Source organism: Quercus lobata, chromosome 9 (assembly GCF_001633185.2).
Source record: "Quercus lobata isolate SW786 chromosome 9, ValleyOak3.0 Primary Assembly, whole genome shotgun sequence".
Taxonomy (NCBI): Eukaryota; Viridiplantae; Streptophyta; class Magnoliopsida; order Fagales; family Fagaceae; genus Quercus; species Quercus lobata.
The window spans coordinates 48,296,401-48,368,489 of NC_044912.1; the positions used below are offsets into that span (position 1 = coordinate 48,296,401).

At 35.9% G+C, this 72,089-nt stretch overlaps 4 protein-coding genes across 4 annotated transcripts in view; 1 reads left to right on the forward strand and 3 right to left on the reverse strand.

Annotated features, from left to right (window-relative positions):
* Window positions 1-15,619: 15,619 nt before the first annotated feature.
* On the reverse strand, window positions 15,620-18,547 carry LOC115960238 (G-type lectin S-receptor-like serine/threonine-protein kinase At5g35370). The gene has a single exon (XM_031079032.1). It carries the CDS (start codon window positions 18,468-18,470, stop codon window positions 15,834-15,836), a length of 2,637 nt encoding a protein of 878 aa, XP_030934892.1. The 5' UTR covers window positions 18,471-18,547; the 3' UTR covers window positions 15,620-15,833.
* On the reverse strand, window positions 15,851-32,923 carry LOC115960239 (G-type lectin S-receptor-like serine/threonine-protein kinase At5g35370). Its single transcript, XM_031079033.1, has 2 exons — window positions 30,146-32,923; window positions 15,851-15,935 (listed from the first exon to the last, which is right to left on the reverse strand). The coding sequence occupies exon 1, from the start codon at window positions 32,770-32,772 to the stop codon at window positions 30,154-30,156; it is 2,619 nt and encodes an 872-aa protein (XP_030934893.1). The 5' UTR covers window positions 32,773-32,923; the 3' UTR covers window positions 15,851-15,935; window positions 30,146-30,153.
* An 8,286-nt stretch (window positions 32,924-41,209) lies between these two features.
* On the reverse strand, window positions 41,210-44,302 carry LOC115962308 (G-type lectin S-receptor-like serine/threonine-protein kinase At5g35370). The gene has a single exon (XM_031081218.1). The coding sequence runs from the start codon at window positions 44,116-44,118 to the stop codon at window positions 41,500-41,502; it is 2,619 nt and encodes an 872-aa protein (XP_030937078.1). The 5' UTR covers window positions 44,119-44,302; the 3' UTR covers window positions 41,210-41,499.
* Window positions 44,303-61,719: 17,417 nt separating this feature from the next.
* Window positions 61,720-72,089, forward strand: part of LOC115960187 (adenylylsulfatase HINT3) — a 10,886-nt gene continuing 516 nt past the window's right edge. The window contains exons 1-5 of the mRNA XM_031078956.1: window positions 61,720-62,062; window positions 63,176-63,231; window positions 67,301-67,358; window positions 68,351-68,417; window positions 71,969-72,024. Of these exons, the coding sequence (XP_030934816.1) occupies window positions 61,853-62,062; window positions 63,176-63,231; window positions 67,301-67,358; window positions 68,351-68,417; window positions 71,969-72,024 (447 nt within the window). The 5' untranslated portion in view covers window positions 61,720-61,852. The remainder of the gene's footprint in view (window positions 62,063-63,175; window positions 63,232-67,300; window positions 67,359-68,350; window positions 68,418-71,968; window positions 72,025-72,089) is intronic.

Consider the following 72,089-nt stretch of genomic DNA (forward strand, 5'->3'; position numbering starts at 1 on the left):
GGTCGAATAAGCACATGATGTATGAAATACATGTTACGGTGGAATTCTCTCAAGAAAGAGCATATGTCTAAACTCAATACACCGTACAGATCTTAGTCTAGTCACTACCAAAGTGCCTAACTCGAGTTCTCTATAAGCCTGCTAACCCATAGCATCTGAGAGGTCTCACATCTGGCTTGTCCAGGCTACGTGGTCATAAGAAAAAATCATGCACGGTCTCATTTTCATAATGGAGACCTCATCTCAATCCAATTCGAGGTGACCAATAAGTTGGTGTTATTCCTCTCCTTGCTCTTAAAAGTGTCAAGGGTTTTTTGCACACTTCCCAAGCACAGAGAACACCATGTCTCATCTCCGCTTACTCATGCATCGGAGGTGGTTGCTGATGTGAGTGAGCCAAACAGAGCCTAAAGACATACCTTTACTCCATTGCTCCCAGCCACATGGTGTACGTGTGACTTGTCCACTAATATTCAAATCATGCCACAATGACATACCAAACATGATATGCATGAGAGAGGACAACTATTTACATCAATCGTCAACCATTTAACACAGAACTCAAACCTGTGTACCAAGACCTTGTGTATGCACAATGATTAACCACTTGTAACAAGCACGCGTAAAGCACAATACTCTCTACGAGTCCATAAATGACGAGAGAATCCAAAAAAGATACCACACCGCTAAGGACTCTAGAAATCACATTCACCATCTAGTGGCACTCTCCCTCTAGGTCAAAGCATCACTCTCATATTTTCAGTGATGCTTAAAAGATTTATGAAAAACATTAGACTATGATGGGGTTATTAGTTTTTAAAGAAGAAACTTTTGACTTCAATATTTTAAATAAATAAATCAATTCCCCCACCTCACCGAATATATGAAGCGACTGTCTTACTTTTCCAATGTAATTCTAGATTCGATCCCAACATGCCGCTATGCTTAGGGTGCCATCCCATACAGTGTTCACATTACGCAAATCATCTCTATCAGGACATGAAGTTAAGGATGTAGGCATTAAAATACATTACCTCCAAATAGAAATGCAAAATGCCATTATCCACTTAATTTCACCACTTGCAATCTTTCCCATTCATAGCGTCCACTAGCGAGATGTAAGGAAGATTCACCACTAATTTGCCACGAAGCACAAAGTGCTTGACTCATTACAAGACATGTCTTCAGTCCCTCATGGGGAATCCCTATGGACTCCCAAAAAAAAAAAAAGAAAAAAAAAAGAGGCTCTGGTAGACATTTTAAGCAATCCACAGCTTCAAACTCTACGAGATTAAGGCCGACCATCACATATATAAGTGGTGAGAGAACTAATGTCCTTAACTCATGCGTTAATGTGGAAACTAGATAACCATATGCCTCTCTATATCTCTAATTGACTTCATTTATCAAGGAGATGATTTTCCCAAGCGAGGTGGTCCTACAGACATACTCAAGCTATCTTACCCATCATCCTATGCCTATGCCTAGTGCTTTCTTGCAAACCAAGGAATTAAATCCTTCCACTCCAATCTGTTGCATTGATTTAGCAAAGTATATAAAGGCAAGGAAAAAAACACAACCAAATGCTATAATTGAAACCAAAACCATGGTAACTATGTCCAAGAAACCTCTTAATGAAAAATCATCATGGCCCAAATAAGATATAATCTATAATGTACATAAAAGCATAGTCTTTGAATTTTGTTGATTTCTTCTATAGATAACACTTAAGTTTTGAAAGCCCAAATTTTTCTTTGTCATTCTTCTAATATATGTTATTTAAATGAGTTTAAATTCTATGAAGATTCCTTATAAACCTCATATATTTACACCCTCCATTAGAATATAACCACATTATATTTTCTATAAATAATAGAATAAATATTTCTATTTGCAAACACAATCATAATAACTGTCATAATTATCAGATATTTTATTTATAAATAAATAAATAAATATCATATTTCTTTAATTTCTTGTGCATTGCATAAGTTACTAACTATTTGTGTATGAGTAGCATAAGAGATTTAATACTTGAAAAGAAAAATAAAATTCAGCTGAATGCCTAAGGCAGTAGATTAACATGGAACAGATTGATGACAAAGTAGTTTATAGGCAAGACAAGACTATTGGTCCTTGAAATTTACCTTCAGAGCACAATTGGCCCTTAAGTTTTAAGTGAGCATTATTGGTCCCTTAAGATTAAAAAAATGAGCATTGTTAATCCTTTTGTTAACTGCTGTTAGTGTTATTATTTATATGGCTAATGGAACAATGATATGTCATCTTTTTACATACTTGGACCAACCCAAATAAGCCACATCAAATAAAAATCTAAGTCAGATCCATGTAAGAAAAACAAACATAACAATCTCTTCACTGCGTCAAGATCATCACTCATCCCTCATCTCTTTCACTCCTCTATCCCATGGATATCCTTAGACCGAGAGTGAATGTCTTGTTTGGGTCAAAGAAGGACTTGAGTTTGATGATTGGGGTAGTCGAAGTCGGAGCAGAGTTGGTCTTCTCTTCAGCCTAATTCTCACTTAGATCTCTTTGTGTCAACCTAAAATTTCTTTTTCTCTTTTGGGTTTCTGTGTAAGTTCTTCCTTTTGTGGGCTATACTGGTGATGTAGGACAACCTAGGCTTCCCACCTAGATTAGTCCTACCGTAAAACCTTAGGCTTCCCACCTAAGGTGTTTGGAATCACCACCAAACAAATCAATGCAAATAATCTCAATAATGATAATAATAGTCTGTAAAATACAAAAGGAACCATCTAAAGCTTTATATACAGCTTTCAGGAATCATAATGATAAAGAAAAACTCTCCTAAACAAATCCTAAACAATCTTAAATACTAATACGATAATCCTAACAATCTCAAATACTAATCCAATACTAAAGATAAACCCAAATAAAGATAACATAAATGATAAAGATAATCTCCACATATGTGTTATCATGTGGTGTCCACACCAACTCCCCTGGGGTGGGAGAAACTTGACCCCGTCAAGTAAAGCTTATAAGGATCAAGTGACATCAGAATAAACTCCATCAAGCCACAAGCTCATTGGATCAGCATGGCGCCTCCATCTACGCTCATATGTGCGGGTGATAGGAGGTAGAGATGAGGTGGTAGCAAGTGTATCCAAGTAAGCCTCCAAAAGAGCGGGATCAAGCTACTGTAACTCCTCTTTGGTAAGGCTGTCCAAGGACCCGCCGGAACCGACCCACCTGCTGCCACCAATCGAACCTGACCCGCCGCCGACCAAACCGACTGCTCCGGTAGTAGACGACGGATTTCATTCTCCAAAACCCGAGATCAACAGGTCAGAGATTGGATCTCCTCCTCTTAAATCCAAGAAACTCGATCTGACCGACGTATCATTTTTCCGACGAGTTTTGAGATTTTTTTGGGTAGATCCGGCGAGTTTTGAGTTTTCTTTAGGAAGATTTAAGCTAGATTCGGCAAGATTTCGCTAGATCTAGCCAAGATCTTGCCAAAATGGCCAAGATCTCGCTAGATTGGCGAGATCTGGCAAGATTTCTACCGTTTTTCAAAATTTCCTCGCTGGATACTGCCCTTTTTCATATTTTCTTGGCCGGATTCTCGCCGTTTTCCAAATAATCAACCTCGACCAAGACCCGACCACTTTCCGGCAAGAACTGTTCAATCCGATCCGATTTTCTGATTGGTCGGCGGCGGGTCTGAAAAATTGGAACTCGACTTGGTCGAGTCGGTCGCGGGTTGGGCACAAACCCGACCCGAACCGACCCGTGGTCACCCCTACTCTCTGGTGATCCATGTACAATCAGAATTAGGCCGTCCTCGCCAGCAAACCAAGAAGCGCTGAACTATTCCATCCCTAGTGAAAAGAGATTGCTCATTCAAAATAACATCAATAATATCTTTATGTGCCTTTTGGAAACAAGGTGGTGTAGGGCTAGGGATAGGTTAGCCAAAGAAGAAGAGAGAGGATCATCAAAAGGGTCATAGGGAATAACTGTTGGACCTTTAAAAGCAAGTAAATCAACAATATTAAAAGTAGAACTAATACCATAATCTGAAGGTATATCAATCACATAAGCATTAGGTCCAAATTTCTTTAATACCTTGAATGGGCCAGCACTGCGAGCCTGCAATTTCTTAACGGTTCCTAAAGGATACCATTCAGGCCTGATACGAATCATAACATAATCTCCTACATCAAAGTCTAAATGACGTCAATGTAAATCAGCTTGAGTCTTATACTTAAGATTACTAGCATGAATTCGTTTGTTGATTTCTTTATGCAGCTCATGCATGTGACTAGCAAACTCTACTGCAGACACAGAAACCCTATCATGTGAGGACATTGGGAGAAGGTCTAAAGGTCTCCTAGGTGTATAACCATGAACAAATTCGAATGGGCTCATACCTATAGACCTATTGACTAAGTTATTGTAAGCAAATTGGCTACAGGGAGTATAGATTCCCAAGTCTTACCATTCTCACCTATGAGACACTTTAAAAGATTTCCTAGGCTCCTATTGACAACCTCAATTTGACCATTAGTTTGAGGATGGTATGCTGTGGAGAATTTCAACTTTGTTCCCATCATGTGCCAAAGGGTCTTCCAAAAATAGCTCATGAATTTAACATCCCTATCTGACACAATTGATTTAGGCAACCCATACAACTTAACAATCTCATCAAAGAAAATCTTGGCTACCTTGGATGCATCAGAAGTCTTAGAGCATGGAAGAAAGTGAGCCATCTTAGAGAACCGGTCTACCACTACAAGGATGGAATCAAACTTCCTAAGGGTACGGGGAAGACCTAGTATAAAGTCCATGCTAATATCCTCCCAAGGACAGTATGGAACTGGTAAAGGAGTGTAAAGACCAGTATTTTGCTTGCAATGCTTAGCCAGTTGACATTGACGACATTGACCAATTATCTTGGCAACATCCCTCTTAAGACTTGGCCAATAGAACTGTCTCTCTACCTCTTCAATTGTCTTATCACGTCCAAAATGTCCTGAAAGTCCTCCCGCATGCACTTCCCAAACCAAGAAGTCTCTAACTGATGTGCGGGGGATGCAAAGCTTATTAGCTTTAAACAAGTAGCCATCTCGGTGGATAAAATCATAAACAACCTAAAGATGCTCAGTCTTAAGTGTAGTGTACACTTCTCCGAAATCTGGGCAAGATTCATACTCCTCTTGTAACTTCTCAAACTCTATGACTTTTGTGCTCATCATCGAAAGTAAGGTGACTCGGCGACTCAAAGCGTCAGCTACCTTATTCTCAACACTAGATTTATGTCTCAAAACAAAAGAGAATCTTTGCAAAAACTCAACCCAAGGGACATGTCGAGCATTTAATTTCTTTTGGGAATTGATGTGGCAGAGAGCATCATGATCCGAATAAATGACAAACTCATGGGGTGTCAAATAATGGCTCCAATATCTTAAAGCTTGTACCACAGCATAGAGTTCTTTGTCATATGTTGAATACTTCTTCTTAGCCTCATTTCATTTCTCACTAAAGTAAGCTATAGGGTGACAATCTTGGCTTAAGAACTCCTCCTATGCCTACACCAGACGCATCACATTCCACTTCAAAGACCTTATCAAAGTCTGGTAGGCGCATCACCGGTGCTTTTGTCATCTTCTTCTTGATTTCTTGAAATGCTTTACTAGCAGCATTTGACCATTGGAATTCGCCTTGCTTCATACAATCAGTGATTGGTGCCATGATTGTACTAAATCCATAGATGAAGTGGCGATAGAAAGTTGCAAGCCCATGAAAATTGCGAACCTCATGAATGTTCTTGGGTCCGGGCCAATCCACTATGGCCTTGACCTTTTGTGGTTCAGCAGAAACTCCTTTAGATGAAACCACAAAACCTAAGAAAATGACACTATCAGTGAAGAAAGAGCATTTCTTTAGGTTGGCATACAAGTTTTCTCTCCTCAAAGTGGAACAAACTTGTTTAAAAAGGTCCAAATGTTGCTCTTTTGAGTTACTATAAATGAGAATGTCATCAAAGTACACTACCACAAATTTGCCCATGAAAGGCCTTAGTACTTGTGTCATCATTCTCATAAAAGTACTAGGAGCATTTGATAAACCAAAGGGCATCATAAGCCACTCATATAGACCATCCTTTGTCTTAAAAGCAGTCTTCCCTTCATCACCTGGGCGGATCCTAATCTGGTGGTATCCACTTTTCAAATCAATCTTCGAAAAGATTGTGGCTCTTGACATCATATTAAACATATCATCTAACTTAGGGATAGGAAAACGATACTTCACAGTAATCTTATTGATTGCGCGACTATCCATGCACATTCTCTAGGATCCATCTTTTTTTAGTGTCAAGAGTGCAGGGACTGCACATGGGCTTAAGCTTTCACGCACAAATCCTTTGTGCAAGAGCTCATCCACTTGTCTAACCATCTTATCATGTTGAGGAGGGCTCATTCTATAGTGGGGCAAATTTGGGAGTGCTACTCCCGGGACAAGATCTATGGCGTGTTGAATATCATGCATAGGAGGCAATTGATTTGGAAGCTCCTTAGGGAAAACATCTTGGAACTCTTGAAGCACTGACCGTACTTCTTTTCTTGGTTCTTCAAAGTTATCTAGTGCAGTTTCCTTAACAACCAAAGCAAAGATGATGGATGATGGAGTCTTGATTGATAGCTCTTTCAAGTTCTTTTGGGCTAATGAGGTTCATATTTTGGTTTTTGGGCTCTTCTCTAGCCTTACTTGCACTAACAAACTTAGTTTTGACTGGGTTAAGCTTATTCCTTTGTCCATTGTGCATGAAGGAAAAAGAGTTCGAGCGACCATAAAGAGTGACATTTAAATCATAGAGCCATGGTTGTCCTAAAATTATGTGTCCTACATCCATTGGAATCACATCACATGAAATTTGAGCCTTGTATGAGAGGATATGAATAGGAACAAGACACCTATCCTTGATGGTGATAGATGAATCATCTACCCAAGAAACCTTATAGGGCTTAGGATGGGCAACTAACTTCAAACCTAGAAGAAGAAACCGCATTAATGCAACTTCTACTGTCAATGATAACCTTGCAATTTGTGGTTCCACACTTGACAAAGGTTTGGAAGATAGTATTCTTTCCAATCATCACTTTCTTCGGACTGTGCTAGAGCACACCTAACAACACTCATTACAGGAGTATCAAGACTACCTTCATTGAGGTTATCAAAAGATGGTAGGGCTCTAATGCAAGCTAATTGGGTGGGATCATCCTCTCATATTTCTACAATGTCTTCAATATTAGACTCATAGACTACTTCTTCTACCTCTTCCTCTCCATCCAATTCTTCAATCAACAAAGTCTTATTAGGACATTGGGCAGCCATATGACCAAAGCCTTGACACTTAAAGCACTGGATTCTAGAATTTGGCCTAAATGTCTCTCTAACCATACTCTTCCCTTTGTCTTCTGGGTAAGGGCCTATTGTTGGGATTGGGTCTAGTTTGAGGACCTTGTTGGTATCTACCCTAAGGATTTTCTTCTATGTGTAAGGGTCTGTTGTTGAGACAAGGCCTATTTTGGGTACCTTGGAGGTATCTACCTTGGGGACCATCAAAATTGTTGTGAGGCAACATGCGATTGTCAGATCTCCTTCCACCTTGGAGCCTAGGGATCAACTCTAAATCTTGCACTAAGGTATAAGCATCATCAAGAGTTGAGATCTGTCGAGCCACCAATTCTCTTTGAAGATCATAATTGAGACCTTTCCTAAATCTACTCAAGGTAATTGGCTCATCTTCAGTTGCATTGCTATGTATCCTGTACTCTTCAAATTGTTCTACATACTCAGTAGCAGACCTCTTGTCTTGTCTCAAATCATGCCATTGATCCAACAAGTTGCCTTGATGAGAGACTGGGAAGTACTTTTCATTGAGCTTGGCCTTCATTTCTTCCCAAAGAGTTATGGGTGGTTGGCGGGTCTTACGGAGGTGGTTGACAACACTATCCCAATGGAGTTTTGCTCTTCCTACAAGTTTCATTTTGGTAAACCTAACCTTTCTATCCTCAGACAGGTCATACCACTCAAAAAAATGCTCCATCTCTCGCACCCAATCATTGTAGACCTGAAGGTTCCTAACACCATCGAAGGTAGGAGCCTCTACTTTGATATGTTTAGCTGAGTTGTCTTCATTGTCTCAATGGTCTTGCCTAGGGTGAGGGCCATGCCTATTATTATTTCTTCCATTATGTGCATTTTCCTCATCATACTTAGCCTCTAAGTGGCCTAGATGGACAGTAAGCTCTACAATGGCTTGTCTTAATTCATCTTGGGGAGAAGGATCCATGTTTAGGTGGGATTGTGGACTAGACTGGGATTCAGAACTAGACTCTGATTTGGAATTAGAATGTTCTTCAAAACTAATTACTAGACGACCACTACGCAAATGCATGCAAAGAGATCAACAAACTAATTCTAACAAGTGAATAGTAAGGATAATACTCAAGTTAAATTATATGCGAAGAGAAGTCATGAATTCCACAGGTTGTTGCATTCAAGCAGTACTAGCTTTAACAAGAATTAAATTAAAAAGGACCTAATTATGACAATGTGATTAGGCTAGTTCAACCACTAATACTGAGAAGTAATTACTTTAAAGGATTTTTTTTTGTGTGTTTTTTTTTTTTTTTTTTTGGCTAAAATAAAATGCTGAAAGAAAAAAAACCAGCAGCTAAAATAACAAAGTCATGTGGAAGTTTAAGCAAAACAAAGGACAAAGGCAGTAGCATGTGACTAAGATAAAATTGAGGCACATAGTAGACATATTGATATTAAATTTGAAAGTACATTTCAATTCATTAAGATAGGAAAGTTCACACCTTGGATGGGCTGACTTAACAGCCTGGGCCTCACTAGACAATGGGTCACACTACCAACAATGGTGAAAGTGGGCTTGTGGTTCCTCACATGTAGTGAACGTGGAGCCTTCTTAAGAATTTTGCCTGCTTCGTGGACCTAACTTGACTTTTTTAAAAAAAATATATATAAAAATACAATAAAGAAATAACTAGAATATAAAGCTAAAGTCCTTATCTACCAAGTTCAAACAAAACTAAACACCGAAACTAGAGAAAATAGAAACAACGGAAAACTAAAAGAGACAGTGGAGCAAACACGAAACATCTTTGGAGTCGACGGCGAAGAGGCAGCTGGGCTCGTTGGCGATGATTGTCAGCGACACTCGAAGGTGGAGATCGGAACTGGTGAGTCAGATCTTAGAACCCATGAAGCGGCATGGTGGGAGAGAAGGTGATGGCGTGTCGATAGCGGCTGTTTGGTGATGATTTCGGTGGCGGGTTGTGTGATGGTGTCATTCCGTTGGTAGGATCGATGGTTTGGTGTTGGCTTTCAACTCTCTTCTGTCTCTATCTCCGATCTGGTGGATTGAAGTTATGAATCTGAATTTTATTTTATTTTATTATTATTATTTTTGGTGGTGGTCCTAAAGTCGGGCACGAATGGGGGTTACGGGTTTGGAGGGAGTAGTGGGTTTTCTCTGTTGGTTTTGGGATGAAGAATTCGTGTGGTCAAAGGGGGTATATGGTTCGGGCTGGTTCTGATTCTGGTTTGCAGATCTCGTGAGGTAAGAAATTAGGTTGCGTTGGTTTGCAAATCTCGTGGGGGAAGTATTTGAGTAATGGCATGTCTAGTGGTTGAGTTTTTTTCTGACGGTGAGTGTGGCTGTGGGTTGTTAGTCGTGATTTTGGTTGCTGAAAGGGAAGATCGGGTTAGGCTCTGATACCAAGTTGATGTAGGACAACCTAGGCTTCCCACCTAGATTAGTCCTATCGTAAAACCTTAGGCTTCCCACCTAAGGTGCTTGGAATCACCACCAAACAAATCAATGCAAATTGTTAGGTTCTAAATGTTTAGAACAACTGGCAAATCGTGAACACAAACTTGTCTAGATATAGATCTTAGGGTCTATAGGTATTATTAGACAATGCTTAAGGTGATTCAAGTCAAGATTCAAGAACATACAAGCTGCAGGTAGAAGATTTCATAATCTGTCTGGTTCGGTCGATCGAAAGACAGGCTCAATTGATTGAAAGTCGTATCTATAGAATTTTAATTAAACCCAAACAGCAGTTCAAGCCCATTAAGGATTAGGGTTTCTAATCTACTTCTCCCAGTATATAAAAAGGAAACCCTAAGCACGTTTTTATGTGTCTTTTCAGAGAGAAAAGAGTGTGCCTCTTTTGAATTTAGGGTTTTGTTCCTAAAAAACTCTCTTATGTCTTCTACCGGTGTTATTCCTTGAAGAATCTTAAGATCTGGTGTTGTAGAAGTTGTTGCCTTCTCTTGTCACCAAAGGTGTTGATGATCTAAACCTTCAAGAGTAGTCTTAGAGTCACAAATAGGAGAGTTAGTGTTGTTAAACCTTTGAGTGGGATCTCAAAATCACAAACGGGGGTGTTTGTGTTTTGCAAAGGCCAAAGAAAGAAGGAGTCCGTGGATTCGGAGTTTGCACGTGGTCGTGTCAGTAAGTTCTACTGGTGGGTAGTAATAAGAAGTCGAGCGTGGGGGCTTGTAAGTCTTATTGTATAAACTTCGATTCTTTCTAGTGGATTTGCTTTTTACCTTGAGGATAGCTAGGTTAAGTCCTCCCCAGGTTTTTTACCGGTTTGATTTTCCTGGGTTATCATATCGTTGTGTTATTTATCTTCCCGCTACTATGCATGATATGATTGCTTGATTGTGATAACCTAGACTTGTAATTTGGACTAAGTAATCACTTGGCTAATTACCTAGGTTAATCTAATTGTGTTTTTAAGGGGTCTAAAAACTAACACAAATAATCTCAATAATGATAATAATAGTCTGTAAAATACAAAAGGAACCATCCGAAGCTTTATATACAGCTTCCAGGAATCATAATGATAAAGATAAACTATCCTAAACAAATCCTAAACAATCTCAAATACTAATACGATAATCCTAACAACCTCAAATACTAATCCAATACTAAAGATAAACCCAAATAAAGATAACATAAATGATAAAGATAATCTCCACAGATGTGCTATCATGTGGTGTCCACACCAACTAGGGTCAGGGGAAGAATAGATCTACAGAATTCTATACCTAAACTCATGGGTTCAACTAGGGTGGAGGATGAAAGAGGTGGATGACCATCATGAGCATTGATGGCGTGAGTTTGGGTGCTGCAGAGGACGACGGAGGAGATGATCAAGACCTTGTGGTTAACGGAGATGAGAGAAAATAAAAAATATAAAGGCTTTTGTTAGTTTTGGCGAGTTGGAGCTTACATAGTTTTTTTTTTTTTTTTTTTGATTGACATGGTTTTTTTTGGTTGGTTTATGTAAAAAGATGTCTCCTCATTATTCCATTTGTCACATAAATAATAACACTAACAACAGTTAACAAACTGACTAACAATGCTCATTTTTTTAGCTTGGGGGACCAATGACACTTGAAACTTCAGGGACCAATTTTGCTAAAAGGGTACACTTAAAGGGACCAATGGTTTTGTTTCGCCTAGTTTATAAGAGCTTGCATCAAGATGATAAACAAACACCATACAACAACTTAATAGAATATTGGAATGGAGACCACATACTTTATACAATCTATGATATTGTTCTGCCTACTTCCTACTTTTTCGAACCAAAACTCTGAAAATTTTGACCCATAACACTGTAGAAGACTTTGCATAGACTTTAAAATAAGGCAAGAGAAACTGAATAATAAACAGAGGAAAAAGTAATAGGTCCAGAATAAACCACTCCATAGACTGAGGTAGAAGTAGTGATAATGTCTAAATGCTTGCTTGGGAGACAAACTTTTCATTTTTTTTTTTTTTTGAATAACTGAACTTTATTAAAAATATGAACATCACCCTGCACACAAGTACATGCAGGTGGTCAAATCAAGGGAAATTACAATCATCAAGAAATTAGAACAAATTAGAACTTGAATGGTATGATAAAGCAGTCATCCATTCATATAAGGAATATAGTAAAAGCATCTTAAAACTTGTCGTAGACCATTCTAACGCTTCAAATGCTCTAATGTTCCACTCTCTCTGTATAGCCTACATAAATCCTAAAGGTAAAGCTCTGCTAATTAACTAAATGCGTGTTGCCATCTTTGTTTACCAGACCGGCTGGTTGGTAGGTGGGTATTTGTCCACAGTAGTCTAGTTGATTGGCTGACAAAGGTGCTTCACCCTTTTGAGGTGCCCATGTTACAAGAAAAAGCCAGATCAAGTTGTTTGCTGATTTATAGGAATGAATTATAAAGTCAAAACCACACCAAAATACTCCTAAGTAGTTGGTGTGATGATTATTGCCTTTTACTAAAAGTGACAAGTTGTAGATTTGAGTCTGGGAATCAATCTCTCCAAAACAAATGAGAGGTAAAGCTGCCTACCATGGCCTCCCTCAAACCCCACAAAAGTGAGAGTTTTGTGCACTAAGCACAACCTTTTTTAGCTAGGTGTTCATATCTCCTTTCAATAATCATCTAACTCTAATCTGTTAACGAATACGACATTGTGGCAAGACTGAAAATCTATCCCAACCTAACTTTTTGTTTCTCCAAAGGTTGCAACAAAAAGTAATTGTCTCAAAATCAAATGTGAATTGTCCCCAACCTTCCCATACTTTATTCAAGTAACTCACTTCCAAAGGTGATTTCTTTCCTCTCCAAATCTCCACAATTGTTTACCCAAAAAAATTGGGTTAAAAAGTATCCAGATTTCTCACCCCTAATCTCTCATTCTACAAACAATTGATAAAATAGCACCAGCATAAAGAATAATTTAGAAATCGTCAAAAGTTGGTGAGATTTTTAAAACTTTGGTCACGTTTACAAAATTGATAAAATTTTAGTCACGTTTAAACAAAGCAAAATATTAATTGATTCATTAGCCAATTAAATTTAACATTCAACTCATCAAAATCAAGACCTTATACTTTCCACTTAAAAAAAAATAATAACAAATCAAACTCTCTTTAGGCTAAGATGCTCATTTCAACATAAACAAACAAACTAAAGAGTATCAAATATATGGAATTATATAACTAATTCAATGAATCCATGAATAGTGTAGAGCCAAAAACCCAACCCTTCCATGGCTTTTATATCATAAGAAAGCACATGATTTTGTTTTGTTTTTTTTTTTTTTTTTTGAGAAATAAGAAAGCACTTGATATGTCTCAATTGAGATGAAACCTTCCAATTCTCAAACTAAAATATAGAACCTAGAATTCAAAATCATACCTTGCTGCTATATTCCTCAGTTTGAGGATGAATAAGAATAGAGAGAGAGAGAGAGAGAGAGAGAGAGAGAGATAGAGACCCAGCAGAGGATGTGCAAGTTAGTTTGAGTGGAGCAGGGTTTGCTAAACTCTTTTATTATATGCAAAAATAAACCTATGATGCACGGGTATGGATATGGGTATTGGTACGATATGGGTACAAGTAAAGGGGATACGGCATTTTTTCAAACGCTTAGAATACGATATGTCACGGATACAACAATTATTTAATTAATTAGTATTTATTTTTAGGCATATTTAAATAATTTTGGACATAAATTTTGTTTAGGTTTTAAAATTAAGTAGCTACAATATCATGTTTGAAAATCTAGTATACAAGATTTTTTAAGAAAAAATTATATATAAAAACATAATAAAAATTATATACAAGGCTGCAACAGTGCAACATAATAAAAAAGTATACTAAGTTTTTATTTTATGCTTTAAAATGTTTATATTCAACTTCCAATATCCATTGAGACTGCCATGATAATGGTGCTGTTTTTTTAAGGGAAAAAAAGAAATAAATAATATCCGTGCTTCCCATAAATAAACCAATTAGGCTCCAGAAATAAAAAATGCAAATATAAAGTTAAAATTTCATAAAACAAACATGAATTCTAATATCAAACTCCAAATAAATAATATAACATGCAGCAAAGAAAACCCAAAATGAAAAAGAAAAAGAAAAGATACTATAACAGCTAAATATACAAATAAAACAGTAATTAAATGACATTATAACCCAGAAATTAATATTGAAAACTGAAGAAGCATACCTTCCTCATAAACTTTTTTAATTTGATAAGATCATACCTTGCTCAGAAACCTTGAAAAATGAACAAAATTTAAATAGATTAGTAAACCAAAGGGCCAAGCTGGATGCAAAAACCCAATTTCATTCCCACTAACAAATATGAGAGCAGGTAAGGGGGAAAATCAAAAAATTAAAGTAAACACATAACTTACAATTTTTAAAACTCCAAGTGACAAAGAATGGCAACCCTCTACTAAGCAACATTTTTGCCAAAGAATGCATATTGTGACACATCAAATAATGTATTATGACTATGAAATTGAAATCTGCTGTCAACACTACAAAACTTTTTTTCTTAAAAAAAAAAAAAACCTTCAAATATAACAAAGACATTTAACAAAGTGCTGACATTAATAATTCCACTAACATCAGTATCACAGGAGAGAAGAAATAGAAACTGACTATAACATAAACGTTTATGATGAAATAAATGAAACTAACATTAGTATTACAGCAAAGATATTGAAGGAGAGAAGAAACAAAAACTGATTATAACATCGATATTTCTGGTGTAATCCAAACTTTAGAAGCTGCATTTGCTTGATAAAAAAGAAGGAATGAAAAAATTTACTAAAGTTTTTTTTAATGACCTTCCATTCAAGTTAAATATTATTATAACCACTTAATCATATGTGCATTTCTCTTAGATGCAAATGCAATATTTTTTAAAGAAAGTACAGTTAAGCATTACCAAAAATTGTGAAAGTCTAAAGATATAAGACATAAGACATAAACAACAGTAAATGGGATATAAATAATAAGACATAATCATAAATTAAAAAGGTTATCAATATTCAATATAAATTTTTTTAGAAACAATAAGGAAAAAAAAAATCAATAGGATATTGTTGAGAAAACCAAAGAGAAACTTGATCTCAACCTTACATCACTCCAACAAATTTTTTTAACTCGTATCTTTATTCAAAAATGAAACCTCTAAACTTTAGGAAAAGAATATTGATATCTAGAGATACAAGAGAGTATGGCCTTTGAAACCCTATCTATTGAAGATAAAAGGAAGCTAATGTTTGAAGCATGCAAATGTTAATCTTAATAGATTGCCTCGAAAAAACAGAAGACTCAAAATATTGACCAAAGATCCAAAAGGCATATGGGTGGTAACAATTCATGACCTTAAGTTTAGGTATTTTCCAATGAGATAAAAGTACTTAGAAATTGTCATAACTGCAGAATAGCAAGACAAAAAGATACATACATTGAGAACGAAGAAGAACATACAAGAATCAGCACAACAGAGTTTGGCAAACCAAGAGACCTAAACACAGAAAGGCATTGACATCCAATATAGCAAGAAGGGCTCGCCGAGTCCACAAAGGCAATCAAATAAGCTACCTACCATTGAAGAAATGCCACAAGACTTATTCCAGCATTTTTTTGAACAATTGACTTACCTCCATTTTATAAATTGAAATATAAAATTTATGGAAACAATTATTAGAATTAAAAGGATCATTACCTCCATCATAACAGCTCCTTTAATGCAAATAAAGATCAAATTCAGTAGCATATACATTTGGGTGAACAGTGTTTTCTTGTAGTATGGATTGTTATATTACTTTGTATTAGACTACTTGCAAAAAAAAAAATTATCACACGTAACGCACGGGTTCGTGACAAGTATTTCCTAATAACAAGTACAGAAACTTTGAGCACTACCTGGGGCCAGAAAGCTGTTGTGAAGAGATGTAAGACATTGGGTTATATGAAACACCTGCAGCACTATTAGAAGTAGCATTTATATCTGGATACAACCCCAAGTCCATCAGCTCATTGGACCCTTCCATTCTTGACATCTCGACGAATCTTTGGCCATAGAACTGCAAGAAATTTAGTGACTCGGACCTCGGCTCACCCAAAGACAACCCACCTTCCAACATGCCAACAACGTGAGCCATAGAAGGCCGCAGCGCTGGATCTTCATGCATACAACACAAGGCAATCCGCACTAGCTTCTCAACCTCTTCACTTGTCACTCGTCCCTCTAACCTTGGGTCTGCCAGTTCCAAGTACCTTCTCTGCTGATGCATTTCTAGCGCAAATAGAGGGAAATATATTAGTCTGTGTTCCGAAACAGGAGGGGGTAAGGATGGGGCATTTCCTTCACTGCTACAAGTTTTTGTGCTATGGCTCCATGTTTGTATTGAGCAATTTTTTCTTCCCCTCACAATCTCTAGTAAAACCAACCCATAACTATATACATCAGCCTTGTCGGAAATTGTGGAACTCATTATCCACTCAGGTGCAAGATAGCCTCGAGTTCCTCTCATTGTTGTAAATAGAAAAGATTGTTCAGGATTTAGCAGCTTCGACAGCCCAAAATCTGAGATTTTCACTTGTAAATTTTCGTTCAAGAGAATGTTTTCTGGCTTCACATCGCAGTGGATGATTCTGTGCTCACATCCACTATGCAAGTAAGCAAGCCCCCTTGCTGTTCCAATGGCTATTTCCAATCTCTCTTGCCATTCCAGAACAGGACCATTACCGAAGAGTGTACTGCCCAACGAACCTCTGTTCATATACTCGAGAACAAGAAAGCGCTGCCTCCCTTGTGTGCAAAAACCTTTCAATCTAACCAAATTGACATGGTGGATGTTCCCAATTATTGAAACCTCAGTACAAAATTCTTTTTTCCCTTGGATTCCCAAACTAGTAATCTTCTTGACCGCCACAACAGTTTTGTCTGACAGAGAACCTCTGTATACAGTACCAAATCCACCACTACCAATCTGAGTCTTGAAGTTCTCAGTAGCAGCTGCTAGCTCTTCATAAGCAAACCTTCTCGGTAAGCCTGGGATAGAGAACATCTCTAGCTCTGCAGACGATGACGAGTTACTCTGGTCTAGTTTTACAGTTGTGGTTTTAGAAAGCCGCTTTTTCCTTAACCAAAGGATTGCAATGATTACAAACACTACTAGCATTAAGAATCCTGTTAAAGGTAATAGTACCAAAGCAGCGACTGGTAAGTTTTGTTTCTGATTTATGTTAGATCCGATCGAGTTTCCATTAGAAGAACCAACCAAAACTTTAATATAACCCAAACGGTCCTTATTGTGGTCTGCCAAAATGAAAGAACCTAAATGGTTTGCAAGAAGATAACAAGAACCAGAAGAAATTTCATGGAAAAAGCCCAAACAGGAACAATTTTGAGAGCATAAATCTTGGCAAACCGACAACGTTACATTATTTTTCACGGGTCCCTTGAAATTATTAGCAAAATAGTCCATACCAGGGCCGAATTTTAGATAGGAAATAGAGGAATTCAATTGACTGCCATTTCTAGCTGCAGTACAAGCTGAAGGCAGAGCAAGCGAACGATTCACCGGCATGCAATCACCATTGTTTTGTTGACTGAATTCTGGTAAACAAGAACAAATTCCACGCAGAGGCTTTCTTCTGCACAATCCAATTTCTTTGCAATTGAGAGGAAGATCACAATCCTCAGATGGTCCATCAAATTCCACCTCCAATTTATCGCTCCGAGTCCGACGTGGTCTGAAGATGATAAATCTGCCATCGGGATCCAACTTACCACTCCTAAAACTTGATGACCCATTCAAAAAAGTTACTTGAACAACCGTGGAATTATCACTTGCTAGCAAATACAAACCTGTACCATTCATCGCCATCAACGATACGGGCTTGTTAGAGTTCCTGTCAGCCTTTGGATCCATGGACAATTCCCAATAATTCATCTTATTCCATTGCAGCACCACATCCCTGTCAGTAACTTCAAGTCGATAATCACCCACCGACATGTCCTCGTCTGTCACAGCGCTTTGCAATGATTTTCCAGTAGGAATTCTCTGTCCCATGACAATAGTGTCCGTCGGATGAGCAAAACTCTCCCACAACGTATTGTTTCCTGCATCAACTAAAACGAGATTTCCTGTCTCTGAAAGCTGCATAGCAGAAATATCAGAATTGAATTGCGGGGTTGACCAGAGTGGTTGACCAGTTTGGTTTGTGACCCTGAGGCCGTTGGCAGTCAGTGACAACTTATCGGAGCTTGACATGGGTGTGTTGCGGTTGGCTGACCAGATTATGAGGTTGGTGTCATTGTGGACGATAGAGAAGTAATATTTTGAGGAGGGTGGTCTGGCGGCATCAATTGTGGCTTTGAAAGTACCATTTTGAGAGCGTAAGAAAGCGCCTCTGGTGTCTTTGAATTGGAAGTGTGAGGCGGTGAAATCGGGGCTGATTGAGTGCGTGGAAATGGAGGCTGAGAAAGTAAGACTTGGAAGGAAAACGCAGCATATAAAGAAGAAGAATGAGAATGAGAAGCAACCCATGCATGCAGAGCAAAAAGGGTAGAAAAAAAAAAAATTTGGAGTTGGTTTCAAGCAGAATGATGATGATGATGATGATGATTGTGGTGGAGGTAGAAGAGGTGGGTGTTTTGGGTCTTCGCCTTCAACGCGTCTGTTTGGATTGAATTTATTGTTGCTGAAACTGAAAACATTGTAGTAAAATAATTTTTAAATGTATAAATAGTGTCGTGGGACCCATTTTTAATATTTTTTTTAATGTATGAACAGTGCTGCTACAGCGATAAACAGTGACAGAACAGTGCGTGAACAGTAAAAATTGTCTCCTAAACAGTAAAATCACTATTCATGCACAGAAAAAAAAAAAAAAGGACTGAAAACGTGTTGCAAAACGTAGACGTAGGATTAAGTTGAATCCAAACGCCCTCATTATCACGCAGAGACTTACTTTTTTGTGTCATAAATGCATTGGCTAAATGGAAGTCACAGGTGCACAACTGTGGTTTTTTCTGACACTAGAATTTTTGTTTTACTGGTCTTACTTTGGGTTAGAGTTTTGTGGTGAGAGTAAATGCTGAGCTAGAAATTTATCTTTTGAGGACGGTCAAAACTAAATAATCATATTGATTTACAAAAAATATATATGTGTCTATTTATATATATATGACCCACTCATCAATGCTCTAATGGATTTTTGTAAAGAGATTGAAGAGAGTTAATGTAAGACTATGAGAACATTTGCACTAAGTGATGAGTTCTTTTGGAAGGAACTGGAAAGTAGAACATTGGAAAATACATATTAAAAAGAGAAGCTAATAGTAAAAGTGAGTAAAATTGTAAAACTTATAAAAGTTGTGAGTTTGTTGATGTGTTGGGGGAGGAGAGATGGAGGAAAGATTAAAAAAAAGTCTAAGTAATTAAGTAAATATGAATGAAACAAGCACTTAAGGATGCATGGGGCCCAGTTAGTTTCATTTGGAGGGGCCAGCTTTTACAACAATTTTGTATAACCTATTTTTTAGCAACTATAATAAATTTTTGAGCATTTTCTCCTCCATTGTAAAACGTAGCTCTGCCTCTGGACTGAGAGTTATTTTCTCTTTTTTCTGTTTTAATATTTTGCCTTGACTAATAAAATTGAAGAATAATAAGGGGCAAGTAAGGTAAGGTAACCAGTTAGGCTTATTACAGGAGAGTTGATAATGAGAGTACGATCTAAGATTTGAGTTCATCAACAAGATATATAGTTTAAATTGTCAATGTTCTTTTTAAGTTTTTTATAATTGATGTTACATTACTTTATGCTAATTAAATAGGTTAATTTTAAATTAGGGTAAATTATAAAGTTAGTCTCTACCCTTTACACTAAATTTCAATTTAGTCCCTAACTTTTTAATTATGTCAATTTGATCTTTAACATTTTTAGTGTTGTGTCAATTTAGTCTTTATTATTATCTCTTGGAAGGAAAAAAACTAATACGTCAAACGGAACAATAAAAAATTATTTTCTATGGCACATCAAATGCAACTATACTGCCCACATTTTTTTTAAAAAAAAAAAAAAAAAAAAAAACTAAATTTAAAATCTGCACACATGAGATAAATCTGCAAATGAATGTTGATGGATGTTTTGCTTGGGAGAAAGTATACCATATTTCGGTAATACCAACTCAGCATCTGTTTTGGTATTTCCTACCCAATAAATGAGTAACACTTGTTTCAAAAAACACATCAGAAAACTCTAATAAATTAATCACAATCTTCTATACTATCGGGAAGATAAATTAATCATTTATTGGAACAGTCTGATGTGCTTTTTTGAAAAAGGTGTCACTCATTTATTGAGTAGGAAATACCAAAACAGATGCTGAGTTGGTATTACCAAAAAATGATATACTTTCTCCTTGCTTGGAATTATCTGACTGAAACACTTGCCTTCCCATCTTTTGAGTAGTAAATCATCGAGCGAAATGTGCTTCTACTCACTTCATTGTGGTCGTCAATGTCAAAAATGGGAGAAAACATTTTGTGGACATTGCCATAATAATCTCAAATGTTATTGTTGCTACGGAATTGAATATGGTGAGTTGGTGACTGATGTTCTAAACCTGCAGCAGCATGGTCTTACTTTTTTTTTTTTTTTGAGAAACTAGATTCCAAGTCTGGGACTTTATTGAAGCAGAATGTTAATGAACATCAAAACTGACTAGCTCGGCAATATCTAAAGGCAAAGTGTCCATCCAAATGTGACAGCCACCCATGGAAGAGACTTTTTTTTCAAGCGCATCTGCAACTACATTGCCCGAGCAGTGAACATGATTAAAACTAACAACAGAAAAACTGGGCAGCAAGTGCCTTACATCATCTATGATATTACCAAACGATGCCAACATTGAAGATCCTTGGGAAACTGCAAAGATTATAGTGGTCGAATCACCTTTAAATATCACGCGTTGAAGACCAAGATCTGCGGCAAATTGAACAGCTCCGAGACAAGCAAGAGCTTCCATTTTCGCAGTTGTTGAAGAAAGCGAAACCAGCATGGACAGAGCACCCAGGTTCATGCCTCACCAATCTCTCACAATAGCACCAATTCCAGCTGAGTTCTTGTGTTTGAAAAGGGCAGCATCAAAGTTCACCTTCACTAAGTCTTGTTCTAGAGGACGCCACTGGTGTTGCACAATAGGCCGAACGGGTGGAGCATCTAGTATTTGACTGTTGATGAAATTATGGAGCAGAGTGCAAGCGGCAGAACTGACTTTTGCAATAGGAAGAGCTTCACGTCCAAAATGGAGGGCATTCCGTCTATTCCATAGGCTCCAAGAGATTATTGTGAACATCTCTGGTCTGAACTCATCATCAACCTGCATAAACTTGTTAAGTAAATCTCTAAAACTCAGGGGAGGGGGGGAAATCATGGATTGGAACCAATGGTGGGTCAGCCACACAGGAGCAACTTGACTACAAAAACAAAGAGCATGGAGAGCATCTTCCGGAGCATCATTGCACAGCTCGCAAACATCAGAATCAGCTATATGCTTTCGCTTCAAATTACATTTTGTGGGAAGGGCATTGTTATACACCCTCCAAACAAAGTGTTTGATTTTGTTGGGCACCTACATCTTCCATAACCTTTTCCAAAAACCACTTTAACTAGACTGGTTGCTTGACCTAGCACGCTCTGATGAAGCCGATGTAGCCAGCAGTTTGTAAGTGCTACTGGTACTGAAATTTCCGGATGGGGTGCATGACTAAGAGACACAATCAGGGGGTTGTCTCCGGCTTAGTGGGATGGCCAGGATCATAGAAGCTTCATAGGGTAGAAAAACACAGTTCACCTCCTCAGATTTCCACACACTCAACTCATGATTAATAAGAGAGCTAACCTTTGATTCAGCCACCATATAAGGGAGGGGGGAAAGGACTACTCTACTAGGTTTCACCGGCAACCACTTATCCTCCTTAATCTGAGCTGTTTGATCATTCCCAATGCATCAAACCATACCCTTTTTTATCACATCTCTAGCACCAAGGATACTCTTCCATGCATAGGATCCGGAATTGGATTCTTTTGCATCTAGAATAGAGCAATTAGGGAAGAAACGGGCTTTAAAGACTCGAAAGCACAATGAGTCCGAATTATGCAAAATCCTCCAAACTTGTTTGGCGAGTAGGGCATCATTAAATTTCTCAATTTCTTTGAAACCCATGCCACCCACTTATTTAGCTTCACACAACCTTTCCCAACTTACCTAATGAACTTTCCTTGAATCTTCAGTGTAGCCCCACCAAAATTTTCTTATAAGGACTTCTAGTTCTTTTATTAGCCCTCTTGGAAGCTTGAAGCAGCTCATAGTGTAGGTTGGAATGACTTGAATAACAGCTTTTATAAGAACCTCCCTGCCCGCAATAGATAGAAGTTTTTCTTTCCACCCCTGTAGTTTCTTCAATACCCTCTCTTTTATATAAATAAAGCTTCTCTTTTTTAGCCTCCCCACTAGTGCAGGCAAGCCCAAATATTTTTCATATTTTTTGATCACCGAGATTCCCAATAACTGCTGGATGCGAGTTTGGGTTTAGTGACTGGTATTTGAGCTGAAGAAGATATTAGTCTTCTCTCTATTAATTTTTTGACCCGTTCCCCTTTCTTAGACAGCCAAAATATCCAAAACCCTTTGGCATTCATCTTTAGCGGCACGACAAAAGAGGACACTATCATCTACAAAGAATAAGTGTGATACTCGAGGGCCCTGTCTACAGATTGCTACACCCTTTAAACTCCCCTCCATCTCAGCTTTTTGCACTAAGCCTTGTAACTCCATTGCACACAAGAGAAACAGGTATGGTGATAGCGGATCACCCTGGCGCAGCCCCCTAGAGGGCTTGATACAGCCCACAGGCTGACCATTTAGGAGGATAGAATAAGACACAAACCTCAGGCATGACATAATAAGTTTCCTCATTTTCTCACCAAGCCCCAAATGCTGCATAAGTACCTCCAAAAAATCTCACACCACCCTGTCGTAAGCTTTGCTCATATCCAACTTAAGAGCCACATACCCCATTTTGCCTTGTGTTTTTCTCTTCAAATAAGAGCCACTAGTATATTATCTAAGATCAATCTACCTGAAAGGAATGCACTCTGAGAATTTAGAACAGCATTAGCTAGAAACTTTTTCAACCGGTTAGCCACAACTTTAGCAAAAAGTTTATAAAAAACATTACATAAACTTATGGGTCTGAAGTCAGAAACTTTCCTAGGATTTTTGATTTTTGGTATGAGGGTGATGAGGGTAGTATTTATGGAATCTGGGACAATACCTGAGTTCAGTGCATGAAGAGCAACAGCAGACACATCTTCCCCTATAATATGCCAGAAAGACTTATAGAAAATAGGGTACATACCATCCGAGCCTGGAGCAGTGAGAGGGGCCATTTGGTTGAGAGCTTCTTTAACCTCACATGCTTGGAAATCTCCTTCCAACTGCTTAATCAAGTCTACCTCACCAATACTTTGAATGCCACTCAAAATATGATCAAAACCACTCGGCTTTGAGCTAGTGAAAATTTACTCAAAATACCCCTCCACCACTTTCCCCATACCGGCCTCATCCTCAATCCAGGTGCCATTGTCATCTTCTAGGCCTGTAATCAAATTTCTTCGGTTTCTTTAATTAGCTCTACAATGGAAGTAGCTTGTGTTCCGGTCCCCTTCTTTAAGCCATTTGTTTCTGGATCTTTGCTTCCACATACATTCTTCCCTGGCCTATAACTTCTGAATCTCATCTCTTAACCCCTGGATTCTCAAAGGATTATTTCTGTATCCCCCACTTTCCTCTTTAGATTTCAACTCTGCTAATTTTTGCTTCAAAGAATTTCTCACATGGCCAAAGGTTTTTTTGTTCCACTCTCTGAGATTTGACTGACAAGCCAAAACTTTGCTATTGAATCCCCAAGCCGTGGGTTGTGTCATTTCAACTCCCCAAGAGACACGGATGACCTCTTCACATGATCTATCCTTCAACCACATGGCTTCAAACCGAAATGGGCGCCCCTTTTTATAAAACCTATTAGCTTCTATGTCGGGGCTTAGAAGAATAGGTTTGTGATCAGAGTGGAAAGCATCCAGATGATGTATTCTAGAAGACGGGAATTTCAAAATCCAGTCAATAGTAGCTACCCCTCTATCTAATCGAATCCACACATTCTGATTACTAGGGCATCGGTTACACCAAGTAAATGGATAGCCAGTATAGCCCAAGTCCTTCAACCTGCAAAAATCAAGAGCCTCACGAAAGCCCAGCATTTGTCTTTCTGGTCTATCCAGCCAACCCTGTTTCTCATCTGCATACAATATTTCATTAAAATCACCAATACACACCCAAGGGAGAGTGAACCGAGTACTCAATCTTCTGAGCATGGACTAGGAGTTTTCCCAGCTGATGGTCTCAGGATCTCCATAAAAACTTGTGAACCACCAAGCGTCATCAACTCCATGGTCAATAATGGCATCAATGTGATTATCTGAAAAGACTGAACATCTACATTAGAATCAGCAACCCAAAATAAAGCTAAACTACCCCCAATATTGTGGCGAGGAACCTCAAAACAATTATTATATTGCATCTTTCTACCAATTCTAACTAAAACTGATTTCTCAACCTTCGTTTCCATTAAGAAAATCAACATTGGACCTTTGTTACGTACCAATGTAACTAACTCCTCTTCTGTCTGTGGGTTCCCAAGCCCACGACAGTTCCAGCTAAGGCAACTTATTGGGCTCGGTGGTGCTAGGGACCAGCCACCACCTTCATATTTTCTTTGTCATGGGAACTACCACCAACCATGCAAACTTTTTTCCCTTCCCTCATATCTACTACATCAATACTAGGTCTTCTATCAACAACCATAGAGGAAGAGTTTGGAACTGTAATACCTGTTTCGCGGGCTAACTTCTTCCAAGTTCTGACTGATGCATGGGAGTTTGTCTTAGTAGCTATGTTAGTACATTCTTGGAGTGGGATAGGATTAAGAACTGGCCTTGATTGTACTTGGGACTGCGGTGGAGAATCAATGGGCATAGCTCTGCAAGTTGGAGTATCATGTTCCTGAAGAGATAGCCCAACTACCTGTTCGTCCAACCTCTCCACTTGGATCGACTTTCCTTGTTTCAAAACTTGCTCTCCGGAGAAACCACTACTTTGAGCATCACCTTGATCACCAACCACTTGCTTAGGCGCCAACCCGACCATGCCAAAATTGTCCATATAGTGTTCATCTTCCATTGCCGAATGAGAGCCATAATTCTCCTCATCCCAGCATGGAATTGAGGACTCATTCCCTTGACTCGGTTGGCCTTTCCTCCACCAAGGTGGCTGGTTTTGCTTCCTGCCTGAAATTACAGCCACGGTCTTCTTACTTTGGCGAACCGATTTCGCCCGCAACCACTCCCCATACTGTTGATCATCCCTACTTAACTTCCCCTAACCTCTCAACCACACTTCGCAGTCCCGTTCGCCATGAGTGACTCTATCGCACCAATAACAAAAATTAGGAAGGCGTTCATATTTTAATTCCACCAACCCAATCTGTTTACCACCTGACTTCAGTTTCGATACACGTGGTAGAGGCTTAGATATATTCATTACTACACGAGCTCTCAAGAACTCACCACCTGCGCCGTCGTCCTCCGGATTAGCAACGTGGATCACCGTTCCAATTGCTCGAGCTATAGCTTCACCAGTTTCATGATTCAGATTATTCAATGGGATGTTGTGTAACTACACCCAGAATGTCACCTGATTATACACCAAGTGCGGAATCTGTTCTACATCGAAAACCCTCTGGAAAGCTATTAAGCTTTTATCATACAACCACGGCTCATACTCTAGTACCCTCTCGAGGTCCATCACGTCTTCAAACTCAAAAACCAACATGTTGTCCCCTGAATCGCGAATCTTCAACTCACCGACTAGTCTCCACAATGGTTTGAATGTACGAGCCACCACTTCAACATTCAAAACTCTCTTTGTGAAAAACTTCCCGGCCAAACGATGCACCCCCACTGCCTCCTGGTTTGGCACATCAGCACCACCTTCTTCATCCTCTGTGAGAGAAAACTTAGCACACAGATCTTTCAAACCAGCCATGATAATGTTTAGCAGTGGAGCGGGAATAAACAGTATACTACAACTAAGACTACACTTACCGCCCTATCTGTCCATAGATGTGAAGGGAACAAAAACCCTAAACTAGGTTAGGGACAATATTCTACGTGCGGCTTAGAGAGAAAACCCTAGCCAATGTGAGAAACTAATTGCCGCAGCATGGTCTTACTTGTAAAGCCCTTTTTGTTCCTAGGCATATATTGAACACTGTTTACGGTTTAGCAAATTTTGCAACTAGAGTACCAGTTCATCAGAGCTAGGTACATCTAGCCTTGTTGAAAGCCTATTGTTACTATTGTTATAAAAAAAAAAAATGAATATTAATTGTGAACTATAATAGAATTTTTTTTTTTTTTTTGATAAACTCACACGCCACAAGCAAAACTGCATGCGGCAGTTACTTGCGCGAAGCGAATTATATACAAGGAAACACACACACACTTGCCCGATGTGGGACACTTAGTCCCACTGTGAACTATAATAGAATTATGGTAATTCAAAACAGATGTAATTTTCTTTTCTATAATTTATTTTTTTATATAAACTTTTATTTATAGATACAACGAGAATTGAAACTATTGCGTTTTTTATTTGATGACAAAAGATTTTATCAATTGAGTTAACTAGAAGTTTAGAACTCACTACTCACAAGAAACGTAGTATTTAGTCTCTAATAATTTTTTCTTATACGGGTTTTTATTTTATTTGTAATTATTAGTCCTCAGACAACTACTACATTTTTTACATAAATTTCCTAAAAAATATAATGATTACTCTCAATTTTTATTGATAATAATGATTTGAATCTATGGTGTCGATTCCATGAAATTTATTACATAATAGAAGTTTAAATCAAAGATTGGCACACTGTTTCAATTTGAGAATTTACATCAAAGTTTAATTATTTACTTATTTATATATGGTCTCTTTTATGAATATCATGTATATATTAAGTAACACACGCTCAAGGAAGTGTCATATTTTATTTTGAAATGCAATTTATTTTGGCTATAGACGGTTAAAAAATAGACCTCAACATCCATAATTTATGCAAATTTCATTGATATATTTGGTTTCAATTTTTTCATACTTATAAACGCTTCTTATACATGTCTATAATTTCAAATATAAGTTTTTAACTCTACTACAACCATGTTATCTTGGCATGCACTTATCACGTTATTCAAGCAAAAAAAAAGATCTCAATAATTAATTTTTCAATTTGTTTGCATGCAACTAGATAAAGATCTCAATATTGAGCATATACATCCGCATATATGGCCTTTTTAAATGTTCATATACATTACTCCATCAAAAGATGGGTTAATCTTTTTTGCCAAAATCCTTTAGGGGATGCTTTCACCAGGGAAAGCACCTTTTATTAAAGGAGCAACAACATATATTTCAAGGTGCATGCCTAACGGAAACCCATATGCATAAAGACAAACAAAATTAATGGCCTTCCACCATTTTATGCTTAGAAAAACCTCCCAACTTAATTCTGTCGTAACCAAAAGCTTATTCAAAAATCAACGTATATTCCATTTAGAGTTAGAACCAAAATCCCTTTCATGGTAGTAATTGCCCAAAAAGAGAAAGAATACCCACAATCATAGGGAGATGTTAGGGGGCTTATGGTGAAATCCAAGAAATCAAAGAAGAATGGTAAAAATGGGAGAACGCACATTCAAATTCATGTATAAAAGGAAGGACCTCACCAACAAAAAAAAAAAAAAAAATACACACACACACACACAAAACTACACACAACCTTGCATTTCAAATGAAAAGTCTTAGTTAAAAGTATGGTAGAGAAAAAACAGAGTCAGGAGAGTACTCTTAGAATGTAGTATCACCGCAGAATGAGAGTAACTTAGCAGAATAGCAAACTTGGCATACACCAATAGGGCAACTTTCTCTGTCCCACGAATTACATCCTCCCTAAGTTCCTGAGCTCATTTAAGCAAAGGCCAATCTGGCTTATGTTCAAAACCTCAAGTTTTGTGCTAATATGGCAATAAGACTGAAAGAGTTGAACCTGAGAGTTTTTTGGCCCAACTTATTCTGCGAAACACACTTTATATAAATACAAATACTTATAAGTGTGTGTGTGTGTATTTGAGAATATGCACGTTAACGTAGACCTCCAATTCATGACTTCAAGATTACACTTGAAGGTTTAGATCTAGCACTTTTGATGACTAGTATGCGGGAACTTTAAATCTATCAATTCAAATTATATGTAGATTGATTTCTAGTAGTGACTTTGAAAGGAGAAGGTATAGAACCTTTTTGATCTCAAATGAGTAGCTCCAAAGTCTTCTTAAAACGTATCTTATGGTTTCCTTTATTTACTAAGTGAAATAAATCTATAACCCTAATTACTTGATGGGTTGGCGAGCTGAAAATCTGAATCTGCATAATCACACTTTGATCGATCAAAATTGTTAATTCCTAAATACCTTGAAACAATCGAATTCATGTTCTTGCACACTGAATACCAAAAGCTTAAGCACCTGTCTAGAAATTCCCATAGACTTTAAAGACTATAACAAGACAAGTTTTTTATTTATGTGTTTGCCAATATAAATCTAGATATTCAAATCCTAACAAAAATGTTGCAACAAAATGGAAGATGCTATTCTAACGGAATATTTGATTTTGTATATAGAAAGTGAAACTGTTGTGAAATTTAGTACAAAATCAATCATAAATTATTTTCAGGATTTAAAAGAAGGTTGATTTTCATTTGGATATATCATAAATGATTGAGTTAAAATGTATCAAGAAAATTTTATTTCTTTTATTTTGTTTATATTTTGTTATGGAGAATGTTATCCTCCAAACTGGATTGGAGAAATCTCTTTTAACTTAACATGTGGTGGTTTAAAAAACCATCGATGTATATTAAATCACATTTTAATTAAATAATTAAATTTGTCACTTGACTATATTAAATAGGTCATGTAACTAGAAGTACACGTGGATGATTTATTGAGTTGCTATGTAGTGGGCTGGAGGAACTTGCCTCCAAACTAGTTGTGAGAAAAATTCTGCCATTTTAAGGACAAAATTCGGCTCCAAACACCAATAGGAAGATAATATTTGTCTTTATCACTCACTTAACCTAAATAATTTAAGTGATCATGTGCATTGCACATAACAGTGACAAATGTCATATTCCTATTGGTGATTGGAGCTAAATCCTTTCCTTTCATTAATTCTAAATAGATACATTTTTTTTTTTTTAGTAAAAGATACTAACTTTGTTAATCCTAAATTTTAGTATATTTCTAATTTTTGATTGACCAAATAATTTTGGTTCATTTTTAATTTGGTCTGTAAAGATAAAACCTTGGTTCGGTAGATGTTGGTTTAACATGCTAAGAATTGCAAGTCACCACCTATAGCCAAAGCAAATTTGGCCAAGTTTGATCATTTCAAATAATAGAACAGAATGCTCTAGGATATCAAGCACATTGGCCAAATTGCGGTTGAAATTCACATTGAGCAAAACATGAAGAGTTATACCATCTTTGTGCTGTATTGATATATATTACACAATTACACTGAGGCACCAAATTTTTGTAACAAGTTCCAATGGAGGGAGAGCAAGAACTGATGCATTGATTTGAGAAAGAAAGTTTGCAAGAGCATTAATTGTTATCTTTATTATTTAACTACTTTGGTTAAAAATGGAGGACTAGTTGATGCAATTGGAACTGTTCAAATTATACCAGGACTCCAAGGTATTAATGATAATACCAATTTTTCATATCAAAATCAAATAAGATTAACCATGAAGAGTCACAAAGGTGGAATCTTCTACCACGCTATTTAACAATAATTTTACTATCTAAGCCAAGAGAACCAAAACCTGCATATCTACAACTGGGCAACGGAAATTGCAGGCAATATTGGTAGATACAATTCAAGCATAGAGAGTCTGCAGGTTCAGAAACCTGCAGCCAAAACTCTCAACACATACACATACTTATTCAGCCAATATTTCCCAATAACTAGTACAGAAACTTTGAGCACTACCTGGGGCCAGAAAGCTGTTGTGAAGAGATGTAAGACATTGGGTTATATGAAACACCTGCAGCACTATTAGAAGTAGCATTTATATCTGGATACAACCCCAAGTCCTTCAGCTCATTGAACCCTTCCATTCTTGACTCCTCGATGAATCTCTGGCCATAGAACCGCAAGAAATTTAGTGACTCAGACCTCGGCTCACCCAAAGACAAACCACCTTCCAACATGCCAACAACGTGAGCCATAGAAGGCCGCAGCGCTGGATCTTCATGCACACAACACAAGGCAATCCGTACTAGCTTCTCAACCTCTTCACTTGTCACTCGTCCCTCTAACCTTGGGTCTGCCAGTTCCAAGTACCTTCTCTGCTGATGCATTTCTAGCGCAAATAGAGGGAAATATATTAGTCTGTGTTCCGAAACAGAAGGGGATGAGGATGAGGCATTTCCTTCACTGCTACTAGTTTTTGTGCTGTGGCTCCATGTTTGTATTGAGCAATTTTTTCTTCCCCTCACAATCTCTAGTAAAACCAACCCATAACTATATACATCAGCCTTGTCGGAAATTGTGGAACTCATTATCCACTCAGGTGCAAGATAGCCTCGAGTTCCTCTCATTGTTGTAAATTGAAAAGATTGTTCAGGATTAAGCAGCTTCGACAACCCAAAATCTGAGATTTTCACTTGTAAATTGTCGTTCAAGAGAATGTTTTCTGGCTTCACATCGCAGTGGATGATTCTGTGCTCACATTCACTATGCAAGTAAGCAAGCCCCCTTGCTGTTCCAATGGCTATTTCCAATCTCTCTCGCCATTCCAGAACAGGACCATTACCGAAGAGTGTACTGCCCAACGAACCTCTGTTCATGTACTCGAGAACAAGGAAGCGCTGCCTCCCTTGTGCGCAAAAACCTTTCAATCTAACCAAATTGACATGGTGGATGTTCCCAATTATTGAAATCTCAGTACAAAATTCTTTTTTCCCTCGGATTCCCAAATTAGTAATCTTCTTGACCGCCACAACAGTTTTGTCTGACAGAGTACCTCTGTATACAGTACCAAATCCACCACTACCAATCTGAGTCCTGAAGTTCTCAGTAGCAGCTGCAAGCTCTTCATAAGCAAACCTTCTCGGTAAGCCTGGGATAGAGATCATCTCTAGCTCTGCAGACGATGACGAGTTACCCCGGTCTAGTTTTACAGTTTTGGTTTTAGAAAGCCGCTTTTTCCTTAACCAAAGGATTGCAATGATTACAAACACTACTAGTATTAAGAATACTGTTAAAGGTAATAGTACCAAAGCAGCGACTGGTAACTTTTGTTTCTGATTTCTGTTAGAAGAACCAACCAGAACTTTAATATAACCCAAGCGGTCCTTATTATTGTCGTCTGTCGAAATGAAAGAACCTAAATGGTTTTCAAGAAGACAACAAGAACCAGAAGAAGTTTCATGGAAAAAGCCCAAACAAGAACAATTTTGAGAGCATAAATCTTGGCAAACCGACAACGTTACATTAATTTTCACGGGTTTTTTGAAATTAATAGCAAAATAGTCCATACCGGGGCCGAATTTTAGATAGGAAATCGAGGAATTCAATTGACTGCCATTTCTAGCTGCAGTACAAGCTGAAGGCAGAGAAAGCGAACGATTCACCGGCATGCAATCACCATTGTTTTGAGAACTGAATTCTGGTAAACAAGAACAAATTCCACCCAGAGGCTTTCTTTTGCACAATCCAATTTCTTTGCAATGGAGAGGAAGATCACAATCCTCAAATGGTCCTGCAAATTCCAACCCCCATTTATCCCTCCGGCTCCGAGGTGGTCTGACGATGTTAAATCTGCCTTCGGGACCCAACTTACCACTCCTAAAACTTGATGATCCATTCCAAGCTACTTGAACAACCGCGGAATTATCACTTGCTAGCAAATACAAACCTGTATCATTCATCACCATCAACGATACGGACTTGTTAGAGTTCCTGACAACCTTTGGATCCATGGATAATTCCCAATAATTCATCTTCTTCCATTGCAGCACCACATCCCTGTCAGTAACTTCAAGTCGATAATCACCCACCGACATGTCCTCGTCGACTGTTACAACGCTTTGCAAGGATTTTCCAACAGGAATTCTCTGTCCCATGACAATAGTGTCCGTCGGATGAGCAAAACTCTCCCACAACGTATTGTTTCCTCCATCAACTAAAACGAGATTTCCTGTCTCTGAAAGCTGCATAGCAGAAATATCAGATTTGAATTGCGGGGTTGACCAGAGTGGTTGACCAGTTATTTGGTTTGTGACTATGAGGCCGTTGATAGTCAGTGACAACTTGTCAGAGCTTGACATGGGTGTGTTGCGGTTGGCTGACCAGATTATGAGTTTGGTGGCTCTGTAGACGATAGAGAAGTAATATTTTGAGGAGGGTGGTCTGGCATCAATTGTGGCTTCGAAAGTACCATTTTGAGAGCGTAAGAAAGCGCCTTTGGTGTCGGTGAATTGGAAGTGTGAGGCTGTGAAGTCGGGGCTGATTGAGTGCGTGGAAATGGAGGCTGAGAAAGTAAGACTTGGAAGGAAAACGCAGCATATAAAGAAGAAGAATGAGAATGAGAAGCAACCCATGCATGCAGAGCAAAAAGGGTAGGAAAAAAATTGGAGTTGGTTTCAAGCAGAATAATGACGATGATGATGGTGATGATTGTGGTGGTGGTAGAAGAGGTGGGTGTTTTTGGTCTTCGCCTCCATCATTTGGATGGTTATGTCATATTATCACGCACAGACTTACTTTTTTGTTTCATAAATGCATTGACTGAATGAAAGTCACATGTTCACAACTTTTTCTGGCACCTTGGCCGTGTGTTTTGGACGCACTCTTGAGTATTTTAAATAATATTTCATATTTTTTTACACATTTTTCTATTTACATATTTTTCAACTTACTACTTCTACGCACATATTAAAAACACTCAAATAACATTATTCAAACTCTATCTCCGACACTTATTTATCTAGTCGTACTTTGAGAGGAGTTTTGTGATGAGAGTTATTTTCATTCCTTTTTCTATTTTAATATTTTGCCTTGACTAATAAAATTGAAGAATAATAAGGGGAAAGTAAGGTAAGGTAACCAGTCAGGCGTATAGCAGGAGAGTTGATAATGAGAGTACGATCTAAGATTTGAGTTCATCAACAAGATATTTTTATATACAGTATTTTGGTACTGTTCATTCAGTGTATTTATACTGTTCATCAAGCACCGTAGCTACATTGCTTTAGTTTCGTGACCTTTCTTGTTCTTTTTTCTTTTTCTTTTTTCACTGCTTTCTTTTCTTTTCCTTTTTGCTTTAGTATAAAAGGTCGCTTGCCTTTAAATTATTCACCTGATGAGTTCCATGTGACCTCTCTAATAGATATGTGGTCAGTTTTGAAGTGTTTGAATAGGATGAGGATCTTAACCTATATGAAGAGGCTTTTGAAATCTAAAACAGAGCAAGCTTTTATATTTTTTTTCGTAGTCATTCTTGGCTTACAAAAACATTATGTATTATTGGACTAAGATATTAATTACTTTTTGGTGTAAGCGTAAATTGAACCCTAAAATTTTTATTCAAAAGATAAGAGACTTGTTTCTCAGGAAAAAAAAAAAAAAACACTTTACTAGTTGAATTAACTGAAACTTTTTTTTTTCTAACTTCATAATTATTGATATGATTTATTGTGATTAGCACATATAAAAAGGGGTAATTAGTTGAATTAACTAAAACTTTTTTTTCTAACTTCATAATTATGGATATGATTTATTATGATTAGCACATATAAAAAAAGGGGTAATTACAACTTACCCACCTGTGGTTTGCCTCAAATTTAACTTACTCACTTGTGGTTTCATTTTTGACACATTACCCACTTGTAGTCATTCTATTACTACTTTGTAACCCACCTCCCAATCTACCGTTACTTTAGCATGTTTTATTTCAAAATCAAAATACAAAACAGATCAAACAATCCTCTCCCCCAAAACACACCCTCTCTTACACTTGCTTACCCTCTCAAAACCTTTCATGCTACATTGCTACCTACTTGATTTATTAGATCGAGAATCATCTTGGATTTGATTGTGCAACGAAACCAAGGAAGAAGGAGACCCATAGATTCTGGGTTTTGAGCGTTACCAACTCGTGATTTTCTGTTAACATTTTGGGTCTTGATCCGTTCGTGTTTCTCTCTATTAGGTGAGTTTATGACTTTCTGAGCTTGAAGTTTTGTTTTTTCTTTTACTTTCACTTTCTGAGCTTGAAGTTTTGTTTTTTCTTTTACTTTCACTTTCTGAGCTTGAAGTTTTATTCAACGGAGTTCCACACCCTCTCATCAATGGATTTCAGGAATGCTTTCATCCTTACTTTCCAGTAAGCATAATTATTCCCATCAAAGTGAGGAGGAATAACTAGAGAGTGTCCGTGTTCCATGACAACAGGGGTCAAGGATCAGCTTAGTGATCAAAGGATCAACAACAAAAGAGCTACCAGCTCTGATACCACTTGTTGGTTTTTAGACCCTTTAAACAATTGACTTAGCCTAGGTAATTAACCAAGTTGTTACTTAGTCCAATTAAACAAGTCTAGGTTATCACAATAACAAGATCAAATCATGCAAAGCAGCGAAAAATAAATAACACAAGATATGATCACCCAGGAAACCAAACCGGTAAAAACCTGAGGAGGATTTGACCTAGCTATCCTCAAGGTAAACTTGAATCCACTATCTTGAAAGAACCGAAATTCATACAATAAGACTTACAAGTCCCCACGCTCGACTTCTTATTACTACCAACCAGTAGAATTTACTGACACGACCACGTGCAAGCTCCGAATCCACGGACTCCTTCTTTCTTGGATTCCCACCAGCTACAAGCACACCTGCTTGTGTATTCTTTAAATTTTAATGGCAGCAACTGAATTGATCATCAAGATGTAGAAAATATCTCCTCCTTGAAAACCCTAAGTTTATGTAAAGGAAAGCTCCTCTAGATCTCACAAGAGATTTACACAAACCGCAAATATGAGCAACACTAAAACGTGGCTAGAGTTTGCCTTTTATACTTAGGACAAATAAGAAACCCTAAAAACGTTTTAAAACAAATAGGGCTGAGTTGGACGAATCTGTAGAAAAGCAATCTGCCCGAGCTTCGATCGGTCGAGCCTAAGCTTCGATCGATCGAGCCAGGCCGAAAGCCACAGTGTTTCCTACTTTAAACTCGATTCCAACTTTACATTGACACACAACTTTGAGATAGTTTTAAACACTTCTAAACACATTGTTTTGATCATGGTTTGCCAACAATACACATTAGAGTTCTAAATATATAAAATTCTAAACTTTAGAACCTAATAGGGGCTTAGAAGAATAGGTTTTTGATTAGAGTGGAAAGCGTCCAAATGATGTATTCTGGAAGACGGGAATTTCAGAATCCAGTCAACAGTAGCTACCCCTCTATCTAATCGAATCCACACATTCTGATTACCAGGGCGTCGGTTACACCAAGTAAATGGATAGCTAGTATAGCCCAAGTCCTTCAACCTGCAAAAATCAAAAGCCTCACGAAAGCCCAGCATTTGTCTTTTTGGTCTATCTAGCCAACCCTATTTCTCATCTGCATACAAGATTTCGTTAAAATCACCAATACACACCCAAGGGAGAGTGAACCGAGTACTTAATCTTCTAAGCATGGACCAAGAGTTTTCCTGGTTGACGATCTTAAAGTCTCCATAGAAACCTGTGAACCGTCAAGCGTCATCAACTCCATGGTCAATAATGGCATCAATGTGATTATCTGAAAAAGACTGAACATTTACATTAGAATCAGCAGCCCAAAATAAAGCTAAACCACCCTCGGTATTATGGCGAGGAACCTCAAAACAATTATTATATTGCATCTTTCTACCAATTTTGACTAAAACTGATTTCTCAACCTTCGCTTCCATTAAGAAAATCAGCATGGGACCTTTGTTACATACCAACGTAACTAACTCCTCTTATGTCTGTGGGTTCCCAAGCCCACGACAGTTCTAGCTAAGGCAACTCATTGGGCTCGGTGGTGCTGGGGACCAGCCATCACCTTCATATTTTCTTTGTCATGGGAACTACCACCAACCATGCAAACTTTTTTCCCTTCCCTCATATCTACTACATCAATACTAGGCCTTCTATCAAAAACCATAGAGGAAGAATTTGGAACTATAATACCTATTTCCTGGGCTAACTTCTTCCAAGTTCTGACTAATGCATGGGAGTTTGTCTTAGTAGCTGTGTTAGTACAGTCTTGGAGTTGGATAGGATTAAGAACTGGCCTTGATTGTACTTGGGACTGCTGTGGAGAATCAGTGGGCATAGCTCTGCAAGTTGGAGTATCATGTTCTTGAAGAGATAGCCCAACAACCTGTTCGTCCAACCTCTCCACTTGGATCGACTTTCCTTGTTTCAAAACTTGCTCTCCGGAGAAAGCACTGCTCTGAGAATCACCCTAATCACCTACCACTTGCTTAGGCACAACCCGACCATGCCAAAATTGTCCATATAGTGTTTAGCTTCCATCGCTGAATGAGAGCCATAATGCTACTCATCCCGGTGTGGAATTGAGGACTCATTCCCTTGACCCGGTTGGCCTTTCCTCCACCAAGGTGGCTGGTTTTGCTTCCTGCTTGAAATTACAGCCATGGTCTTCTTGCTTTGGCGAACCGGTTCCGCCCATAACCACTCCCTATACTGTTGATCATCCCTGCTTAACTTCCCCTGGCCTCTCAACCACACTTCGCAGTCCCGTTCGTCATGAGTGACTCTACCGCACCAATACCAAAAATTAGGAAGGCGTTCATATTTTAATCCCACTAACCCAATCTGTTTACCACCTGACTTCAGTTTCGATACACACGGCAGAGGCTTAGATATATCCATTGCTACACGAGCTCTCAAGAACTCATTGCCTACACCGTCGTCCTCCGGATCGACAACCTAGATCATTGTTCCAATTGCTCGGGCTATAGCTTCACCAGTTTCATGATTCAGATTATTCAATGGGATGTTGTGTAACTGCACCCAGACCTGATTATACACCAAGTGCGGAATCTATTCTACATCGAAAACCCTCTGGAAAGCTATTAAGCTTTTATCATATGACCATAGCTCATACTCTAGTACCCTCTCGAGGTCCATCATGTCTTCAAACTCAAAAACCAGCACGTTGTCCCCTGAATCGTGAATCTTCAACTCACCGACTGGTCTCCACAATGGTTTGAATGTACGAGCCACTGCTTCAACATTCAAAACTCTCTTCGTGAAAAACTTCCCGGCCAAATGATGCACCCCCTATTGCCTCTTGGTTCGGCACATCAGCACCACCTTCTTCATCCTCTGTGAGAGAAAACTTAGCCCATAGAACTTCCAAACCAGCCAAGATAACGTTTAGCAGTGGAACGAGAATAAATAGTATACTACAACTGAGACTACACTCACTGTCCTATCCGTCCGTAGACGTGAAGGGAATAAAAACCCTAAACTAGGTTAGGGACAATATTCTACGCGCGGCTTAGAGAGAAAACCCTAGCCAACGTGAGAAACTAATTACCACAGCATGGTTTTACTTGTAAAGCCCTTTTTGTTCCTAGGCATATACTGAACACTGTTTACGGTTTAGCAAATTTTGCAACTAGAGTGCCAGTTCATCAGAGCTGGGTACATCAAGCCTTGTTGAAAGCCTATTGTTACTGTTGTTATAAAAAAAAAAAGAATTTTAATTGTGAACTATAATCGAATTATGGTAATTCAAAACAGATGTAATTTTCTTTTCTATAATTTATTTTTTTATATAAACTTTTATTTATAGATACAACGAGAATAGAAACTATTGTGTTTTTTATTTGATGACAAAAGATTTTATCAATTGAGTTAACTAGAAGTTTAGAACTCACTACTCACAAGAAACGTAGTATTTAGTCTCTAATAATTTTTTCTTATACGGGTTTTTATTTTATTTGTAATTATTAATCCTCAAACAACTACTACATTTTTTACATAAATTTCCTAAAAAATATAATGATTACTCTCAATTTTTATTGATAATAATGATTCGAATCTATGGTGTCGATTCCATGAAATTTATTACATAATAGAAGTTTAAATCAAAGTTTGGCACACTGTTTCAATTTGAGAATTTACATCAAAGTTTAATTATTTACTTATTTATATAAGGTCTCTTTTATGAATATCATGTCCATATTAAGTAACACACGCTCAAGGAAGTATCATATTTTATTTTGAAATGCAGTTTACTTTGGCTATAGACGATTAAAAAATAGACCTCAACATCCATAATTTATGCAAATTTCATTGATATCTTCGGTTTCAATTTTTTCATACTAATAAATGCTTCTTATACATGTCTATAATTTCAAATATAAGTTTTTAACTCTACTACAACTATGTTATCTTGGCATGCATTTATCACGTTATTCAAGCAAAAAAAAAAAAAAAATTCAATAATTAATTTTTCAATTTGTTTGCATGGAACTAGATAAAGATCTCAATATTGAGCATATACATCGGCATATATAACCTTTTTAAATGTTCTTTTACACTACTCCATCAAAAGATGGGTTAATCTTTTTTGCCAAAATCCTTTGGGGGATGCTTTCACTGGGAAAAGCACCTTTTTATTAAAGGAGCAACAACATACATTTCAAGGTGCATGCCTAATAGAAACCCATATGCATAAAGACAAACAAAATTAATGGCCTTTCACCATTTTATGCTTAAGAAAAACCTCCCAACTTAATTCTATCGTAACCAAAAGCTTATTCAAAAATCAACGTATATTCCATTTAGAGTTAGAACCAAAATCCCTTTCATGGTAGTAATTGGCCAAAAAGAGAAAGAATACCCACAATCATAGGGAGATGTTAGGGGGCTTATGGTGAAATCCAAGAAATCAAAGAAGAATGGTAAAAACGGGAGAACGCACATTCAAATTGTATAAAAGGAAGGACCTCACCAACCAAAAAAAAAAATAAAAAATACACACACACAAAACAACACACAACCTTGCATTTCAAATGAAAAGTCTTAGTGAAAAGTATGGTAGAGAAAAAACTGAGTCAGGAGAGTACTCTTAGAATGTAGTATCACCACAGAATGAGAGTAACTTAGCAGAATAGCAAACTTGGCATACACCAATAGGGCAACTTTCTCTGTCCCACGAATTACATCCTCCCTAAGTTCCTGAGCTCATTTAAGCAAAGGCCAATCTGGCTTATGTTCAAAACCTCAAGTTTTGTGCTCATATGGCAATAAGACTGATAGAGTTGGAGCTGAGAGTTTTTTGGCCCAACTTATTCTACGAAACACACTATATATAAATACAAATACTTATAAGTGTGTGTGTGTATTTGAGAATATGCACGCTAACATAGACCTCCAGTTCATGACTTCCAGATTACACTTGAAGGTTTAGATCTAGCACTTTTGATGACTAGAATGCGGGAACTTTAAATCTATCAATTCAAATTATATGTAGATTGATTTCTAGTAGTGACTTTGAAAGGAGAAGGTATAGAACCTTTTTGATCTCAAATGAGTAGCTCCAAAGTCTTTCTTAAAATGTATCTGATGGTTTCCTTTATTTACTAAGTGAAATAAATCTATAACCCTAATTACTTGATCGGTTGGCAAGCTGAAAATCTGAATCTGCATAATCACACTTTGATCGATCAAAATTGTTAATTCCTGAATACCTTGAAACAATCAAATTCATGTTCTTGCACACTGAATACCAAAAGCTTAAGCACTTGTCTGGAAATTCCCGTAGACTCTAAAGACTATAACAAGACAAGTTTTTTATTTATGTGTTTGCCAATATAAATCTAGATATTCAAATCCTAACAAAAATGTTGCAACAAAATGGAAGATGCTACTCTAACGAAACATTTGATTTTGTATATAGAAAGTGAAATTGTTGTGAAATTTAGTACAAAATCAATCATAAATTATTTTCAGGATTTAAAAGAAGGTTGATTTTCATTTGGATATATCATAAATGATTGAGTTAAAATGTATCAAGAAAATTTTATTTCTTTTATTTTGTTTATATTTTGTTATGGCGAATGTTATCCTCCAAACCGGATTGGAGAAATCTCTTTTAACTTAACATGTGGTGGTTTAAAAAACCATCAATGTATCTCATTTTAATTAAATAATTAAAATTTTCACTTGACTACATTAAATAGGTCATGTAACTAGAAGTACACGTTGATGATTTGTTGACTTGCTATGTAGTGGGCTAGAGGAACTTTCCTCCAAACTAGTTGTGAGAAAAATTCTGCCATTTTAAGGACAAAATTTGGCTCCAAACACCAATAGGAAGATAATATTTGTCTTTATGACTCACTTAACCTAAATAATTTAAGTGATCATGTGCATTGCACATAACAATGACAAATGTCATATTCCTATTAGTGATTGGAGCTAAATCCTTTCCTTTTATTAATTCTAAATAGATAAAAAAAAATTTAGTAAAAGATACTAACTTTGTTAATCCTAAATTTTAGTATATTTCTTATTTTTGATTGACCAAATAATTTTGGTTCATTTTTAATTTGATCTGTAAAGATAAAACCTTGGTTCGGTAGATGTTGGTTTAACATGCTAAGAATTGCAAGTCACCACTTATAGCCAAAGCAAATTTGGCCAAGTTTGATCATTTCAAATAACAGAACAGAATGCTCTAGGATATCAAGCACATTGGCCAAATTGCGGTCGAAATTCACATTGAGCAGAACATGAAGAGTTATACCGTCTTTGTGCTGTATTGATATATATTACACAATTACACTGAGACACCAAATTTTTGTAACAAGTTCCAATGGAGGGAGAGCAAGAACTGATGCATTGATTTGAGAAAGAAAGTTTGCAAGAGCATTAATTGTTATCTTTATTATTTAACTACTTTGGTTAAAAATGGAGGACTAGTTGATGCAATTGGAACTGTTCAAATTATACCAGGACTCCAAGGTATTAATGATAATACCAATTTTTCATATCAAAATCAAAAAAGATCAACCATGAAGAGTCACAAAGGTGGAATCTTCTACCACGCTATTTAACAATAATTTTACTATCTAAGCCAAGAGAACCAAAACCCGCATATCTACAACTGGGCAACGGAAATTGCAGGCAATATTGGTAGATACAATTCAAGCATAGAGAGTCTGCAGGTTCAGAAACCTGCAGCCAAAACTCTCAACACATGCACATCCATATTCAGCCAATATTTCCTAATAACTAGTACAGAAACTTTGAGCACTACCTGGGGCCAGAAAGCTGTTGTGAAGAGATGTAAGACATTGGGTTATATGAAACACCTGCAGCACTATTAGAAGTAGCATTTATATCTGGATACAACCCCAAGTCCTTCAGCTCATTGAACCCTTCCATTCTTGACTCCTCGATGAATCTCTGGCCATAGAACCGCAAGAAATTTAGTGACTCGGACCTCGGCTCACCCAAAGACAAACCACCTTCCAACATGCCAACAACGTGAGCCATAGAAGGCCGCAGCGCTGGATCTTCATGCACACAACACAAGGCAATCCGCACTAGCTTCTCAACCTCTTCACTTGTCACTCGTCCCTCTAACCTTGGGTCTGCCAGTTCCAAGTACCTTCTCTGCTGATGCATTTCTAGCGCAAATAGAGGGAAATATATTAGTCTGTGTTCCGAAACAGAAGGGGATGAGGATGAGGCATTTCCTTCACTGCTACTAGTTTTTGTGCTGTGGCTCCATGTTTGTATTGAGCAATTTTTTCTTCCCCTCACAATCTCTAGTAAAACCAACCCATAACTATATACATCAGCCTTGTCGGAAATTGTGGAACTCATTATCCACTCAGGCGCAAGATAGCCTCGAGTTCCTCTCATTGTTGTAAATAGAAAAGATTGTTCAGGATTTAGCAGCTTCGACAGCCCAAAATCTGAGATTTTCACTTGTAAATTGTCGTTCAAGAGAATGTTTTCTGGCTTCACATCGCAGTGGATGATTCTGTGCTCACATCCACCATGCAAGTAAGCAAGCCCCCTTGCTGTTCCAATGGCTATTTCCAATCTCTCTTGCCATTCTAGAACAGGACCATTACCGAAGAGTGTACTGCCCAACGAACCTCTGTTCATATACTCGAGAACAAGAAAGCGCTGCCTCCCTTGTGCGCAAAAACCTTTCAATCTAACCAAATTGATATGGTGGATGTTCCCAATTATTGAAACCTCAGTACAAAATTCTTTTTTCCCTTGGATTCCCAAACTAGTAATCTTCTTGACCGCCACAACAGTTTTGTCTGACAGAGTACCCCTGTATACAGTACCAAATCCACCGCTACCAATCTGAGTCTTGAAGTTCTCAGTAGCAGCTGCAAGCTCTTCGTAAGCAAACCTTCTCGGTAAGCCTGGGATAGAGATCATCTCTAGCTCTGCAGACGAGGACGAGTTACTCCGGCCTAGTTTTACAGTTCTGGTTTTAGAATGCCGCTTTTTCCTTAACCAAAGGATTGCAATGATTACAAACACTACTAGTATTAAGAATCCTGTTAAAGGTAATAGTACCAAAGCAGCGACTGGTAAGTTTTGTTTCTGATTTATGTTAGAAGAACCAACCAAAACTTTGATATAACCGAAACGGTCCTTATTGTTGTCTGCCGAAATGAAAGAACCTAAATGGTTTGCAAGAAGATAACAAGAACCAGAAGAAAATTCATGGAAAAAGCCCAAACAAGAACAATTTTCAGAGCATAAATTTTGGCAAACCGACAACGTTACATTATTTTTCACGGGCTCCTTGAAATTATTGGCAAAATAGTCCATACCAGGGCCGAATTTTAGATAGGAAATAGAGGAATTCAATTGACTGCCATTTCTAGCTGCAGTACAAGCTGAAGGCAGAGAAAGCGAACGATTCAGTGGCATGCAATTATCACCATTGTTTTGATGACTGAATTCTGGTAAACAAGAACAAATTCCACCCAGAGGCTTTCTTCTGCACAATCCAAATTCTTTGCAATTGAGAGGAAGATCACAATCCTCAAATGGTCCTGCAAATTCTAACTCCCATTTATCGCTCTGAGTCTGAGGTGGTCTGACGATACTAAATCTGCCATCGGGACCCAACTTACCACTCTTAAACCTTGATGACCCACTCAAAGCTACTTGAACAACCGTGGAATTATCACTTGCTAGCAAATACAAACCTGTGCCATTCATCACCATCAACGATACGGCCTTTTTAGAGTTCCTGACAGCCTTTTGATCCATGGACAAACTCCAATAATTCATCTTATTCCATTGCAGCACCACATCACTGTCAGTAACTTCAAGTCGATAATCACCCACCGACATGTCCTCGTCGGCTGTCACAGCGCTTTGCAATGATTTTCCAGTAGGAATTCTCTGTCCCATGACAATAGTGTCCGTCGGATGAGCAAAACTCTCCCACAACGTATTGTTTCCTGCATCAACTAAAACGAGATTTCCTGTCTCTGAAAGCTGCATAGCAGAAATATCAGAATTGAATTGCGGGGTTGACCAGAGTGGCTGACCAGTTTGGTTTGTGACCATGAGGCCGTTGACAGTCAGTGACAACTTGTCGGAGCTTGACATGGGCGTGTTGCGGTTGGCTGACCAGATTATGATGTTGGTGGCACTGTGTACGACAGAGAAGTAATATTTTGTGGAGGGGGGTCTGGCGGCATCAATTGTGGCTTTGAAAGTACCATCTTGAGAGCGTAAGAAAGCGCCTCTGGTGTCTTTGAATTGGAAGTATGAGGCTGTGAAATCGGGGCTGATTGAGTGCGTGGAAATGGAGGCTGAGAAAGTAAGACTTGGAAGGAAAACGCAACATATAAAGAAGAAGAATGAGAATGAGAAGCAACCCATGCATGCAGAGCAAAAAGGGTAGAAAAAAAAAATTGGAGTTGATTTCAAGCAGAATGATGATGATGATGATGATTGTGGTGGAGGTAGAAGAGGTGGGTGTTTTTGGTCTTCGTCTTCATCATTTGGATAGTTATGTCATATTATCACGCACAGGCTTACTTTTTTGAGTCAAACGCATTGACTGAATGTAAGTCACAGGTTCACAACTGTGGTTTGGCACTAGAATTTTTGTTTTTCTGGTCCTACTTTGGGGTGCGTTTTGTGGTGAGAGTTACTTCCGTGTGGATAAGCTGTTTGAAAAAAAAGTCGGTTTTTAAATAATGGGAAGTGTTAATGGATGTCCTTAGGATACTGGTTAATAATCTATTTAAAGAAAATTTTTATGGAAAAAAAAAAAGTAATTAATATTTTGACAGTTTTTTTCATTTCCCATAAAAATATTATCAAAATTTTCTTAAAAAAGATTATTAATAAGTGCCCTAAGGGCACTCGTTAGTATGACCCTTAAATAAGAAGCGTTTGAAAAAGTGTGTTTTTAAAGAGAAATTGATATGATTACATTATTTTTACAATAAATCTTAAGTGGTAGGTTATTACTGGTTGTTATTATTTGAGGAATAAATTAATCTTAGTGTTAGGTTCAAATTTGAACCAATAACAACTAACCACCTATATTTGTTGTAAAAATATTGTAAAAATGTTATGGATGTAACATCCCTCTTTTTAAAACACAGTTTTTAAAATCACATTAAGCATTTGGTAAAATATGTAGAAAAATGTTGTTTCTATTCATTGAACATTTAGATAATAGGAGCAATTACTATAATGGGCTTATCATAAATTGCAGCCTATTAGCCTTTTTATGGCTGTAGCATAAGTCTCACTGTTTCAATGTAATGGTTGTTAATCTTTTCTTGAAAGTTTGGCAGACTATTCATAAAATAAAAAAATAAAAAATAAAAAAGCCCTTAACATTTACCATTATTCCTGCATGTTATCCATATGTCAACTCCAATTCGAGCATAACATGGATTTGTTTACCTGGCGTTAAATTAGAGTGCCACCACATTGAACTAAAACCAAAAAGAAAATGATAGAAAAGAAAAACTAAAAATATGAACCCTGCCCCATAAAAAGTGGGATAGATGAGTGACTCGAATCATCTATATAGGTGCACCGCTAAAAAAGGGAGTGACACAATAGCTGGGGCAGTGGTGATAGAGAATAAGAGGAGATTCATGAGAAGGAAGGGTATGTATTTGAGGGTATATTCGGTATTTTGAACCCAAAACAAGTGAAATAGGAGAACGTGATACCAATTTAAATTTGTGTTTTGAAAAAAATTGACTGATGCTGTCAATTGATAATGCGCTTTTTGGCATTTTGTACTAACTTCCTTATAAATTGCCTAGCCAAACAACTTATAATTAGCATTTTCATTAAAAAAATGTGCATTTTCCCAACCAAACCGCCCAACCAAACGGGCTCTATTCATTCTTTTTTCTGTTTTAATATTTTGCCTTGACTAATAAAATTGAAGAATAATGAGGGCTAGGTAAGGTAACTAGTCAAGCCTATAACAAGAGAGTTGATAATGAGAGTACGATCTAAGATTTGAGTTCATCAGCAAGATAAATAGTTTAAATTGTCTATGTTCTTTTTAAGTTTTTATAATTGATGTTACATTACTTTATGCTAATTAAATAGGTTAATTTTAAATTAGGGTAAATTACAAAATTAGTCCCTACCCTTTATACCGAATTTTAATTTAGTCTCTAACCTTTTAATTGTGTCAATTTGGTCCTTAACATTTTTAGTGTTGTGTCAGTTTAGTTATTGTTATTATTTCTTGGAGGGAAAAAATTGATATGTCAAATGGAACAATAAAAAATTATTTTCTATGCCACATCAAATGCAACCATACTGCCACATAGTTTAAAAAAAAAAAAAAAAAAAAACTAAGTGTATGTTTGGATTGTGTTTTAAGTTTGCGTTTGTGCTAGTGGCAGCTCCAAGAATGTTTCTCAGGGTATTCTTGGGTGGACTTTCTCTGTTACAATTTTTTTTATTCAGATTTTAGTTCAAAAATTTTTTTTTAGCCTTTTCTTTTTGCTTGAAAGCAATGTTATGAATGCTGTTTTGGACTCTATTTCGATTTGTTTAGTGAAACAGAATATTTCGGTATCAGTCTATTTCGGCGTATCGTTTCAGGGTATTTCGGAGTTTCTAAAAAAAATTAAAAATAATATATATTTATATTATCTTATACAACATAAAATTATTGATCCAAATAAGTAAACCTAAAATAAAACAAATCATTTAGGGTCTGCTTGGTACATGTGTTTAAACACATGTTTTTAGTTTTTAAAGAACATTACACATATTTTTACACACTTTTTTACCCACATGTATTTTAAAAAAATACAAACAATGTTACTAGAACAATGTTACCAAACGGGCTTTATTTTATTATTTTTTTTTTTTAACTCAAATCATTGTTATTACATAACCATTACTATTTTGGAATATTAAAATATAAATATGTAATTAAATAATGAAAAATAACAACCAAAAACAATACAATCAGAGTGTATACATGTATATCACATTGGGAAGACGCAAGACTCAATAAATAAGTTTGAAATCAAACTCTTTTCTTAGCTTTTTGAGTTTTGTGATTTCCAAAGCATTGTCGTGTGGGTGGGGTCAGCAAACTAAAAGTGTAAAAGACAAATTAAAGAAAAAACTTGACAAAGCAAAAACTAGAGTAAAAAACGAAAGAAGAGGCGGACTAGCGGAGCGTCTGGGACAAAGCAAAGAAGAAGAAGGGGCGACCTCTGCGATGGCTGGATTTGTTTTTTAGGCGTTCAAAGCAAGTAATGACATGTTGTGTTGACGAGTTTGAGGGTATTCCTCTCTTTTTTTAGGGCATTCCTATTTTTTTTTTAAGGGTAGATAAATAAAAATTTTAAATTATTATAGTAAAAAAAAAAATTTCAGGTTAGGGTGGTCCTGGGACCACCCTGGCCTGATCGTGGCGCTGCCCCTGTGCGTTTGCATTTTACACACAGTGGGACCCATGGCTACAGTAGCTAAAATATTACGTTCAAGACTGAAAAATGCATTTGTCAGTGGGTCCTGTGCATTGTTCACAGGACCCACAAACTTCATTTTTTAGCAAAATTTTCATTAAAAATGGGTTTCACGATACTATTCACACATTTAAAAATTATTTTATTACAGTGTTTTCAGTTTTTAATTTTTAGCAATAAGCGGTATCCAAACAGACTCTAAATTTAAAATTTGCACACGTGAGATAAATTTGGGAAACTAATAAGAAGAATTGCACTTGGAAGTTCTAGCCAATCTGTAATTACAATCATAGTTAGTAAATCGATAGGAAAAATTATTTGATTGAATATGAATATTTGGTTGGATAGCAGATATTATGCTGGCAGTGATAGCAAATGAATGTTGATGATTGTTTTGTCTAGGCACAACAAAAGATGTGTAGGAAGGCGCGCAAGTGGAAAATGAGATTCTTTTATACTCCCACTAAATGAAGATGGGAAGGAAGGAGTTTCAGTCAGACAATTCCAAGCAAGATTCACATAGATTGCTTTATTTAAAAGCACTGAAGCATAAACATGATAAATCAACAGTGATTGAGAAATGTCAAGGGAAAAAAAAGGCGCAACATAATAGCGACGAAAGTGAAACGTTTGAAATGTATAACTCAGAAATAAAACATTTGAAAGTGAAAAAGAGGAACCATATTGACAACCACAACCTCAGAGGCCATGACAGCCTCTTTGATTTGCAACTTCAGGGATTTTAACTGAGATGAGGGAAAAGAGATGGATTTTAGGGATTTTAGAACCTATTAGTTTCCCCAAACTTATCTCATGTGTGTAGATTCTAATTTGATTTTTTATTTTTTTTTTAAATTTATGTGGCGGTATAGTTGGCAATTGATGTGGTATAAGTTCTTTCTTTTATGGTTCTATTTGACATCAGCTTTTTCCATCCAAGGAAAACAGCAAAGACTAAATTGATACAACACTAAAAAGGTTAGGGACCAAATTGTTACAATTGAAAAGTTATGGACTAAATTGAAATATGGTGTGAAGGATAGGGATCAATTTTGTAATTTACCCTTTAAATTATTAATTTATAAAAGTTAGATCCATAGCCATTGTATTTTTATTTTTATTTTTTGATGAACAGACTAAAACTTTATTCATGAAATTCAAATACAAGAAACATGATGGATGAGGACTTCTTCTAAGAAACAAGGACATTCTTCCATCCAAGCATAGAAATCAATCAAGCCAAGAGCTTGTTTTGCTAACAAACGAGCCAGCCTATTGCCTTGTTGTCTAACATGAGAAAAACTCACATTTCTAAACTCATTACATTTAGCTAACATCCCATAAATCAGTGAAAAAACAGAAGATGGAGCAAGTGAACATTCCTTAAGAGCCTGAACAATGGTTAAGAAATCTCCTTCAAGAACAAACTCTCTGATGCCCACTTCCTTAGCAAAAATAATACCAGTTTCAAATGTTTTTGCTTCAACTTCAATAATCCCCAATAGAGCATGGATTTTCTTGCTCAAACTTGCAATAAAATTCACATCATGGTCACGAATTAAAACACCAACACCAGCAGCTGTACGTGCAAGTTAGATTTGAGCTTATATAGAGAAGTAAAATAAGTTATCTAACAATACATCTACATGAGAAAGCTTGAAAAGATGCTAGCTTTGACATGACACTCGAACAAGAAGAAGAAAGTGACGATAAGACATGAAAAAGACGCACATTTAAGCAAGAAGAAGAAACTGATGACTAAAGAAACACAGGATATATGTGGAAACCCTAAGGTAAGGATAAAAAACCATGGTTTGAGCAAGAATGCATTCTTGCTCTATTTAGCTTGTATTATGTGTGAAAAGAGACCAATTTTCTACAACCAAGTTGTTTTTCTTTCCTACCAACTCTCTACTCTCTTCTCAAAATATCTACTTAGGTTCTTGCTCTAATAACATAGCTTCATGTTCCTCTTATACTCTGAGGAATATGGCTGAGTACAAAGATAGGTGTCAAGTCATTATTTATCTATTTTGGACATTTTCACAGCTATGATATTATCTGCTGACTAGAAGATAAGAACTGCACCAACGTGGCATTGGGACCCGTAGGTAGGTGACTTTGCCATTGCTTGGAAAACAAGTCTTGGACATTGAGAGAGACATCAAAAGTACTATGATTAACACACGTGTCTCTGAGGTGGTTCATCATGCATTCAACCAATGAGGGGTGTCTTCATAGCCTCTAACCTTAGAAATTCACTATCTCCCTTTTTGTGAGTGCTTGAGTACCATGTCAGGTGCAAATCCTACTCCCTCCCCAAGACAGTCACGCCTTTAGTACTGACTAAGACAAAATCCCTTAACCAATGCTTCCTCTCCCCTTGCTCACAGCCGCTCCATGTGTAAGGTCCAGATTCAATCACTTTTGCATTCTCTCATGCCTTAGTGGTGTTATGTACAGCAACCTTTTGAGCCGAGAATATAGCAGCATCCACATTAATCTTGTATAATGGAAAAATAGGAGGAGACCACTTCACTTCCACTTGGGTTTGTTGTGTCAATTGTGTTAGAGGGGTATTGCTTGTAGCCCAATACTCTTCCAAGTATGATCTACACCAATCAACCAGTAACAGACCTGTCTTCCTCAAGTTGCCATGAATCACTTCATTTCTATTAGTCCACAAAGCCCATGCAATAGTAACAGTAAGATCAGCATCTTCCATAACCCTCTATGCATCCATCAAAACATGCCATAAGAACTCAAAGAAGGTCCAAAAAGGAATCAATAATGGCAAAGTGAAGAGAGACGAAGAAACCCATGTGTTTCAAGCCTTAGAGCACTCCCAAAACAGATGAAAGAAAGATTTTGAAGCACTGTCGCATTCCTCACACATGCTATCAACCAAAACCTTTCTACAACCCAAATTTTCTTTTGTAGGTAAGATGTCACGGGCAACTCTCCAAGCAAAATGTCTGATTTTATGGGGAATTTGAATTGACCATAATCTCTTCCAAAACCGTATATTACTTCCATTAGAACAACAGCCAATCTCCCTATTTGTCTCTAATTCTAGAGTTAACTTATAAGCCCTTCTTATAGAGAAAAAACCACTTGAAGTTTCAACCCATACCTGCCTATCATCAGGCATTCTAACACTCAAAGGAATTCTAGTGATAGCCTCAGCCTCAAAAGGAAGAAAAGTTCTATTCAAAAGGTTCCAATCCCAACACTTGTTCTCCACATCAATAAAATTGCAAACTCTAAAGTCCAACGGAAGCATACCTTTCTATGAAATTACTTTGTAAGTAGAAGAGGTAGGTACCCAATTATCCTCCCAAACCCGGATCTGCCTACCATTCCCCATGTTAGACTTAACTAACCTCCCACACTTTCTAACCTAAGTACGAAGTCTAGACTTTCCCCAGGTAAGCCCACATTGTATTTATGCAAAATATCCCCACGCATAGTTCCCACATTCTGAGGAGACTTATCCACCTTCAGTGGCGACGCACGTTCAAGTCAGGGTGTTCCTAGGAACACCCTACACCCTGACCTGAAAAAAAAATTATATATAATAATTCAATTTTTTTTATTTGTTTACCCTTAAAAAAAAATTAGGAACACCCTTAATCAAAATTAAGAATGATAAGGATAAAACAAATTGGTCAACATAAGCCGACGAAGTTATGGTGACGGTATCTACTTGGCTGTCAACCAGTCTAATGACAGACGGCGGGATAAAGTTGTAAGTAAAGGCATTATAGGCCGACGGTATAAATAAAGCTGAAGGGTCATCTTGAAGCTGACGATATAAAGACCGAAGGCGTAATATAAGCTGACGGCACTAGTCCAAGAATGCTTGCTTATCACGTTTGCATGTATAAGTAAATGACTTGCCCTCCATGTTTGGTAAGGGGGATTCCTATATGGAAAGGATCCCGCAAAATACGCCCAAAGAAACTCCTATAAGGAAAAGACTTCTACTCCAAGGAAAAGGGTTCAAGCCTTACTACTATAAAAACCCAAGCACTCTCATGAACCGAGGTACGCATAATTTACCCTCTTTAGCACTCTAGAGCAGTGAGAACAATTCTGACTTAACTTTCGGAGGGTATTTGGCCAGTACCACATCGGTACTCTCTGTTAGGTCCTTTCTTTTTGATGTGCAGGTGCTATTTGGAGCGCGCGAGGACCGCGTGACTTACTGGTGGTATTTCCGGCATCATCAAAGAACACCCTAAAAAAAAGCTCAAACCTCCCGGTTCTCACGGTTCCTCACACAGAAATCTTCACTGAAAATGGCCGGTGGTTGGACTTGTTCATCTTCACCAAAATCTCAAACCTTAGATAGATGTTAGATCTACCATTGATAGATTAGTTTGCTTAGGAAGAAAGGTTATAGATGATAGATCAGTTTGCTTAGGAAGAAAGGTTATAGAGGAAGAGATGTGTGCTCTGGTCTACTTGTTATATGAGAGACTAAGAGGTGAGATTCTCAAAAAAAGAGAACAGAAACAAAGACAAAGAGGACAGGAGAAAGACAACTTCAGAAGAGACCAACTTGTTTGTGTTTCTTATTGTGTGGGGATGAGATAGAGATGAGATCTTTTATATTTTTTTAAACAAAAAAATTCCACAGCCACACACTTGTTTTCATGTTACTTTGACATGTATTTTAGTTTTGAAAAACGTGTTTTAGACTAGTTGAGTACCTACTACTTTCTCAAAAAAAAGTTGAATACCTGCTACAATTTCAAACTTTAATATATGTAGTTTTTTTTTTTAATAAAATAAACGTTACTTTTTGAAGGCCTTTGAATGTATATAAATATAATACATGTAATGTTATTAATAGTTTCAACTGTGTGCTACGGATGAATAGAATATCTTATATATTAGTAGTTTGGTTAATAGGTTAATAGTTTGGCTAATTATATTAGTAAATTACAAATTTAATAGAATATCTTAAATAATTAGAGGATATTTATTGATTTTTGTAGTAAATTATGAGAAATATCTTCTAATCTTTAATCAAGATATATTTTTAATATCTTTAAATATTGTTTTTGTTAAGATTGTTAAAATTTATGTAATTATTTTATTTATTTTCATATTAATTAATTATTAGATTAATTATGACATCGTCACGGTTTGACCACGGTGAGAAACAAATTTTTCTTTTTATTAGATTGTGTAATTTCTACTTGTTGAGAAACACCCTGAAAAAAAATTCCTGGAGTCGCCACTGTTCACCTTGGACTTATCCAAATTAAAATGTCTCTTACAAATGTTTATCACTTATTCATCTTCATCTTTATCCTTGCTGAAAACACAAGACAAGTGAGTTCTTTGATATCTTTCTATTGATATAACCAACTATGTATTGTTGTTTGGTTACAAAAATCCATTTTTGTAATTTTTTTTACTCCAATATGTCTCTTTAATGCCTTTTGTTAACTTACCTCTGTCTATAGGTTTTTCTTCTTCTTATTTTATCGATTGCAAGGAGGAATGTCCTATAATCATGAGGAACCTTTTTCAAATGATTGAGAAACACTCTGAAAAAAATTCCTGGAGTCGCCACTATCCACCTTGGACTTATCCAAATTAAAATGTCTCTTACAAATGTTTATCACTTATTCATCTTCATCTTTATCCTTGCTGAAAGCACAAGACAAGTGAGTTCTTTGATATCTTTCTATTAATATAACCAACTACGTATTGTTGTTTGGTTACAAGAATCCTTTTTTGTATTTTTTTTACTCTAATATGTCTCTTTAATTCCTTTTGTTAACTTACCTCTGTTTATAGGTTTTTCTTCTTCTTATTTTATCGATTGCAAGGAGGAATGTCCTATAATCATGAGGAACCTTTTTCAAATGAATAGTAAATCATGGAGCGAAATGTGCTTCTACTCACTTCATTGTGGTCGTCAATGTCAAAAATGTCAAAAATGGGAGAAAGCATTTTGTGGACACTGCCATAATAATCTCCAATGTTATTGTTGCTATGGAATCGAATATGGTGATTGATGTTCTAAACCTGCAGCAACATGGTCTTAACTTGTAAAGCCCTTTTTGTTCCTAGGCATATACTGAACACTGTTTACACTTTAGCAAATTTTGCAACTAGAGTACCAGCTCATCAGAGTTGGGTACATCCAACCTTGTTGAAAGCCTATTGTTATTGATGTTATAAATATATATATATATATATATATATATTAATTGTGAACTATAATAGAATTATGGTAATTCAAAACAGATGTAATTTTCTCTTCTCTAATTTATTTTTTTATATAAACTTTTATTTATAGATACAACGAGAATTGAAACTATTGTGTTTTTTATTTGATAACACAAGATTTTATCAATTGAGTTAACTAGAAGTTTAGAACTCACAACTCACAAGAAACGTAGTATTCAGTCTCTAATAATTTTTTCTTACACGGGTTTTTATTTTATTTGTAATTATTAGTCCTCAAACAACTACTACATTTTTTCCATAAATTTCCTAAAAAATATAATGATTACTCTCAATTTTTATTGATAATAATGATTCGAATTTATGGTGTCGATTCCATGAAATTTATTACATAATAGAAGTTTAAATGATCGAAGTTTGGCACACTGTTTCAATTTGAGAATATACATCAAAGTTTAATTATTTACTTATTTATATATGGTCTCTTTTATGAATATCATGTCTATATTAAGTAACACACACTCAAGGAAATATCATATTTTATTTTGAAATGCAGTTTATTTTGGCTATAAACGGTTAAAAAAATAGAACTCAACATCCATAATTTATGCAAATTTCATTGATATATTCGGTTTCACCATTTTCATACTTATAGACACTATATGTCTATAATTTCAAATATAAATTTTTAACTCTACTACAACCATTTTATATTGGCATACACTTATCGCGTTATTCAAGCAAAAAAAAAAAAACTCTCAGTCATTAATTTTTCAATTCGTTTGCATGCAACTAGATAAAGGTCTCAATATTGAGCATACCCATCCGCATTCATAGCCTTTTTAAATGTTCATATACATTACTTCATCAAAAGATGGGTTAATCTTTTTTGCCAAAATCCTTTTGGGGATGCTTTCACTGGGGAAAGCACCTTTTATTAAAGGAGCAACAATTTCAATGTGCATGCCTCATAGAAACCCATATGCATAAAGACAAACAAAATTAATGGCCTTTAACCATTTTATGCTTAGAAAAACCTACCAACTTAATTCTGTCGTAACCAAAAGCTTATTCAAAAATCAGTGTATATTCCATTTAGAGTTAGAACTAAAATCCCTTTCATGGTAGTAATTGCCCAAAAAGAGAAAGAATACCCACAATCATAGGGAGATGTTAGGGGGCTTATGGTGAAATCCAAGAAATCAAAGAAGAATGGTAAAAATGGGAGAACACCCATTCAAATTCATGTATAAAAGGAAGGACCTCACCCACCAAAAAAAAAAACACACACACACACACACACACACACAACTACACACAACCTTGCATTTCAAATGAAAAGTCTTAGTGAAAAGTATAGTAGAGAAAAATACAGAGTCAGGAGAGTACTCTTAGAATGTAGTATCACCACAGAATGAGAGTAACTTAGCAGAGAAGCAAACTTGGCATACACCAATAGGGCGGCTTTCTCTCTCCCACGAATTACATCCTCTCTAAGTTCCTGAGCTCATTTAAGCAAAGGCCAATCTGGCTTATGTTCAAAACCTCATAGTTTTGTGCTCATATGGCAATAAGACTGTAAGACTTGGAGCTGAGAGTTTTTTGGCCCAAACTTGCACGTGAAACGTGAAAATGAAAACGTGAACGTTGGTTTCAGCTGAAACCAAATGCTCACTTTATATAAATACAAATACGTATTAGTGTGTGTGTGTTTGAGAATATGCACGCTAACATGTTGGAAACTAACATTTGCTTTGTAAATATTTTCTTTGGGTTTTAGTGTTTATTTGTAAACTTTTAACAACAGAGCAAGTACAGTAATGTTCATTTTGTGGAAGGTAGAGTAACGTTCCCACGATTACCAAAAAAAAAAAAAAAAATAGAGTAACGTTCCCACCAAAAAGGAAAAAAAAAAAAAAAAAAAGAAGAAGGAGAAATGCTTATTCTATGGAAAGTGGAGAGAGTCTCATTGCATAGTAGAAAGTTGAGAAAAATCCATCCTAGAGTAGAAGATGGAGAAAGGTTTGTTCTACAATAAAAGAGGAGAGAATAAGCTCATTTTGCAGCAATGTTCCTTGGACTAGATTTAATTTGTGCACAGATTGGCAGTGGTGGAATTGGACCTTGAAACCTATTTTTTGCTCAAACTCGACTCACATTTTAGCAAAAAGCTTAGACTAAAAGATGTCAACTAGTATCAAGGCACATGTCTATGGTGTAAATATAAAATAATAATAACAATAATAAATAAAAAACGACCCTTAACAATCTTTCAACTTCAATTATTTTTTTTCCTTTTACTTGCTTCAATTATATATTTATAATTATCTTAGATTATGAAGTAGTTTAAACATAATAATAATTTAAGCCTGATATTTATCAAAAAAAAAAAAAAAATTAAGCATGATAATAATTTGCTTACAAATATTATAATTTATACCAATTTAACTTACTCTTGTATCAAAAAAAAAAAAAAAAAAAAACCAATTTAACTTACACTTGCATTTTTTTTTCTCTAAATAAGTACTTTTTACTTATAATCTTTAACAGAAAATGCTAACGGATACCTTTAGGGAAATTGTTAATAATTCATTTAAAGAAAGTTTTTATAGAAAAAGGGAAAAAAAATTAATATTTTGATAGCTTTTTTTTATTTCCCATAAAAATGGTGTCAAAACTTTCTTAAAATAGATGGTTAACTATTACCGTAAGGGCACCCGTTACGTTGAGAAAAATCCATCCTAGAGTAGAAGATGGAGAAAGGTTTGTTCTACAATAAAAGAGGAGAGAATAAGCTCATTTTGCAGCAATGTTCCTTGGACTAGATTTAATTTGTGCACAGATTGGCAGTGGTGGAATTGGACCTTGAAACCTATTTTTTGCTCAAACTCGACTCACATTTTAGCAAAAAGCTTAGACTAAAAGATGTCAACTAGTATCAAGACACATGTCTATGGTGTAAATATAAAATAATAATAACAATAATAAATAAAAAACGACCCTTAACAATCTTTCAACTTCAATTATTTTTTTTCCTTTTACTTGCTTCAATTATATATTTATAATTATCTTAGATTATGAAGTAGTTTAAACATAATAATAATTTAAGCCTGATATTTATCAAAAAAAAAAAAAAAATTAAGCATGATAATAATTTGCTTACAAATATTATAATTTATACCAATTTAACTTACTCTTGTATCAAAAAAAAAAAAAAAAAAAACCAATTTAACTTACACTTGCATTTTTTTTTCTCTAAATAAGTACTTTTTACTTATAATCTTTAACAGAAAATGCTAACGGATACCTTTAGGGAAATTGTTAATAATTCATTTAAAGAAAGTTTTTATAGAAAAAGGGAAAAAAAATTAATATTTTGATAGCTTTTTTTTATTTCCCATAAAAATGGTGTCAAAACTTTCTTAAAATAGATGGTTAACTATTACCGTAAGGGCACCCGTTACGTTGAGAAAAATCCATCCTAGAGTAGAAGATAAAGAAAGGTTTGTTCTACAATAAAAGAGGAGAGAATAAGCTCATTTTGCAGCAATGTTCCTTGGACTAGATTTAATTTGTGCACAGATTGGCAGTGGTGGAATTGGACCTTGAAACCTATTTTTTGCTCAAACTCGACTCACATTTTAGCAAAAAGCTTAGACTAAAAGATGTCAACTAGTATCAAGACACATGTCTATGGTGTAAATATAAAATAATAATAACAATAATAAATAAAAAACGACCCTTAACAATCTTTCAACTTCAATTATTTTTTTTCCTTTTACTTGCTTCAATTATATATTTATAATTATCTTAGATTATGAAGTAGTTTAAACATAATAATAATTTAAGCCTGATATTTATCAAAAAAAAAAAAAAAATTAAGCATGATAATAATTTGCTTACAAATATTATAATTTATACCAATTTAACTTACTCTTGTATCAAAAAAAAAAAAAAAAAAAAAAACCAATTTAACTTACACTTGCATTTTTTTTTCTCTAAATAAGTACTTTTTACTTATAATCTTTAACAGAAAATGCTAACGGATACCTTTAGGGAAATTGTTAATAATTCATTTAAAGAAATTTTTTATAGAAAAAGGGAAAAAAAATTAATATTTTGATAGCTTTTTTTTATTTCCCATAAAAATGGTGTCAAAACTTTCTTAAAATAGATGGTTAACTATTACCGTAAGGGCACCCGTTACGTTGAGAAAAATCCATCCTAGAGTAGAAGATGGAGAAAGGTTTGTTCTACAATAAAAGAGGAGAGAATAAGCTCATTTTGCAGCAATGTTCCTTGGACTAGATTTAATTTGTGCACAGATTGGCAGTGGTGGAATTGGACCTTGAAACCTATTTTTTGCTCAAAATCGACTCACATTTTAGCAAAAAGCTTAGACTAAAAGATGTCAACTAGTATCAAGACACAAGTCTATCGTGTAAATATAAAATAATAATAACAATAATAAATAAAAAACGACCCTTAACAATCTTTCAACTTCAATTATTTTTTTTCCTTTTACTTGCTTCAATTATATATTTATAATTATCTTAGATTATGAAGTAGTTTAAACATAATAATAATTTAAGCCTGATATTTATCAAAAAAAAAAAAATTAAGCATGATAATAATTTGCTTACAAATATTATAATTTATACCAATTTAACTTACTCTTGTATCAAAAAAAAAAAAAAAAAATACCAATTTAACTTACACTTGCATTTTTTTTTTCTCTAAATAAGTACTTTTTACTTATAATCTTTAACAGAAAATGCTAACGGATGCCTTTAGGGAAATTGTTAATAATTCATTTAAAGAAAGTTTTTATAGGAAAAGGGAAAAAAAATTAATATTTTGATAGCTTTTTTTTATTTCCCATAAAAATGGTGTCAAAACTTTCTTAAAATAGATGGTTAACTATTACTGTAAGGGCACCCGTTAGCATTTAGTAGGATTTGGAGTGGCAAACATGGCAACCGAGCCTTTAAGTGTGTGTCAACTTGGGATGCGTGAATCAAGGGAGTGGCTCATTTTCAACTAAATGCATGATTTTCCTTAATTTTTGGAGAAAATATATCATATTTCGGTAATACGCAACTCAGCATCTGTTTCGGTATTTCCTATCTAATAAATTATTGACACCTATTTTAAAAAACCATATCAAACTACTCCAATAAATGATTAATTTATCTTCCCAATAGTATAGAAGATTGTAATTAATTTATTAGAGTAGTCTGATGTGATATTTTGAAACAGGGTGTCACTCATTTATTAAGTAAGAAATATCAAAACAAATATTGAGTTGGTATTACCGAAACACGGTATATTTTCTCCAATTTTTGATTGAAATAATGCTTTATTTTTCAACACAATTTTTGATCATTAATGCATGCTAAATTAATTACATGGTTCTCTCTTTGAATAAGTCTACTGCCATACATTTTGACACAACAAATACCACAATTCGCCATGTGGCGAGTTATGCTTGGTGAAGGGGTGTCCCCACATGGACCCACCATCACTCCTCCACCAACCACAACTCGCCACATTGGCGAGTTGTGGCATTTGTTGTGCCAAAATGTGTAGCACTAGACTTATTCTCTCTTTTTTCGACACAATGTTCGACCATAAATGCAACCAACCACAATGACAACCGCCGTGATCTTTCCAAGGTAGTCAACTTTAATCATTTAATAGCATTACAAACTTGCAATTATAACCACACACACACCATTGTCAGAATAGTCATTTCATAAATACAAGTTTGTATGGGTTGGGAGCAATGGTTGGAGTTCAAGTCACTAAAAAGAGTTTCACACACATACATTTATATTATGCTAGAGTGAAATTTCTATCTTAGATTAAAAAAAAAAATTATAAAAAATACAAAACAAAATATAGCAAAAACTAAATTATTTCTGCATGGTTGGTTTTTTAAACCATGTAAAACGTATGACTAACTCTTACACAATAAGAGACTAATAAAAGTCCATTATGCCAAGTGGGAAAAATCTTGAAAATTATCCGGATGCCTGATGTAGCTATTTAATAAGAAGAGGTATTGAACCATTATAGAAGGATGAGACTAGTAGTAAAACAACAATATGCAATAAAAACTAAAGACTACAAGTCTTTTTACTATTTGCATTGTAAATAATGAACTGAAGCACTGAATCTAGAATTTTGATGTGCTTTAATATTCCTCCCTCAAGATGGAGTATAGATGTTAGAAAGCCTATCTTGGAAGAAAATTGAAGAATTGAGTGTGCCCAAGTGGTTTGGTAATGAGATATGCAAGTTGGTGTTTTGGTGGAATATGAAATGTCTTAACCAATCCAACTTGGATCATTCCCCTAAAAAAGTGACAATCCAATTCTATATGGTTAGTCCTCTTGTGGAATATTGGATTTTATAGCAATATAAAGGGCTACTCTGCTCTGCTGTCACAATATAAAAAAGCAACCATATGTGAAATACAACCAAGAATAAGTGAAGAACATTCAAACATCTGTGAAGAACACTCGAGCATGTTAAAACAAGATACTTATAGCCTAGCATGTTTTAATCTAAATAAACATCTTAACATTATGAGAAAAAACAAGTTTAAGGACGGAAATATACCTAAATGCAAATCCACATGGACAAGGAAGAGGGGTTTTGTTGGTTCGTAAGGGTGGACAGAACTGTTCTCATTCGCAACCCAAATCTCAATAAGACTAGGAAATAACAAATAATTGCCATACTTCCTCTGGATTAAGAAGGAATGAATAAGTAGGATTAAGTTTCTTTAGGTTTGGGATGGAGAGTTAGTCTCCTAAACCTTAAGGGAGAATAGCGTAATTACCACAATAAAAGAAGAAGCATTTTTAAATTTATAAACTTGAGTCAAGTTAACAGTACTTTAGAGCATTTGTTAATGACCTACATTAGAAAAAAATTTTATACAACTTTTATGAAAAAATATAAAAATGACAATATTTAACTACAAACTTGGTTGTAGACTAAGAGTATTCATAGTGATAATGTTAAAAAATTTAGTTTTTAGCAACTCAAAAGATTATTTTATCTATTCTAACACCTCACTTTACAAGACACCCAACCACCAAGTACAAGTGCTTTGAGATGTGGGGGGCAAGAGACAGTATTCAAGTTTTCAAAAAAAAACTTTATACACATATACACTTAGATTAGAATAGAGAAGAAATTTTATCGAGTAAAAAAAAAAAAAAAACCCAACATTAATAATTCTATTTTTTTTACAATTTCATTTAAATATTTTTTCTTTATTATTTATTTATTCTTCCTCTATGTTTCTCTATCTCTCTCTCTCTCTCTCTCTCTGTCTCTCTCTCTCCACCAACAAACTCACACCTCTTCCTTCTCAACCTAGCAAACCTACACCCACCGCCAGCCACCACCTTTTATATATATATATATATATATATATATAAGACACTGGCCACCACAGCCCACTAGCCACGAAACCCATTCAACCACTGCCACTGCCATTGACACCGACACCCATAACTGCAACCCCTAACCACCAAAATCACAACCAAATCACAATCCCTACCCCACTAACACATCACCACCACCACCAGCCCAAAAAAGAAAAAGAAAAAGAAAAAACAAAAACACCAACCACCATAAAAAATCAAACCAGACCCATGAAGAACTAATGAAAATTAGATTGGACCATAGAAAATCCTATTGGACAATAGGTCAGACCATCAAAGCACAATTCAGACCACTAAAGCCCCATCATCTGACTACCAAAAATACTATCGGACACCAAAGCACCGTTGAAAATCAGACCATGAACCAAACTGGAACCACGAACCATAGTGAGAGAGAGGGACGAGCAAGAAAGGGCTTGGGCGAGAGGGCTGGGGAGAGAGAGAGAGAGAGAGCTGGTGTGAAAAAAAAGAACAAAATAGAGAGAATAGTGAGAGAGATAAAGAGAAGTTATTTTAATTGAAAAACAGAAGCAATGAATATAAAAATATAATTTTTTTATAACTTTTTTATAACTCAATTGCTAAAAAAATTGACAATAGCACCAACAATGTAGCTCTATATTTATGGTGTGGGTTGTTAAAAATAGCAATACAATTTTATTTAATAAATTTTTTTTATTAAATATGAATTTTGACAAATTTAATATTAGATTATATTATTATTATTATTTTTTTTTTTATATATGCAAAACTTGACACGTATGTTAGAACGTGATCCGTCGGTTAGTTAGTCCTAGTAATGATAATTATATATATATATATATATATTTCATACATTACAGTCATTCATTTCTCTGGATAAAACCAGAACCAAAACCAACGGCCATTGTCTCAATCACTCTCTCTCTCTCTCTCTCTCTAAAACCAATATGTTCATCGCTATTGCTGTTCGCGTGAAACGGTTCGTTTTATGACATGGAGGAGGCAAAGGCAAGGAGGAGGCTCTCCATTCTCTGTTCCCATCTCCGTCCACTCGGGGCGTCGGATTCGGGTCACGCTCCGACCCACCTGATTTCTTCACGGGTTTCCAATTCGGACTCTGAGATTGAGAACAACAAAAAGAATCTCCACCAAAACGACTGCGTTTTCTGCAAGATTATTATCAACGAATCTCCGTCTGTTAAGGTAATAATTCACCTCAATTTTAATATTTCCTTTTTTTTTTTTTTTGGTTAAAAGAAAAATTGAAATGTGAATTTTAAGGTTTTTCACGATTTGGGTTTCCAATTTTGACTTTTGAATTTTATTTTATTGCTTGCACAGGAATAAGTAGAATTTCGTGGTCTCAATTTTTGATTTGTCAAATTTTTTTTTTTTTTTTTTTTTTTTTTTGAGGCTCTTTACTACACTTGGGTCTTTAAAATAGGATTATGTGCGATTTAAATCACGATGGGTCTTTAAAACCCGTCGTGGCCGGAGGCTTGGGATGAGCCGTAGACCCAAACATTGTGGTAGGTGGGGTCGTGTATATGTGGTTTACACCCAAAGACGGGCCCAGTCATTTAAAAAAAAAGATCTAAATAAACTAAAAACTGACATGTCCTTACTTCACAGGACTTTAAGTTTTTAAGTTTGTTACAGTCACTATAAGTTTTTTTTACTGCAGACTAAACCGGGTTACTTTATATTTAAGGATTAAAACTGCTCATACATGTGAGAGATATATATAAGATGCATGCATGTTAATGAATCTCAATGATAAATATTTGGACCGATTGATAAAGTGTGCTCATTTCATAAACAATTATAATTTGTACTCTTGTCAAAGGTCATGTAGTTGAATTGATATTTTTCCATGCACAAAGTGCTTAGGGGACCGGGGAAAAGTTTTGAATTGCGGGGTTAGTAACATATTGTAATTATCTCTAAAAAAAAAAAAAATGATAATTTTTACTCTCAATTTCCATGGAATATCCAAATGTCTTGATTGTGGGGCAAAGTACAAGATCTATTTTTTCCCCTTGGAATATCTGATTTTTTTTTTTTTTTTTTTTTTTTTTTGCTTGAAAAGATAATCATATAGAACCAAATTTCTTGATTTTTAATGCTTCAGACATTTGTGGTTGCAAAAATATAAAATTCCCATATGAGTTCTTCTGAAAGCATTTCAAATCAAGACCTAATCCTATGCATAATGTAAAGCTGCTGCCTTCATTTCTTGTTATGCTGTGAAAATGCATTTTCTGATCACTTTGGTTCTTCCTTTTACTTATTCTACAATTGAATTTGATTCTGCAGCTCTATGAAGATGATATGTGCCTGTGTATTTTGGACAGAAATCCACTGAGTCATGGGTAAGGTATCATACATCCAAGATGCAATTTATATCTTCTTGCTTGGTATGGCTTCATTTTGCTTTATGTTTGTGAGTTACTGTGGTTTAAAGTTCACGTCTTAATGGGTACTATTAAAATATTAACCCTTAAAAGTAATGTAGCTTTTACCTTTTAAATTTTTTCTATAGGTTATGTTACTTGAGAGCTTAAAGAAATCTCCAATGTTACTCAGTACACATACTATGCCGACCCTTGTGTCTTTTATAGCCTTGGGGTTTCAAGTAACTTCTGTCTCTGCAGATAAGTTAGGGCTAGGACACTGAAGGTTTTCCATGCTGAAGCTTCTTTTATTAAAGCCGTGATAATTGCAGTTCAATCTGTATTATTATTACTTGGCCCAATGCCATAAAATAAACTGGATTAGTTATAAGGCTCTTTTTGCTTCTAGCCAATATATGCCGCCTCTTAAGCATGAATTACAATTTGGTTCTGAATGTGAACACAATTAGCACAGAACTAGTAATTCAAAGAGCTGAATAATTGATCTGATCAGTAGAGCATAAGAATGATGTTTAGATTTTACTATGATATTGACATTATGTGGTTTATTGGAGAATTGACAAAACTGTAGAGCTGCTAACAGAAGTTCTAAGAAAATTGCTTGAACTGGGTTAACCTGCAAAAGTGCCTCATCTGACTTGACCCAAGCTGATCCAGGTGATTCCAAAATCTTAGTTGTTTCAGTTGACAATGGGTTCTGAAGATTGCAACCAGAAGATATCAGTTACTGTCGGGTTTTCATTCTGACCTGAAGTTTACCAAACTTGAGCAATTCTATGGCTGCAGAGGTATCAAGGAGCCATTCGTTATAAGGATTAGACCCCTCCACTCTTTTTACACAAGTCCTTATCTTATCTCTTCCTCCCCCTGCCCTTATTTTTTTGGCCCTTCCATACTCTCTCTCGCACTCTCTCTCTCTCTCTCACACACACACACACACACACAAACACATCATCCAATCTAATCCATGCAATTATGCAAGCTCTAGAAACTCAAAGAGGACAGACTAAGAGTTTCACTTTCTCTAATTCAAAAAGGTTTTCATTCTTTATAGTAGTCTTAGTTAGGAGGTTTTGTGTGAATTTAAATTCTGGTCATTTTTATTTTATGAATTTTTGGTGCAATGGCAAGTGCCTTCCCCAAAAGTGACAAGTTGTGGGTTCGAGTTAGGAATCAACCTCTCCAAAAAAAAAAAAAAAGGGGTAAAGCTATTTACCAATCACTTCTCTTAGACCTAGTAGAAAGTGAGAGCTTTGAGCATTAGATACGATCTTCTTTTGTTATTTTATGGATTCTTATTCTTGGCAAGTCTAGTTCTAATTTTGTTGCTGTTAAATTTGTTTCGTAGTCATTCAATGATAAATTCCAAAGAATTTATTGGTTTGTGGTTGGAATGAGATTTTGGGTCTGCTTGCTGGCTGTTGCCCTTTTGCTGCCATTGTTGCTTGCTTTGATGACATCCAGCCACTATTCGTTAACTGACTCACCACCCATTGAATCCAACCAGCTTGACTGGCTATCCGAAAAAGATCGGCAGTCAATAAACCAATGCATATCGATCTATGTCAGGTGTTAAATTTCCAAAGTGATTGTGCTTGGATCGAGTGACGGGTTGACCATCAACCGAAGCCCAACTGACCTATGAGCAGCACTAGATCTAGGAATTTTTTATGGAGATTGTACAAAATTTCTGATTATTTACATCCTGTTCTTCTTACAAATTAACCACTAAATACTTATAGATGACTAATTTGCCACCATACCAAACCCGTATACATTCTCTCAAATTATCTTCTTTAACCTATCTCATAATGACAGCTAGAAATTGTTACTTGAAGTCATTCCTTGTTAACTTCCTTTCTTTGTACTTCACAACTTTTACATTCATTCTTTCATGCGTACTCCTTGAGGAAGAGCTTGTCACTAGATTTAAAGCTTGCCTACAATTCCACATCTCCTTTCACAGCTTTCTGCATCTCTGCCCTGGTTACCCTGTTATTCTTCTGAGTTTTCTGAGGGAAATATTGCCAACGAAGAGATCCTGCTTCCTTTAATCCGTGCTAATAGCTGTTCAATTCTTTGTACTCATAAACAGAGCATTTTGACACATCCTGTGAAAACAGACTTGTAGTATCTAATCATAAATAGGTTACAAATTCTAAAGCCTAACAGAATTAACCCTTCTTTTCTGGGCTTGGGGTGAGGGGAAAGATTAGGATATATTTGCATCTACTTGTGATGCTTCTTGTGTTAGTCATGCTTCTTGTGTTAGGATGAGTTAGCATGTTTATGTTGAGTGAGCATCAGGGATCTTAGCAAATCCAATGAAACTGGAAATTCAGCACCAACTTCAATCAAGCAAATAGTCAAATACTTGGTAACTGTTTAAGATGAGGTTTTTCTATAGGCATTAATGGAAAACCTCTTAGTGCTAATCCAAACAACATATAAGTTTTGAAACGAACTCTAAGGACCCATTTTTAAATGAAACTTGATTTTTTTTTCTTTTTCTTTTTTTCTTTTTTTTTTTGGGGGGGGGGGTGGGGGGTGGTGGGGAGGGACCTCACTATTGAGAGGGTGCCAACTAGATTGGTAGACAACTAGGATTGAGGTTAGAAAGATGGGAGAGAATGCCTTCATCATATAGCTCATAGGCCCGTTGGGCTGCTACTGGTGAAAAAATCTCAAGTATCAAAAGTAAATATAACGTGAGTAATTCAAAGCACATCATTATGCCAATGAGCTCTAACTCAAATGGTAGTACCTTCTCCCATAAAAATGGGTGAATGAGGAGGTTGTGAGCTCAAAGCCCATTGGGGGTGTGTGTTAACTGCCAATTCACCAAAAAGAAAAAGAATCCAAATTACATTGTTGTATCACCATCATGGAACTATTAGAGAGAATTTTGGAACTAACCAGGTATCAAAAACTTCAAAACTTAGATTGGCGAAAACTGAATTTTTCACCTAGTTAAATACATGAAGACCCACTTGATATGCTAGCAAGGCTAAAACTCGTTTCCAGTGCTCTAAACGTTTATTGAATAAATATTTCTGAATTCTACTAGAATGTAGTGACTTGTAAGATATCGGTATGCTGGCAACCCTGAATTAGACAAATATGGTGTGATAATATAAGCTATAGCGTAATGGAAGGCTTGATAGAGATGACAACAGAAGTTTGCTTTAGCATTTTCAAAATGGACTAATGGTGGACACTACAAACTTGAAGGTTGAGTAAGATTTTGGATTAGTAGCTTAATGTTTGGGTAAAGCTTACATTGGGAGAAAACGATGCAAAGTATTATGAATAAAATTGCTATCAGTTATTACTATAGTTACCTTCTTATCAAAATTGAAAAATATAGTGACCACTCACCATTCTAAGAGATTGGGATGTTGAATGCACCAGTATTAGAGGGTCAACAAAGTTTATGCTTTTTTTAATTCTTTTTTTTTTTTTTTTTTTTTTTTTTTTTTGGGCACTGCAAATGTTAGTCATTGCACAGTTATAATTGAAACTTGGATCTACCAAATTTTGCTTCTAGTGATGAATCAAGGTGCTTGAGAGACTTAACCTATTCTTTTGTGTGTGAACCTACTTACCTATCAAAAACAAATTTTGTGTGTGAAACCTACAATGTGATTCAGAGATAAGAATTCAGAATGCTGTTATGCCAAGCATTATGTGCCACCTGAATGCTTTCATGCAATTTTTTGTGCCTTGATGCCTCTTGCAATTCTTTCATCCCATTGGAATTCTGAAACCTCAAAACCTGATTATTTTCACTTGCTGAGTGAAGCTGTATTGCATCCATCTATCCTTTCTTGGCCCCTTCGACACTAATTGGGTGCACCTGCAAATTACAGGTGAAAAAGGAATGAGTTGCTAAAATTGGCTCTGAATGGATCCCTATACCAATAAAAAAAATTTAAAATAAAAAACCAAGAGATGCATTGTTTGTGATTTTCTTTTGACATCATTATGTCTTCTATTTATTGTATTTTGTCTTTTCTTTGTTCCCCAGGCATTCTCTTATCATCCCAAAATCTCATTTTTGTTCATTGGAAGCCACTCCACCATCTGTAAGTAATTTTAAGTGAGTATAGTCAGTTTGTATCACATGACATCTATGTAGATCCAATCATTTTGTATTATGTCTATAGAGATATGATCAGTTTGCATCATGTATAGAAAGCCTTCACAAATTTTCTAGTGTAGACATTCATTACAGTAGTGTTGCTTTCCTTTTAAACATCTTTGTATTAGATAATGTAGTTAGTGAATTTTTTTAACGTGTGCATCAAAATCTATTATGCGTAAGTGCATGTGTAAGAAGATCAACGGTTAAACCCCAAAGAAGTGAAGTTAAAATTATAATTTTTGTGAGCCCTGTTTTTTACTTTTGTTGTTGTTTAGGAGCACTTGGAGTGACAACTTGCATTTTAACTATAGTCCCCCCACCCCCTCTCTCTCTCCCTCTCTCTCTCTCTCTCTCTCTTCCTTTGGTAGGCATTTCTTGATAGTCAATGTAACCTATTTTCTTGGGCCAAACAAGAAATTCAAGATAGGGAGGGCCGAAGTACTAATAATTATGAAAAATTAGTCAGCTTAGAAGGCTCATAATATCATCTAGGAAATAAGAATATTTGGGGTACACACCTCTATATTTAATGTAAAATTAAACTGAAATATAAAGTGTAAATCTTGAGATTTTAGTAAGTTTACCCCTAAGCATATATGTAGTTCTGCCTCTGCTTCTTTCCTTGAATTCAATGATATCTGTGGAAGATTTTTTACATATGCACATGCATTTTTTCTTACCTATATAGATCTTGTTGGATGTTTTAAAGTTATTCAAGGAGGCTAACAATTTTTTATTTTTAGAGCTTCATCTCATGATATGTCAACTCTCTCATTTCTTGTGCATCTATTAAGCTAAAGTTCTTTGTTATTAGTATCTGTGCAAGGAGTACAGAGCAGTAAAAGGATTTATAGCATGCCTCTCTCTTTCACTCTCTCTCTAGGCATCCAAATATAAATTCTTTTCATGTCTCCTAGTCAACTTATTGTGCAGGTGGTGGCTGCAATGTGTTCAAAAGTGCCCTTCATCAGCAGTGCAATAATGAAAGCTACTGACAGTGGTATGTACTTATGGCTCACTGCAATCACAATTATGACTGTTCTTTTCTTTCTTTTTTAACCGAAAGAGTATAAAAATTAAAATGGCCACCTACATGATTACCTTAATGTTATTGCATAAAATACAAACAGCATGGGAATTTGATTTTTCTTTAGAAACAGTTAGTAGTGGCTTTGGGTTTTGTTGGATTGGGTTGGCTAAATTGTGACGATGCAGATGGTCCAAAAAGACAAAACATATACCGGTCGTTGGAAAAAAAGCCACCAATCTACTCCATGTCATTTGTATACTCGAATTGTATTCTTTTCTCAGAATTTTGAAACTCTACAATTGGTTGGTCTAGGTGTCGAAGAACCATGCCTCGTGAAGCAGAAATCACTAGTTCTAATCTTCTTTAGGTAGAACCAACACTCAGTAATCTTGGGCACAAGTGCGCAGATTCGAGTCTTGAACGCAGTCGTTGAAAAATATCTGAAGACACCCCCCTTTACCACACTTTGGTGGGATTAATGGCGTTTAATAAACTTTATTATAAAAAGTTTCAAAAAAAAGGAAAAGGAAAAGAAAAGGGCACAGTTGTACTAGGAGGGAAACATACAAGAAAACTAAAAAAAGCAATGGAGAGAAACAAAATGGAAAGGCTTCATTTGGATGAGCTTATTTTCAACTCAAAAGAGAATGTATGGCTTTTTAAAGTATGACCTTTTTAAGGTATAACTGTATTTTTACACAATGAACTAAATAAACTGATGAAAATAAGCTCACCCAGACGGAGAATTCAAAAAGTACAATGATCCAAACTTAAAATTCTTAGATTGTTTTATTTATCAAAGAAAAAAAAATTCTTAGATAGTCATGCCTATGATGTCCATTATGCATGCCATAATTTTGTTGTTTGGACGGCGATATGTATCATTAATTAAATGCACTAACCCAAAATTCCATCTATAGATATAAAGTAGAAATTTTTTTGATAAGGATTACACTAATGAGATGATTCTAACTTAGATCAACATGGAATGTATGGGCTATAGGGAGAAAAATAACCCCAGTAGTAAACTTGACATTGAGTCTCGTAAGAAGTTATTTAGGATTCAACCAGTCAGTTTGATACCTGGTGTAATATATAAAGCTATGAACATGCATGCATGCCCGCGCGCACACATATATACTACTTAAACTGGGAGAGCAACAGCTTGGTTACGGTGGGTAATATGTTGTGATTTATTAATTTCATGACACACACACACACCCATATATATATATATATATATATATCTGTTTGTGTTATTTACAGCCATTAGGTGCTCTCTCCTATTTAATCTGGGAGAACTACAGCTTGTTTAAGGTTGGCAATATGTTCTAATTTATTAATTTCATGATGTATCACCTTCCGTAATAAATAGTCTCCATCTTCAGTAATAGACTAATAGTTGCACTGATTGAAATAAGACCTGATGAAAGTGGTCCTCTAATTTAGGTTTGGCTTTTTTTTTTTTGATCGGTAAATAAAACTTCATTGAAAATAAAAAAGAGGTATAACAAAGAAAGCAGTTCCCCTGGTACACAGGTGGTGTACAATGGGAAACAAAGCGTTAAACAAAACTACGTGTATCTAAAAAATCCAACAAAGAAGATAAGATTATATAGCAGGAATCTGATTAAGCAACTAAATAGTTACTCACAGAGAGTGTTGGTATCATGGTACAATGGGGTCACTGATATTGTGCTAAACAGCAAGTACACTGCCCAAGAGGCAGGATCATTTAGTAGTCTTTGGATACCTGCTGTGGCACTTTTAAAATTTCATGGAAAATTAGGTATTAGAGAACCAATTTTAGATTTTCTTAACTATAAAAATCGAAAGAATACAAAATACAAGAAAAAAGGTCTACCATATTTGTCTTGAAAGGAATGCTAGATCACGTGGGGGAAGCAAGGGCGGAGCTACGTTGGTGACTGGGGGGGATGGCCCCCCCAAAAGTTAAAAAAAAAAAAAAAATAGAGCAGGTAAAATTGCACTTGAACCATATTTCTAAGAACTGCCCCCCCCCCCCCCCCCAAAAGTTAAAAAAAAAAATTTAGAGCAGGTAAAATTGCACTTGAACCATATTTCTAAGAACTGGCCCCTACATGAAAAATTATTTGGCCCCCCCATTTGTCCACGTTTAGTGTTCCTTCCAAACTTGCTTTTCATCTTTTAATATTTTCCCTCATTTATTATTAGTCTTTACTATTGAAACTCCTTCACATGTTAGACCATTGGCTTGATTAGAAATTTTACTTTTTCAATTCCAAAGCTTCAATATATTTTTCTTGATCTGGTTTGAGCTGATATTGCTCTTTATTGTACATTGTATTGCTCTATGTTGTAAGCTGATATTGTTTTCCGCATTTGTTGCTACTTGCTAGTAAATGTTGCTCTCTATTATTGAATATACCTATTGCTATTTTTCCTTCTCTATTTTGCTGTGGCCATTCTTTTGGCTTTGTATTCTTCTTTCCTTTGCATAAAATTTATAATTTTGTCTCAAAAACAAGTGTTGAGCTTATTTGGAACTAGCAAAAATTACTTTAAGATCTTGAGAAGTACTAGAGTATTCTTCTCCTTTTTTTTTTTTAATAAACCAATCAATAAGCTTTATTCAAAATTTCATTTTTGGCTTCCATTTTACTCAAACAGCCAAATGTGAAAGTCATCTTGTATTTTTATATATAATTTCATATTGGTTTATAAGGATTTTGTTGTTTTTATTTTCTAAAAATATTATATCTTCTTATATATGTAGTTGTTATATTTATATTTAATTTCTTGAATGGTTTGAACTTATGGTTTGTTAAAAGGACTAGAGAAACTTAGAAGGGAAAATGAACTTAAGATACTTAATTGGTCATTTAGTTTTGTTAAGTGCTAATAAGAATTGCATTGATTAAACTAATGCACAAAAACATATATGTAGTATTTTGAGTTTTTCTTGAATTGTGACTCACTATGAGATGGTTTAATCTCGGCCCCCTCAAATCAAAATTCCTAGCTCCGCCCCTGGGGGGAAGTGTTAGTACAGAAAGGCAGCTGATTCAGAAAAGAGTTACTTGGTGTAAGAATATTAAAAACAAAATACGAAACAGGATTCTCTACAGCATGTGCAAGATTCCTAACTTTGTGTTGGTTTCATGAGTTGTTTTGGTGTTCAAAATTTCTGGTTGCTGGTTGTCCAGCATAAGGTATTGGCAACAGTCTTGGTACAGATATTCTGTTGTGTTTCTATCTGTTAGTTTTATGTTTCTCTGCTTTGTTTTGACTAATGAAATCTTATCATTCATATACCACCACCCCCCCCCCCCCCCCCAAAAAACCAAAAAAGAAAAAAGAAAAAAAATCACATCAAATTCAAAGTGCTTAAATATACTCCAATACATTTCTCTGTTTAGAGTGGAATGTGAATATATACCAGCAGAATTGAACTGCTATTTAGTTGTTAAGTTTTCATCTCTAGTATAGCTTGGAATATTTTAGCATTATAACAACTTAACTGGAAGTATTTCATGCAGATTCATTCAACTTGGTAGTTAACAATGGTGCATCTGCTGGACAAGTTATATTTCATGTAAGTGAATATCATTTTTTTTCCTCTTCATCTATATTCAAGTACCGATATGTCCACTATAAAAT

Bases quoted from the DNA above. Each gene is read 5' to 3' on its own strand.
- LOC115960238 (XM_031079032.1), bottom strand. From the start codon at position 18,470: ATGGGTTGCTTCTCATTCTCATTCTTCTTCTTTATATGCTGCGTTTTC.
- LOC115960239 (XM_031079033.1), bottom strand. From the start codon at position 32,772: ATGGGTTGCTTCTCATTCTCATTCTTCTTCTTTATATGCTGCGTTTTC.
- LOC115962308 (XM_031081218.1), bottom strand. From the start codon at position 44,118: ATGGGTTGCTTCTCATTCTCATTCTTCTTCTTTATATGTTGCGTTTTC.